The sequence below is a fragment of the Camelus ferus genome, chromosome 6 (genome assembly GCF_009834535.1).
Source record: "Camelus ferus isolate YT-003-E chromosome 6, BCGSAC_Cfer_1.0, whole genome shotgun sequence".
In the NCBI taxonomy this organism is placed as follows: domain Eukaryota; kingdom Metazoa; phylum Chordata; class Mammalia; order Artiodactyla; family Camelidae; genus Camelus; species Camelus ferus.
This window is the reverse complement of record NC_045701.1, coordinates 59,298,926-59,371,014: the sequence shown is the minus strand read 5'-3', so window position 1 is coordinate 59,371,014 and position 72,089 is coordinate 59,298,926. Positions and strand designations below refer to the sequence as shown.

General features: G+C 33.7%; 1 protein-coding gene across 1 annotated transcript; it reads left to right on the top strand.

The window, feature by feature from the left end:
- Window positions 1-23,007: 23,007 nt before the first annotated feature.
- Window positions 23,008-66,879, top strand: C6H14orf39 (chromosome 6 C14orf39 homolog). The gene is made up of 18 exons (XM_032482138.1): window positions 23,008-23,194; window positions 23,992-24,053; window positions 24,152-24,208; window positions 25,236-25,362; window positions 29,053-29,142; window positions 38,272-38,459; window positions 38,552-38,594; window positions 40,270-40,390; window positions 41,232-41,329; window positions 42,749-42,894; window positions 43,626-43,702; window positions 48,677-48,762; window positions 48,853-48,911; window positions 51,514-51,575; window positions 52,652-52,824; window positions 54,436-54,574; window positions 58,451-58,508; window positions 65,168-66,879. The coding sequence occupies exons 2-18, from the start codon at window positions 24,005-24,007 to the stop codon at window positions 65,365-65,367; spliced, it is 1,773 nt and encodes a 590-aa protein (XP_032338029.1). The 5' UTR covers window positions 23,008-23,194; window positions 23,992-24,004; the 3' UTR covers window positions 65,368-66,879.
- The last annotated feature ends 5,210 nt before the right edge of the window (window positions 66,880-72,089 follow it).

Sequence of the window (72,089 nt, the reverse complement as noted above, 5' to 3'; positions counted from 1 at the left end):
CTGAGAACAAATGCCATTTGAGAAATGTTTTGTAGGTTTCCTGGTACTATAAAATTAACTAGCAAAAAAGTATTAGAATTAAAATATTGATCTAATTTCTAGAGATTTAGGATATATTTGTTGTTATTTGTGAAATTATTCACCAGCTATTTTTAAAATGATGCAAAATTGCTTATGTTGTTAAGTACAGGAACTTTTAATAAGTTTAAATGTAGGGAAATGTACCATTTGAAAGTATTGATTAATTAGGAGTAATGTTTTAAAAAAATATTAGGCTGACTATGCAATTCTGTTTTGACCATTAGTTTGTGGTTGCTTCTACACATTTGGATGATAATTTGTATTTAAGCCAAAAAGTACATTACACAGTATATTCTTTATTTAAACCATGGTTTTACATTCACTGTTCTCTCCCTCTTCTGCTCCTGTGAGGGTAAGCCTAAATCTGCAGAGGACTAACTACACCACAGCATAGCTTGCTTAGGGCTATGTATCAATAGGTTCATTCTTAACCAGCATGTCACTTATAAACACTTTCTCATCAGTAATGAAACATTAGTTGAATGATTGAAAGAATAATTAGTTCATGGTTCCCTACTAGAACTTTATTTTTTTCTACCAGCAGGTTTGTTTTGACTATTTTCAAATCCAAGATCAAAGTATGTTTCTAAAATACATATAGAAACCTTAAAACTTAGTGAAGTGAAAGAGTGTAAGTTTGTTTATGTTCTCTGACATAAGCCAAACATTATTCACATCAAGTTTTATGCGTGTTATATATATGTATTAATTACGTGTATTACATATGCAGTAAATAATAATTCCCTCCCAATTATTGTAAAATCAAATAGAAGCACAAGCCTCCAATAAATACCTTAAATTATCTGAGTTGATCCAGTTGGTAAGCAGAAAATACTTTTAAAAAATTACATTAAAAATATATTTTCATGACATCCTTCAAAGTAGCAAACCTCAGGAGGGCAATTTTATATCCTTTTTCTAGGGGACATTTGGCAATGTCTGGAGACATTTTTGGTTGTCACAACTGGCATCTAATGCATGGAGGCCAGAGATGCTGCTAAACATCTCACAGTGAATAGCATAGCCCCCCTCCCCACAACAAAATGTCAATAGCACCACTGTTAAGAAACCCTGCTTCAAAGGAACTCAAAATAATCAACAAGGCACATACATGCAAAATCTGCTAAAATTCTGTTCATTCTGGAGTTGAAGCACTTCTAAAGAAATCAGTGCCCTTTTAATTTCACCTTAGGTCTAGGCCACACCAATAAAATCTGTTCCTAAGAACCTACTATAATTTTGTTTCTTTTTAAAATTTATTGTAAATGATACTTATGGTGACTGAATATTTATAAATTTAGAAGTGTCTCTGGGGAAAGTGGGGTTTTGTTTCTATCACGTTGGAATCTATGTTCTTTGAATAATTGGTGGGACAAACAATAGAGGTTGAAAGTTATTGTTCAGCCCGTCTCCATTTTACAAGTGAATAAATCATGAAGACCAAAGAGGTTAAATGATCACTCATAATACACAACTAGTTAGTAGCAGAGATATGTTTAAAACACAGATTCAAACCTCTATTTGTCACATACCTTGCCTTCTCTACCCAAAGAAGATGGTATAATGCACACTGAGTTTGAGGGCAGAGGATCTGAATCACGCATAAATATTTATTGGTGGCTGCCATGTATAAGGTCTTATGCTGTTTCCTGATGCTGTGACTTTCAGAGTTTGATGCACTCTAGTTCAGGATCTCAGAGAGATTGAAACTATTCTGGGTCTTGTCAAATGGTGTTCCCTTGCAAGCCCTAAAAAGTCCTTGAATCTCAAATGTGGCTCTGGGACTTCAATTATCTTCTTTGTGTGGTGGGAACATTGGAGTCTGGGTTTACTGAAGACCTTTCTCTGAGTCATCACACTGTATACTAGCAGGAAAATGGAACTGAATCCAGCCTCTTGGGAGGAGAGATTGGACTTGAGGTGCTGTAAGGCATGGTTTAAGTGAAAAAAAAAAAAAAAAAAACCCTCCAAACTCTTTTGTCAGGTCTTTCAAAAGAATAACAGTGCTGCTCACTAGCATTTCTGTAATTAACAAGCTGTCAACATTTCTATTATGACCACAGAAGTCTATTACAGACCACAGAATTGTGATAAATGTTTCTTTAGGTCTGAAATGTTAGCCTTCATCTTCTTTTCAGCCTAAGGCAATTTTTGAAACCAATTTTGTTTCAATCATTTTGGATCAGTTGTGTGGTAATTTTGGAAGTGCAGATGCTCTAGGCCCACCTATTGAAATAAAGATTTTTAAATGGAAACACAGAGAGGAGTCTGCTTAAGCCCTAGTGGGGACCAGCTGCAAAGCTCTGGCAGGGAATTATATAGGCAGACAGTAAGAGCAGATTTAGAAAAAATTAAGAGGCAGAGAAATGTGTGCATGTTTCCTTTAACAGCAGATTTTTTACCCCCTCCAATCTTTCAAACTATGGAATTTTAATCCTCCCTTTTTTCTGTTTTGTATTTTATTTGTTATTACTTTCCCTATTATTCCTAGGTTTTGGTGAAATGAATGTAAGAGAATTTGTTATTACAGCTATTAGAATTTGGGGCTGAACTGCTTTTTTGGAATTTTAATACTTAATTTTCACCTTTTAGTTAAATTTTCTTTCTATCCCTCTCATCTCCTTTCTTCTTGACTGTCTTTTTATCCTTGTCAGTCCTTTTGTGGACTCTGAAATTTCATATTTCCCAATGATTGTCGTTCTCTTATTGTAATAATTTGCATTTATTTTCTCTCTTTTCTGTTTGTTCTGATTCCATGATTCCTTCCTCCTGCTTGCCAATTTTCCATTGCCAAATACCTCCTCACTAAACTAAGCCTTGTTAAAATTGTGAGGTTGGCAAAGACAAAATGCTCACTCAAGGAAGCTGATGGGAGACAGGAGTGGTTCTCAGAGAAGAAGGATATGTTGTCACTATAATAATGTTTTGGGACAGTGATACTTCTCAAACTAAACTTTATGAAAATAGATAAAATAGTGGAAGCAGCAAGGGCTCTAGACAATTTAGGTTTAAAACATTGCACTAGCCACATGATTTTAGGCCCCAGTTTCCATATTGGATAAACAGTAGAGCACTCATCACATATAGTAGTTGCAGGGATTAAGTGAGATTATGAATGACTGTTCCTTATATAGTGCCTGGCTCATAATAAATTCTCAGCATGTATTACTTCCCCTCTTGTGGAAAACCACCCACTCAATCTGTTATTTTGACCCTCTATATTAGTTATGTCTCATTTTCTGTCTTGGTTTTGGTCTTGTAATCCTTTAGTGTTCTGATTAGGTCTCTTGAAACTTTCCAAGCAATAGGTTCTTTTGAAATAGGCCTTCCTGTTCTGTGAACCATTGTTTTTGCATTAATTTGGTCTAAAGAAGTCGATAGATAGCTTACATGAAATTCCCCAAATGCTTACTGTGTTAGTTTCCTGTGGCTGCTATAACAAGTTACCACAAACTGGGTGGCTCAAAACAACAGAAATGTATTCTGTCACAGTTCTGGAGGCCACACGTCTAAATCAAGTGCAGTGCTCCTTCCAGAGACTCTAGGGGAGAATCAGTTTCTTGCTTCTTTCAGCTTTGGTGGCTGCCAGCATTTCTCAGTTTGTGGCTGCATCTCTCTGATCTCTGCCTCTTTTTTCACATCCCTTCCCTTCCCTTCCCTTCCCTTTCCTCTTGCACTTGCTCTGTCTCTGAAAATTGCCTCTGCTTATATTTTATAAATGCGTGTGACTGCATTTAGGGCCTACCTGTATAATCCAGAATTATAAAGAATTATAAACTCCTCCTCTCCAGATTCTTACCTTAATTATATCCTTTACCAAAAAAGGTGATATTCACAGAATCTAGGAGTTTGAGGGCCTTTTTTTTTTTCAGCCCACCACATCCACTTATATGACAAACGTAATAGTCTCAAGTGTTTCTTGGAAGTAAACTGAGAGAATAGAATATTATAAGTGGTCAATCTACAAGTAGAGAAATGGTCCTTTTGGCTTTGATTTTTATAAATGATAGACTTTTACCTGAACATTATTCAATGTTGAGATTGCCAAGATCCCAAAGGAGAGTTTTTATTGATTTCTTCATTTTCATATTGAGCTTTGCTTTTAAAGCTCCCTTGCGACATTAAATGAAATGAACAACTCCAGTAGTAGATTTATTTTATGGGATAAAAGAGAAGATTCCATCCATCTTCGCATGTTTTTGGTATAGAGTGAAAACATAATATGGTAATATATTGAATTACAATTCACAAATTTGCAGTTTACTTGTATTTTTCTTTATTTCAGTGAGTTGAAATGATAATTTAGAATTCTGCTGTATTTGCTAGTCCATCAATGGTTATCTTTTCTTTCCCTGCTCTCTTAATTGTTACATATGACTCTATTATTGCTTATAAACAAGACACAATATTTTCCCCACCAAGATGCATTGTTCTTCCTACCATGTCATTACTTTCCCCATTCTTCTCCCCATTGAAATAGGATCAGCCTTTTAGAGTATTTTCATTTCCCCACTTTTCTCCTCCTCAGTTACCCCAATCCCAAAGTTTTCTGAAATGATATAATACCTAGCATTTTACTTGTAGGTGTCTTCTGTTTTAAGAATACTTATTTAACAGCTACATCACACAGTTTTAGAAGGTCTGTTCTTAGTACACACACAGAGAGACAGACAGACACACGTATTCCTCTCCATTCTTTCCCACTGCTGTGGTTCACATTAATATTTAGATTTTTTTCTCATGTATTTTCCTCACCTGGAGTGCTGTTTTCCCCCTGCTGGGACTACATTTTATGTTTTCCTCTTTATAAAAGCAATATATGTTCATTGCAATAAATATCCATATTTGTACAGAGTCAAAATGGAAAGTATTTTGGAATGCCACTATTCCAGAGATAATCACTATCAGTGCTAGGTGTATACGCTTATAGACTTTTTTTCTACACACACACACACAGATAGATTTTTTTCTTTTGAGAGAAATGCTGTCATATTATCCATACTGTTTTATAACCTTTTTTTTTAATGACAACATTTTGTGAACATTTTTCCTGATAATAAATACATGTTATCATTTAGAATGGCTGCATTGTATTCCACAGGATGCCTGCCGTAACTTACCTAACCAGTCCCTACTGATGTTTGCTTAAGTTGATTGTCCAGTTTTTCACCATTAAAAATAATGAAGCAATGACCATCTTTATGTGTTGTCCAATTTTTTTCCTTCAAATTCTTGCAAGTGAGATGAATGGGTTAAAGGGTTTACATTTCTTAAAAACTGATACATGTTTCCAAATTGTCATAAGAAGGATTTTTACCAATTTATACTTCTATCCATACTGCATGAGTCTTCCTTCCTTACTTCTTTCCTTCTTTTTTTCTCCCTGAAACATAGAAACTAGAAATGCAATCCCTTTCACCCCTAGCCCCATTTCCTTTCTAGCCCCCTTTCTCCTGAAAGAGTGTAAATTTTTCTCTGTGACATTTCTTCCCCCTTCTCCTGCTTCTCAGCTAATAGATCCTAGTCTTCAGAATGTACTGGAAACCTGCTTCCATTCCAGACCTGGGTTTGTCTTCTGACAGCCTGGGTTCTCTTCTTTCTCTGGCAGTCTTGCTTAACATGAGTGTATCTAGATTGTGCTTGTTCTCAGAATATTAATAGGGTAGAAGCTGGGTGGGGTTGCTTAAGGAGCCAAGAAGACTCACAGGGCTGGAAGAAGACAGGAGTAAGTGTGCTACCATGCAGGAAAGGGAGGCTCTCGACCAGGGCCTCAAGGACTTGGTGGGATGTGCAGAGATTCAGGTTGGAGATAATGAAATGGGCTGGAGACTTTCTGGAGATGAGAACCAGGGTTCTAAGAGATTCCTCAGACCAAAAAGTGCCTCTAGTGTGTATTTTCCAGAGTTTAGTTTTACCACTGCTGAAATCCGACCATTATTTATTGGTTGATATTTCTTTCCTCACAGGTTTGAAATGCCACTTTTATCACATATTAAATTCCTATATATACATAGATATTCCTCTAGACTTTCTATTCTTGTTCATTGATATGTCTGTTTATTCCTACAGTTCCACTACTGTATTTCAGATACATTTTAATATTTGACAGGGCATGTCATTCTTCAGCATTTTTAAAGGAAAATTCTTTGGCTGTTCTGTGAGTAATTTTTCTTCCAGATGAGCTTTAAGGTCAGTTTTATCAAGTGTCTTTTTCACAACCCCAGATTCCAGTGGCAGTTTTCATGGAATTACATTGTTTCACAAACTGGCCCTATAACTGGAGGCAAGGAGAGACTGGAGAAAGAGGCAGCCATTCAGGATTGGTAGGTGGCAGGTGTAATAAGCAAGGGAACTTATTTATGAGACTTGTCTTGGGTGATTGCAGGTTGAGTAGATCTCTGCATCTGCTCACCAAATCTTAAAGCTTATATAGAGGCCTTAAACTAGGTTTGGTTATGTATTCAGTCCAGATGGTCTCAACAATACCTTTCTCTCTCAAAGCTATGTCCTTGAAAATGGCTTCTCTTGTGGGAATGGAGGTAGAGCAAGGACAGGGAAGGAGGTGAGGAGCCTCTGATTGCTTAGGTCCAGCTCATGGGTCAACTAGTGGTCACAATCTTTTGATGACCTTCTCCAGTGCTCCACCCTGTGACTGGCTCTTACAGTCTTACATGCTGTCTCTTCCCCCATGTGCCTTGAGCTGTCAGAAGAGGTTTCTCTAGCATGTAGATGGCTTGTTTGGCAGCTATCTGACCATCCTGGTGAGATGTCCCATTGCAAATTACAGTAGATGACACCTTTTCCAGGCATAATGGGGGCTTTGGTGTTCTCAGCAGCGTAGCAGATTGATCCATGGTGAGAGTCAGGCAATAGCTGTTTCCTGCAACGTCTGTATCTTTATGGTATTGCGTATCTTGACAGGGGTCCCTAGTCTGGCATATGGGGCAATAGGTCCTACTAGTTGATCATTCAAATGTAATAAATCTTAGGACAATACTTTAGTCCTCCTGGCCAAGATGGTTTTACCTGTTAGTAATTTAATCTGCTGCTTTGATGATCTATTTTTCCTTTCTATCAACCTTGCTGCTTGTTGATTATAGGGGAGATGGGACCTTCATTCAATGTCATGTTCTTTTGCCCAGTCTTGCATATCATGACCTTTGAAATGTGACCCCCAATCACTATCTGATGATGATACCTGTACATGGTACTCAGCTTCTCTAATCCCTAACAGTGGCAGCCTGGTTTGTATAATGGCAGGGGAAAGTATGTATTAGGTCAGATGCACACAAACCAAGGCATATTTAGAACCTTCACTTGGAGGGAAAGGACTAATATAATCAACTTGCCACTCCCTCACTGCTTGGGAACTCCAATATATGGCCCCAGACTCCTTTGGCAATTGCCTTGGGTGTTGTTTAGAACACAAAGTACATGTTGTTACTATATTAACCATGCCATTGTATTTCAAAGGCAATCCAGTGTCTTTGACAATGTCATCTCACCCATGTGCTATGTGGGTGGTCACTATGCAACCGATCTGTTGTTGAAAGGTCAGTTGCTAGGACTTGTACCTGAGCTAGGGCATCAACATCCTGATTGCCAGGGTGTGTCAGGCATACGGAAGACAGTAAGGACTGCCTCAAGCTCTTCCAGGCAAACCCAAAGTCTTTTCACATATGCTGACCCTACAAGGGATTTTTCATGATCATCCACCCCTCAGCTTCCCATTTTCCAAGTCATGGGGTCAGTCCCTTTAGTACAGCCCAACTGTCAGTACAAAAGTTTAATGACAAGGGTTCATGAGTTATCACCAGCCAAACTACTCTGAGATCAGCCCACTGGCTGCTGTGGTTTGTTCCTGTTTCCAGGCTTCTGTATACCAGATACCAGTGGGAATTTCCCCACTCCCTCTCTACAGGTTGCAGGGGCTGCCACAGGAATAGAGGTGGAAGCATTTGGATCATCTACATACTCTGCAGGACTTAGTAGCACTTGTGTTTCTAGAGACACTGGGCTGGCAGACAGGGTGCTCCTCTGCTGCAAGTAGGCATGCCACATGTCAAAGTGGGAGTCTGAGCCATGGCAGAGATGAGCTGATGGATCATATTCTCTATCCACCCCTTGACAGGAAGGGATGTTCTTACCATGATATGCTATTCTTTTGTAAGAGGATCTAACTTGAGGAGCACTGTGTCAGGAGCTGTTGCTCAATGGGGGAGTGGGTATATTTTGACTTTCTGACCCTTTCCAGAACTGAGACCAAAATCCTACAGGTACTTTCTCCTTCTCTTGTCTCTGCTGCAACACCCAACCCATGCCTTCCAGAGTCAAGGATATATCTAACTTAAATAGTATCCCTGTGTGGAAAATGCCCAGAGCTTTATTCTGCCTCACTGGTATTTTTGTCTTTTCAAAGGAAGCTTGTTGCTCTGATCTCCAGTCTCACATTATCTCCCGCACAAATGTTGCAGCAAAGCCTGCAGAGTGTCCTGCAGCAGAGGCAAATTGTCACATGTTAACATTATATAATCAATGTAATGGGTCCATTTTACTGTGGTGGGGAAGGACAGGGATAGATCTTGGGCTACCACCCAGAAGATACTGTAGGGAACAAAACCACAACTGACTGCCAAACAACCATCAAAAAAAACAAAACAAAACAAAACAAAACAAAACCTGGAACTTAGCAAAAAAGATCTTCTTTAACTGGAAACATAAAGAGGGAACCATATCAAGAGGGTAGGAAAGATGTGCTCGTGATATAATCAGGCCCCGTACACTTCAGCTGGGTGACCCACAAACTGGAGAATAATTAAATTGCAGAGGCCCTTCCACAGGAGTGAGAGTTCTGAGCCCCATGTCAGGCTCCCCAGCCCAGGGGTTCTGGTGTTGAGAGGAGGAGACCCTGGAATATCTGGTTTTGAAGGCCAGCAGGGCTTAATTGCAGAAGCTCCACAGGACTAGGGGAAACAAAGACTTCACTCTCTTGGGAAGCACACACAGAATCTCATGTGTGCTGGAACCAAGGGCAGAGGCAGTGATTTCATAGGAATCTGGGTCAGACCTACCTGCTGGTTTTGGAAGGTATCCTGGGGATATCAGAAGTAAGAAAACAATAATCCCACAACTTGTGGAAGGAGTCCACAAACTCAAGCCACACCCTAGCTTGGGACCAGCTGGACCCTGGCCCTTGGGTGACAGGAGGGGAGTGCACTGCTGGGATGCAAAGGATGTCTCCTATAGAGGGCCACTTCTCCAAGGTCAAGAAATGTAACTAACCTACATAAAAATACAAATAGAAATTTAGACAAAATGAGATGACAGAGGAATATGTTCCAGGCAAAGTCACAAGATAAAACCCCTGAAGAAGAAATAAGAGATGATGAAATAGGCAGTCTACCCAAGAAAGAGTTTAGAGTAATGATGTAAAGATGATCAGATAACTTGGGAGGAGAATAGAAGCACATAGCAAAGTTTTTAGTAAAGATTTAGAAGATACAAAGAATACCCAAACAGAGTTGAAGAATACAATTACAGAAATGAATAATACAATAGAAGGAACTAAGAACAGACCAAATGAGAAGAACAGGTCAGTAAGCTAGAAGACAGAGTAGTGGAAATCACTACCACAGAATAATAAAAAAAAAAAAAAGAAGAATCAAAAGAAATGAGGATAGTTTAAGAGACCTCTGAAACAATGTGCAGCATAATATTAAGGGTCCCAAAAAGAGAAGAGAGACAGAGAAAGGACCTGAGAAAATACTTGAAGAGATGATAGCTGAAAACTTCCCTAACTTGGGAAAGGAAACAGTAACCCAAGTCCAGGAAGTGCAGAGAGTCCCATACAGGATTAACCCAGAGAGGTACACACTAAGGTACATAGTAATCAAATGGACAGAAATTAAAGATAAGGAAAAATACTAAAATCAGCAGGAGAAAAGCAACAAATAATATACAAGGGAACTCCCATAAGGCTATCAGTTGATTTTTCAGCAGAAACTCTATAGGCCAGAAGAGAGTGGCATGATATATTTAAAGTGATGAAAAGGAAAAACCTACAACCAAGATTACTTTATCCAGCAAGCCTCTTATTCAGATTTGATGGAGAAATTAAAAGCTTCACAGATAAGCAAAAGCTGAAAGATTTCACCACCAACAAACCAGCTTTACAACAATGTTAATGGAACTTCTCTAAGTAAAAAAGAAAAGGCCACAACTAGGAACAAGAAAAGTAATTGTGAGGGGAGGAGGGTAGAAATGCAGGGTATCTAAAATACATTTGAAATTAAAAGACGAGCAACTTAAAACAATCATGTATTTATATAGATTTCTATACCAAAACCTCATAGTAATTGCAAACCAAAGATCTATTAATAGGTATACACACAAAAAAGAAAGAGGAATCCAAATGTATATAGTCATCAAACCACAAGATAAGAGAACAAAATGATGAAAGAGAAAAAGAAAACCTACAAACCAATACAAAACAATTAACAAAATGGCAATAAGAACATACATATCAATAATTACCTTAAATGTAAATGGATTAAGTGTTCCAACCAAAAGACATAGACCAGCTGAATGGGTACAAAAACGATCCGTATATATGCTGTCTACAAGGGACCCATTTCAGAGCTAGAGACATATACAGGCCAAAAGTGAAGGAATGGAAAAAACTATTCCATGCAAACAGAAACCAAAAGAAAGCTGGAGTAGCAATACTTATATAAGATGAAATAGATTTTAAAATAAAGACTGTTATAAGAGATAAAGAAGAACACTACGTAATGCTCAAGGGATCAATCCAAGAAGAAGATGTAGCAATTGTGAGTATATATACACCCAACACAGGAGCACTTCAATATATATGTTAACAGACAGAAAAGGAGAAATTGACAATAACAATAATAGTGGGGGAATATTAACACCTCACTTACTTCAATGGACAGATCATCCAGACAGAAAATCAGTAATTAAATACAGGCCTTAAATGACACATTGGACCAGATGAACTTAACTGATATTTATACAGCATTCCATTTGAAAGCAGCAGATTGTTCTTCTCAAGTGCACATGGAACATCCTCCAGAATTGATCACATGCTGACCCACAAAGCAAACCTTGGTAACTTTAAGAAAATTGAAATCATATCAAGTGTCTTTTCTGATCACAACGCTATGAGATTAAAAATCAACTACAAGAAAAAACTGCAAAAATTACAAACACATGGAGACTAAACAATATGCAACTAAACAACCAATGGATCACTGAAGAAATCAAAGAGGAAATAAAAAATATACAGACAAATGGAAATGAAAACACGATGATCCAAAACCTCTGGGACACAGCAACAGTATTTCTAAAAGGGAAGTTTATACAAGCTTACCTCAGAAAAGAAGAATCTCAAATAAACAACCTAACCTTACCCCTAAAGCAACCAGAGAAAGAAGAACAAACAAAACCCAAAGTTATTGGAAGAAAAGAAATCATAAAGATTAGAGCAGAAATAAATGAATAGAAACTAAAAAAATTTTTAAAGATCAATAAAATTAAAAGATCGATAAAACTAAAAACTAAAAGCTACCTGTTCTTTGAAAAGATAAACAAAATTGATAAACCTTTACTCATCAAAAAAAAAAAAAAAAAAAAAGAGGGCCCAAATTAATAAAATGAGAACTGAAAAAGGAGAAGTTAACAACCCATGGAAATGCCATGGAAATATAAGGGATCATAAGAGGCTACTATGAGCAACTATATGCCAGTAAAAAGGACAACCTAGAAGAAATGGACAATTTCCTAGAAAGGTGCAATTTGCCAAGGCTGAAGCCCAATTACCAGTACTGAATTTGAATTAGTTATTAAAAAATTCCCAACAAACAAAAGTCCAGGACCAGAAGGCTTCACAAGTGAATTTTACCAAACATTTAGAGAAGACTTAACACCTATCCTTCTCAAATTATTCCAAAAAATTGCAGAGGAAGGAACACTTCTGAACTCATTCTATGAGGCCACTATCACCCTGATACCAAAACTAGACAAAGATATCACAAAAAAGAAAATTAAAGGCCAATATCACTTATGAATATAGATACAAAAATCCTCAACACAATATTACAAATTGACTCCAACAATGCATTTAAAGGATCATACACCACGATCAAGTGGGATTTATCCCAGGAATGCAAGGATTTTTCAATACTCACAAATGAAACAATGTGATACACCACATTAAAAAATTCAGGAATAAAAGCCATATGATCATCTCAATAGATGCAGGAAAAGCTTTTGATAAAATTCAACATCTATTTATGATTAAAAACTCTCCAGAAAGTGGGCATAGATGGAACATACCTCAACATAATAAAGGCCATATATGACAAACCCACAGCTAACATCATACTTAATAAGGAAAAGCTGAAAGCATTTCCTCTAAGATCAGGAAAAAGAGAATGATGCCCACACTTGCCACTTTTATTCAACATAGTTTTGGAATTCATAGTCTTAGCAATCAGAGTAGAAAAAGAAATAAAAGGAATCCAAATTGGGAAAGAAAAAACAAAACTTCCACTGTCTGCAGATGACATGATATTATACATAGAAAATCCTAAAGACACTACCAGAAAACTACTAGAGCTCATCAATGAAATAAAGATGCAGGATACAAAATTATTATACAGAAATCTGTTGCATTTCTATACACTAACCACATAATAGCAGAAAAAGAAATTAAGGAAACAATCACATTTACCATTGCATCAAAAAGAATAAAATATCTAGGAATAAACCTACCTAAGGAGGCAAAGGTCCTGTACTCCAAAAGCAATAAGACTGATGAAAGAAATTGAAAATGTCACAAACTGATGGAAAGATATACCATGTTCTTGGATTGGAAGAAATATTTTTTAAATGGCCATATTACCCAAGGCAATAAACAGATTCAGTGCAATCCCTGTCAAATTACCAATGACATTTTTCACAGAACTGGAACAAAAATGTTGAAACTTGTATGGAAATACAAAAGACCCTGAATAGACAAAACAATCTTGAGAAAGAAGAATGGAGCTGGGAGAATCATGTTCCCTGACTTCAGAATACAGTACAAAGCTACAGTAATCAAAATAGTTTGGTACTGGCACACAAATGGGCAGAAGACCTAAATAGATATTTCTCCAAAGAAGACATACAGATGGCCAACATGAAAAGATGCTCAGCATCACTAGTTGTTAGAGAAATGCAAATCAAAACTACAGTGAGGTATCTCCTCACACCAGTCAAAATGGCCATCATTAAGAAGTCTACAGGTAATAAATACTGGAGAGGGTGTGGAGAAAATGGAACCCCCTTACACTGTTGGTGGGAATGTAAATTGGTGCAGCCACAATGGAGGACAGTATGGTGATTCCTTAAAAAACTAAAAATAACTTACTATATGACCAACAACCCCATTCCTGGGTATATACCCAGAGAAGAATATAATTTGAAAAGACACATGCACCCCAATGTTCACAGCAGCACTATTCACAATAGCCATGACATGGAAACAACCTCAATGTCCATCAACAGATGACTGGATAAAGAAGTTGTGGTATATTTATTCAATGGAATACTACTCAGCCATAAAAAAATAAAATAATGACATTTGCAGCAGCAGGATGGACCTGGAGATCATCATTCTAAGTGAAGTAAGCCAGAAAGAGAAAGAAAAATACCATATGATATTGTTTATATGTGGAATCTAAAAAACAAGAAATAAACTTATTTACAAAACAGAAACAGACTCACATGGAGAAAAAACTTAGGGTTACCAGAGGAGAAAGGGGGTGAGAAGGGATAAATTGGGAGTTCAAAATTTGCAGATACTAACTACTATATATAAAATAGGTAAGCAAAAGTTTCTACTGTATGGCACAGGCAACTATATTCAATATCTTATACTAACCTATAATGAAAAAGCATATGAAAACAAATATATGTATATATATGTATGACTGAAACATTATGCTGTACACCAGAAATTAACACAACATTTTAAACTGACTATACTTCAATTAAAAAAGAATGATTAAAAAATATATTTTGGGGCTGTGCAGGTAACCTTATTGCCCTTCTATTATTGCCCTTCCCACATGAAGGCAATTTGATCTTAGTTATCAGAAACCTGTACTTGTCAGAGTCTTTTTTTTTTAAATAAAACTCCTTGAAGAGGAAGCACTTTTGCAGGAACATATATTTATAGTAATAATGTATATTTATACAAAATAACCTAAAGAAAATTTAGCATCATTTCATGTTTGGCAATGCTTCCCATGTAATTTAACATGTCAAATAAACCTGATTAGTTTAATTCCCTTTTATAAGAAAAGAGAACATATCTTTGAGATGTTCCAGGGGCCCTCTAGAAAATCCTAAAGTTAATTCAAAGTCAACAGAACTTCATTTAGACTTTGATTTGAGGTACGTTTTTTAAAAATATCAAAAGATTTGAAACAATTGAATAGGATCATAGGCCACTGTGAAACAATACTTAGTTATGCAGTTAATCAAAGTAATCATTAAAGACTTCAAAGACAAATACAGAAAGTTACATGGTTGTAAAAAAAAAAGTAGCTCTTTTTTTTTTGGAGGGGGAAGTAATTAGGTTTATTTGTTTTATTTTTAGAGGAGGTACTGGGGATTGAACCCAGGACCTAATGCATGCTAAGCATGTGCTCTACTGCTTGAGCTATACCCTCCCCTGAAAAGTAGCTCTTTTAATGGCAGTGACTCAGTTTTCTTAAGTAATCAAAGATCTGATAAAGACAACATGAAGCAGAGGAAATTACTTTGATAAAACCAGAATCTCTCTTTTCTAGGCAGATTACTTAAAAGTTGAAGAAAAACCTTTCATAAACTCATTAGGAACAGGCCAGTAGTCCAAACTAACTTTGTCCTTTCAGCAGAATAAAAAAAATCATTTCATTTTTACATAAGTGCACTCCTGATATTAAAGATTATTTTTCTTTAAGCCAATTAAATAGAGCTCTTTTACAAATTAATTTTGGCAATACCCTCCAAAGATAGAAAAGCATCACATATACATAACAAATATTCATAGGCATACATCAGCATATAGACAGATATAGAGGCCCCATATCTTTTGTTCCAAAACCTTAGCCAGAAATCAGATACAACAATATAAAACTCATACATTTCTAAACCAGTTGAATCCAAATGTGTCTCTGGCAGGTGGAACAAGTTAAGATTGCCCGCTCACATGGCTCGAGCTTCTTACTAGTATTGTGGAGAAGACTTTTAAGGTTTGCATTTGGCCTTCACCAGTCATCTTATGGAGGCTGTGGACTAGATTGTGGGCAAGGGAGCTTCTATAAACGTCTGTATTTTAGTCTCTTACCCCTCTTTTTTCTCTTCAGGCAATCATGGGCAGTGTTTTAGTTATCTCCTGAGGTGTTTACATGTCAGATACAATTTACAACTTCAAGGGACAGAGAATGAATGCAAGTTTTCTCCTAGGAGTTTTGGGATATATTATTCTGCTCTTCTGCCTTGTCTGCCAGTCTCCAGGCTAGCAGAATCATGGACAACTGCATGCCCATCTCTAACTTTAACTTTTCTTCCAAATTTCTAACTCAAGTTATTCTCCAGTTGGGCTGAACTGCCCACAGAGAGGCCAGCCCACTGTGGCAGGCATTCCTTTCTCTTTCCCACAGTTCTCTGTATGCAGTTTCTCAAACAAGCTTGTTAAAGAAGCCATGTTTTTGGGGTGTCCTCATACTCATGCAGTGGTCCACAAGCATCTGACATATGGGTCGCCCCCTCCTCACATAGAGGTCAATGGTTGGGATTTCCACTGCAGATGACTCTGAAGGCCCGTTACTTCCATCTCCTTGCTGGCTCACCAGGTTTTGGTTTACAAACTCACCATCCTGAACACAGAAGGCAAGAAAGAACAAAGAAAGAGGCAGACTACTCCAGATTGGTAAGTGGCGGGTTTAACAAGCAAGGGAACTGGCTTACAAGACTTGTCTGGAGTGAGTTCAAGATGAGTCTACCTCTGAACCCACTCCCCAAATCTTAAAAATTTATAATAGAGGCCTTAACTGGGTTCAGTCACATATATAGTCCAGAAGCTCTCAGCGACACATTACTCCCTTAAGGCTACACCCTTGAAAATGAATCCCACTGTGTGAATGGTAAGCAGAGAGTACATTCCAAGGACATTGGAAAGGGTGAGGAGCCTCTGATTGCCTGGGTCCAGCCTGCAGGTTAACTGGAGGTCACGTCCTCTGGATGACCTCCTCCAACAAACTGCATTACATATTTTGGGATAAGTTGCATCTTTACAGTGTTGACTGTTCCCATTCCTATTTATCCAAATGTTGTTTTATATCCTTCAATAACATTTTATACTTTCCTCATATAGAAAAGCAATCATGAGAACTGAAAAAGCATCAGTGGCTTGACGCTATTATTGTAAAGGTCTTAAGTCCTGCACAACTCCAAAGATTTTGCAAGCATCGTTGTATTATAGCATGGTACAATAATTAACATTTACTATTGTTTAAAATGAATGAGGAAGTTTTTCCGTTGCATCCCCCTGACTTGGTAGATACAGATAATTGGAAGGGGAAGAGGAGCAGAAAATGAAGAATTGTCTAGAGCAGGGCCATGCTAATTGGCTTTTCCTATCTACCTTCTACTCCTGTGAATGCTCCCAGACTGAAGCCCAAGAAATAGTCTTTAATGAAATTGAGTGATTAGCCTGAGAAGGTATAGGTCTTTCAAAGTGGAGAATTTGTTCTTACTCAGGGCTCAGAAATTATGCTAGTGCATTCAAAAATCAGTAAGGAGCCTGAGGGATTTAGTGATACGGTGAAGAAGACATATGATTCTTCTGTTTACATGGGTGAAAAAGTACACTTTGAAACTCTAGGGAAAATAAAAGCTGTACAGGAAATCATGGCTCAAATATGAAACAAATTAAAACATGGCATGATTACACTCAACTGATAAAGACTAAAAGAAAATTTAATTGATTTTGTTGCTTGGAAATTTGATGCAAGTAAATTTTCAGATGACATGTGTAGTGACATAAAATTTCATCACCTCTACTTTTCTGCATTTTTTTTTTTTTAAGATCTCAGTAGGTGCAGGAGATTTAAATCCAACTTGGGCTATCTTGAAAAGGGAATCTATTGACTTACGGAACTGACTAGCTGACTCTTCCACATCTTACTTCTGCTTTGATCTCTGTTGTCATTGAAGGACAGGTTTTTTCATGTGGTAAGAAAAATACTTATCAGCAGCTTCAGCCTTACAAGGTTTTTGAAGTTTACCAGCTAAGGTAGAAATTTTTCTCCTATTGTTCTACACATACTGTTTAAGGAGAGACTGGCCTCACAGCACTCCACCTTGCTGAAGTCATTGATTTAATATCTCCAAACTATCATCCAAATAACATATGTGTATTTCTGTTATGGTAGTTATAACTATTAATATGTCTCCATTGTCAAATGGAGAGGTTTTTGAGAGCAAGGACTTTCTTCATCTTTATAAAACTAATGTTCAGCATACAGTGCCATAGTCTTCAGAGAAAGTGCCATAAACTTCAGAGAAAAGGAATATCTATAATAATCAGGATGGTCTTTCTGAGAGGTTAGGACTAGAAATCTGAAGAACGGATAGATCTTGATTGGCTCAAAGAGAAGAAACTTTCCAGTTGGGAGGAATATTGAACACGAAGCCATGAAAGCTTAAATAAGCATAGGGTCTTCATGAATTAGTGAGGGAACTGCTTAAAATAGATTTTGTTGAGAAATCAGGTTGAGATCAAATTATAGATCTTAAAATAGTGCAGAGGCATTCCAATTTGAAACAGAGGAAAATATAATCAATTTCTTTTGAATTATGAGTACCATGATGAAATAGCCATAAGAAAAATAAATATTTTTATAGGAAGGAATAGGAAGAATATAGAATAGATCAAAGGGGAAGTGTTATACCCAGTCTGTTACAGTAATCCGGATGTGAAATGATGTAACCATTTTTGAGCACTTATCATTCATTCATTATAATATCTGTTGAGTTTCTGTCATGTGCTAGGCAGAGCTAGGTGCTGGGGATACAAAGGTAAGCAAGAAAGGAATAAAATTAAAGAATTATGTGATGGAAAGGATAAAGATTAAGAGTAAATTAAAATTTAAAATTTTACTTAATAGGATTTTAGAAGTACGTAGGTATATTTGAAGGAAACAGACTTGCACCAAAAACAGAATTAAAGTACATGAACAGTAGAACAATGAATGGGACAGACTGATATTAAATGGTGTCTATGAGCTCTACAAGAACAAAAAAGGCTGTTTTTTCTTTCTTTCTTTTCTTTTGCATTTGCCTAGTATGGTTTCTACACACTTGGAAACCAACCAGCATTAGGATTATTGTCGAGAAAGGGCAGCAGAGTTGTCAAACAACTATATTTTATTGACTTGGTAATCCAAGGAGGTCATGAAGGTATAGACCAAATTTGGCCAGGAAGTCAGCTAATCCCGACACTAGGGATCAAATGAGAAAACAAAGGAGAGGTTTTTGTTTTAATATTAAAATACGAATTTTAATCATGCATTTTTGAAAATCCTGGCACACTTTAAGCCTGTTGTTTTTCCCACTGACTTGATTGCCATTGTTCTAGGAAATTCATTTTGCTTCACTTCTCCTATGACTATTTTCCCTATAAAGACTGTTCTTAGGCTGAAGTGGCATTTATTCCCTTGGAATTGCTTGTGAATTGAATTGGGATTATAACTATTATAACAAAATACTGCTGTAACCTATTCATTGTGGCCACCAAGGTGTTTTTGTGTGTTGGGGGAGGGGAAAACAGGCAGATGGGGTCTGTTTTCATGGAGCCTACCATATAGTGGATGAGACAGATATTTATACAATAATTGCACAAATAATTTAGAATTATAGCCACATTAAAGGCTGTGTAGATAAGTACATGAACTTTGAGAGGTAAACATGGTCATTGATGAGGCTGTGATACTTGAGTTGAGATTTGAGGAAATGAGTGGGAGATTATTAAATGAAGAAGGATAGGGCATTGAGGAGCCAGCAAGTGCACTGTCCCTGTGATGGAAAGGAGCATGTTAAGAACTGAAAGAAAGTCTGAAGGCTGGATTGCAGGGAGGAAGATAGAGTTGGTATAATATGAAGAAGCAGAGATAGGTAGGGACAGAATCATAAAGGGCATTGTAAGCCATGATAAGGATTTTGTCCTTTATTCTTAGAACAATAGGAAGCCATAGACATGTTTCAGGGAGTGTGTGTGTGTGAGACAGAGAGAGAGAAAAAGAGAGAGATAATATTAAATTTGCAATTAAGAATTGCTCTGTTGAGGGATGGATGGTGAATGGACAAGAGGGCCAGAGTAGATGTGCAGGAAAACCAATTTGGAAGCTGTTACAATTATCGAAGTGAGAGAAGGATGGCAACTTGGACTAAGATGGTGGCAACTGAAATGGAGAAAAATGGATGAATTTTGAAAGACAGTTAAGAGGTAAAATTGGTAGGATTTTTGATAGATTAGATGCACGGGACGACAGGAGAGGAAGACTGTTAAGGGTGATGCCTAGGTTTCCGGTATGCACAAATGGATACTGTTCCCATTTATGAAAAGAGATAATGGAAAAGGCACCGCATTAGTTGGAGAAAAACATGAATTGTGTTTTGGCTTATCATGTAGGCAGTTAGATATGTGGGTTTGGAACTCAGAGGATAGGTATCATGGAAAGTTGCTATTATTTTTGACTTCCCAGCATTTAAATCCACTTTTTATGTTTGGAGAACTTCCTACCTTAAAAATCTGAGAGGAAGAAGAAGCATAGCATGTGGCCTAGGCTTCTCCAATCAAATGTTCCCATCCCAAATTTTCACCTGGTAATATGTGACACAGAGAAGAATGCCCTAAGGAGAATCCCCTCTGGTAGTGGTGGCAGTTGAAATAAGATCAAGTTTACAGGGAAACTGTGATACTGGTGGTAGCAGGAATTGTGCTGGTGGTAGCAGTGTGAACTGCAGCCTTTATTGCTTGGTTGTGATGGTGGTGTCCTGAGCTCTAGTTCTGTAGTATGAGTTTGGGCATTACTCCTTGCTATGCTGTCTCTGAATCTGTTCCTCTAGCTTTTCTGGGGAATTGTTTATTTGTGTTACACAATATCCTTGTTAACAAACTTGATTTTTACTTAAACCAGCCAGAATCAGCTTCTGTTATTTGCCTCTAAGGACTTGAACTGATACTAGAGGTCTGTGCTATAGATATACTTTTGTGAGTCACACGTTCAGTGGTTGTATTGGAAGCTGTAGACAGGGATGAGATTACTTAAAGATAAGAACAGAATGAGAGAAAAGGGCTAGGGTTGAACCTAAGGAATTTATGATATTTGATGACTGAGTAGAAGAGGATGAGTCTGAAAGAGGAGATAGATAAATTATTAGAGATAGAAGAAAAATCAGGTAAATACTGTGTCTCAGAAGCCAAGATGTAGAATTATTAATTCTTGCTTTACATTTGAGGAAACTGAAGCTTAGGTTAGAAACTTGCCCATAGTTTTGACTTAACAAATGGCAGAACCAGAAGTCAGATAGAATCCGTATGTCTGACTACAAAGACTGCTTATAGAATGATTGGATGTATACAATAGACATATCAAAGAAAAAATTAACAAGACTGTGAATATTTATAAGAGGGAGTAGTAAGTCATATGAGATACCAATTTTTCATGTATTGATTTTTGGGGGAATTACTGTGCCTCTGAGACAGTATGTTAGAGTGAAAGGAAGAGATGACTTTGGATTTGGATTTGGATCAGAATGAACCCAGATTAATGGAACAGCATGTAAGTGAAAATATTTGGGTAACTCTCAGATACAACTGGAAATATAGATTTGGGAGTTTTAAGCACAGAAGTGATAACTGAAGCCATTATGAATGAATAATTCAAAGAAAACATAGAGAGGGGTAGAGTTAAAGAAAATGCTTAGATAAGAGTCTACAGTGAGTAAGGATGGTGAGAGGGAAAGAAGTAGAAGCTAAAATCAGAGGATCAGGTAGAGAACTGGGAGAACTGTAAGAAAGTAGTGTCTTGCTGGGACATTGTGCTGTACACCAGAAATTGACACATTGTAACTGACTATACTTGGAAGTCAGGGTTAGGGTCGCAGAGAATTTTAATAGGTCCAAGTATGGAAGAGAGTTAGAAAAAAAGATGGGAGTTTAAGACTAAGTAAAGACCATTACTTTTGAATAAAAATATATTATAGATTATCTGAGAAAGCAGTTAAATGTAATGGGGGATAGCGTTTGAGTTGAAAAAGTCAGTGAGGAAAGGAATGGAAAGGAATTGTAGGCAGGAAACATGCTTTTTGTTGGATAAATTTAGCCCTAAAGCGAAGAGTAATAGAGTGCAATTAGAATGGACAGGAGGTTTAAACTAAGCATTTTTTTCAGATTCTGATTTGCATGTATGGAGCAATAGGGGAAGGTGCAAAGAAAAGGTACGGAGATATTTTAATGGGAATTCTTTCCCAGAAAATGATTTGTTAGGATAAATGTTTACCTGAGTCAATGTTCTATAATTTTTCAAGTAGAACACTATATTTCATTGAGGGGATTTATAGAGGAGAATCAAATTTATTATTTAAGACCCTCCAATGGATGGAACATCTTCATCTTTATTGCTTTTTCCAGAAGGGATTTTTGGAATGGGATACGTGGTAGTGAAGTTGGTAGAACTCAGGTGTATTTTTTTTGAGAGTAATTAGAATTTGCATATATGTGAATGTAAATAAATTGATTTTCAGGTTTCAGTAAAGTGGTGTTTTTAGGTTTCCACAATATTTCATAAGAAAACTTATTGTTAAGTTGAAGTGGATCAACTCTTTCCACATATCGATTTTTCCTGACAGTCATAGCAATGTAGTGCATCAAAACCAAAAGATAATTTAGCCTTCATATCTATTCTCATGCTTTCCTAAAAAGGGGTAACTAATAAATATATTATAAACAAGTATAAGAATAAAGTTGCTAAATCTCTTATGTCATCACACATTAAATTAGCCTTGATGGCTCACTATCATTAATACTAACTAGCACCATTACATCACATTATAATAACATGGGTAATGCCTGTATGACCTGAAGTACTTAAGCAAAACAAAAAACAAACCGAAAGTAACTTTTTCATTTTAACAATCTGTGAAACAACTTAGGTTGCAGTGAATTGAGGCAATTATTTACGTCATTTATTAAATGTATCAATATTTACATTTTCACTTGAATTATAAAAACTATTAAAATATTAAAAACATTTTCACCAGAAATATACAAACAATGAAGGCAGTTTGGGGGACTGGTTTGTTTAAATTACTGTGAACAAGTTATAAACTATAAATAATTTTAAAATTATTTAAAAAGTGAAGTCTTTATTTCATTTTGTATATGTAGACAATAGACTTTGTCTAGGAGCATAAATTATCCAAAAACAGCATTTTGGACAGAAAATATTAATGCGCATTTTATTTGAAACTACAAAAAGTTTGAATGAAAATGATTTTGAATTTCTATACTTGGTTTTCAACAATTTTGAAAAATGCTGAATGTGAAAATGAATTTTGACGATTGATTCGAGTGGTTTTTGCCGTCATGTTAAAGTTAATATCAATTTTATTGCTGTTCTGCAAATAATCTTTTAAACTCTTATTTTACAGGCGGAATGAACAGTCTTAAAATAATAGCCCCGACAGTTTCCCTAGCCTGGGTCTGGGGCTTCTGACTCCAGCACGCCCTTCCGGGCGGCGAGGGGCTGGGTTCAGGCTTCGCGCGGGGCGGGAGGAGTGAGCGCCGCCGCGCCGGTCTCGCGGGGAGTCGGATCTCGCACCTCCGCGCGATCTGCAGCTCCTTCCGTGGGCTTCGCAGCGCCGGGCGGGGCCACAGCGGGGCTCTGGCCATTCGGGGCCCGCATCGCTGTCGCGGCCCCGCGCTCGCGACCCTGAGTGGAGTCCTGAGGGACCGGGAAAGGAAGGGCGTGGGCGTTCGGGTCTCAGAGGGGCGGCTGAGGTGGGTGGGAAGGAACAGTGTGCGGCGGTTATTCCCCCGGCAGGCGGCCCTGAGGGGATGGGGGGCAGGCGGGCTGGCCGGCCCTGTCCTCGGGGTACGAACCCAGGGCACGCTCTGAGGGCTCCCCAGCGCGCGGCCTCGCCCTCGGCCACGCTGCCGCCCGAGGCTGTGGGGGCCACCGCGAGGCTGGAGTGTCGGGAGCGGACGCGGCTGAGGGGACGCGAGGAGGCTGTGAAGAGAGTCCGCGAGCGAAGTTCCCGCTTCGAAACGCGCGGGCAGAGTAGCTCCTAGAATCTGCGGGTGACGAGAGAGCCCAACCCTGCCTCAGGCGTATTTTTAACGCGGCTTGGTAGTCCTGTGAATACCTACACTTTCTGGATTCTTGTGGTGAATTCGCAACTGTAAAATCGCAGGGTTCCTGTAGGTTTTCCTCGCTGTTGGTGAAGGACTTTAAGAATTTTGCTACGCGTAGTAGTATACACGTCGAGAAAGGACATACTCAGAGATATTATTTATTTTAAAGGGCACATCCTTTTGAGAAATCTGGGTTCTGTGGGCTCCAGAATATCCAGTGACTTACGGCATTACGACGTATAAACAATCAACGAAGTTTCAGTCATGCGAGTATTCAGCGAGTATTTATTGAGTACCTGCTAGGGCAGTGCCGAGTACTGGGATGAAGGGGTTTCTCCCCACCCCAGTTCTTGCTCCGCCCACATTTTTCTGTAATAATGCTGTGTCCAAAGTTTGGTTTTAGAAAATCCTTCCTTATTATTACTTTCTTTTTTTTTTTTTAGCATAGTATCCAAGATGAATGACAGCCTGTTTGTCAGTTTGGACAGACTTTTGCTAGAATTTGGTAGGTATAAAATGAAAATAGAGAAATAGGTAACTATTTGTATTATCATTTGACATTTTAATAATGAAGTGAAATCACAAAAGAATTGTTTATTTCAGTTTTCCAGTATGAGCAAGATATAAGTACTAAGGAAGATATGATTCAACGAATTAATAGTAAGTAGTTTTGCATGACAAAGATTTTTTCATTTTTTAATCTTTATGGTATATAAGATGCAGTCGCCTTGTTTAGGGTAACTTATAGCTGGCATTATAACTTTTCCCCGATTCTGTCTAGTGGCTAATAAAGAGTTATTTACCCTAATTACAGTTTTTCAGTAATAGATTTCTGTATTCAGAATTTAATTATTTTGTGTTTAAGAATTTTGTTTTAAGTAGAAGTGACCCTTAATTAAATGCAATGGAAAATGTTATTTTTTTTTCAAATAACAGATTATTTCAAAGATTTGAGTGAAAATTTAAAAATGTTTTTAGAAATCATCAAGTCAGCAGCTGGGATTAATGGATGCTACATTTTAAGGAATACTAATTATGAGTGGAATGATAAAGCAAATTACATAAACGTAGTACTTTAAGATCCTACATAAAAACTATTAAAAGAAAGTACAACTGTTAATTTCTTAATAGTTTTGAAAGGTAGAATTTTGGTTATCTTTTCTGCAACAAAAAAGAATACAGAATATTAAGAATTTATTTTAATATTTTTAAGAAAATATATTTTATTTTTATCTTGTATTTACTCACTAGTAACAAAGAAATAAGTGAGTTGAAGATGCATTAAATATTTGACATGGAAGAGATGAATGGAAATTTCACATTTGTCAAAAACAAAACTCTTATGTTAGTATCGTATGAGTAAATGTTTACATGAATTCATAACATCATAAGATGCCATTGACCTTAGATATCAATTAACCTAGCCCTCTTACATTTAATTTGAGGGACAGGGGACATCTATTTCTCTTCAGTCCCAAACACAAATTCTTAGCTTCTCGGTCTAGGAGCAAGCCTGACTCTGGTTCTGTACTTTTTAGTAGAGTGCCCTTCCCATCTCAAGCCTCACTTGCTCTCTGTTCTCTAGTTCTCCTTTTTTATGTTAGCTGCCATACCTTTTTTCCTACTATATTTGTTTATTTTGAGTTTATGATTCCTCCTTAAGAAAATAAGTATTTCCTTTTTGCAGAATGCCTTGAAGATATTAAAGAAAATAAAGCAGCTATTTGTAAGATACATGAAACTATAAATACAACAGATGAGGAAATTGGGCATTATTGTAAGCATAGTAAAGAGATCAAAGACAACTGTACTAAGTGAGTATTTTAAGAAATAAACTTTCAATAATTGTCATTAGATTCTTTCATTCAAAGTTTTTGAGTTTATAGTTGCTTTAAAGAAGTTGCTTTGAAGTAATATTTTATATTAGCAAAGTGATAAATAAGTCTTAAATTGCCTTGTTCCATGCCACTGTGAAAGAGACCACAAAATACGAAAGAAAAATAAAGTGTTTTAAGGTCTCTCTAATTCAGATCTAATTAGTCTAAATACAGTATTTTGAATAATTGAGGCTCAGTATATAAAATTCCTGCTAGATAAGTAAATTTGAAATAATTTCCATCTTTGAATTTTCAATATCTTATTTTTAGGGAAATCTAGCCTAAAATTAATAGTTTTTCAAAATAAAAGTGTTCAACATGTTCAGAATTCTTTCAGTATGGGTTCAAGTTCTGGATTCTAGTGGTTACATCTATTATTAGACAAACATTTTGAAATGAAAACTTGTTAATGGATCTTAATTGTGTGTTATAGATACTTACAAAAATAAAGTGTTAGTTTTCTGTATTTAATTTTATGTGGACCATTGTCTTTGTATTAAGTACTATATTTAAGAATCATATTTGGTTTAAAATATTTTGTTACTCAAAATTTTCATAAGCTTATTTGGCTTTTCCCCACTACTTTTTAACTACTGGTTTTAAAATTTTATGAAAGTAACACATACCTAGTATAAAAATTCAAAAATTGTTCAAAAGTATGGAGTAAAGTTTCTCCCTGCCTGCATTCCCCAGCCCCACCCTGTCCTCTTCCTTGTAGGTAATCACTCATAACAGTGAGTACCCTTTTAGGCTTTTAAAAATACATATTCAACATCATTATTACATTTGCTTATATACATACCTATCTGTATATCTGTCTTTCCTTTTTTTCAAAAATGGAGTTATACCAAACTTATTCTTCAAGTTTATTTTATTAATTTAACAATAATGTGTTGTAAATGGTGGTATACATATAATGCTTATGTTTATATTTCGTTCTTTTATTTAACAGCTCCATAGTATTTTATAATATTGATGTATCTTAAGTTATTTAATCATTCTCCTACTAATAGACATTTAGGTTATTTCCAGTTGTTTCCTGTTATAAGCAACATATACAGGTATTCTTCCATATTTGTAGACCTATTGCTATAGAATGAACTCCTAGAAGTGAAATTGCTAGATCAAAGACTATGTACATTTATACATTTGATGAATAATGCCAAACTGCTCTCCAAAAAAGATCATACTAATTTATACTTCCATCAACAATATATGAGAGTTTCTATTTCCTTACACTCTTGCTAACACTGGAGTTAGTTTAATTTTTTTGGCGATCTGAGCAACCAAAAAAACTACTGTTGAACTTTTTATTTTAGTTTGTCTTAGGTTTATTTTAGTAGGTTTTACCAGTGGTTTCCCTCAGCTAGCTGCAATGGGTACTAGAAAAGTACTGATAGTTTCCTCTTAGAACCTGCTGTGTCCAAGATACATTTTACTTTATATAGGCTTGTTTTCTGCTGGGTTCTGAGGAGAGTTAGTAGGATGTGTTGATTTTAATGCATGAATACCTCTAGTTCATGATTTCAGCATATTGGTTAAGCAGTTTAAATGTGAAAAATGAATTCATCAAAGTATTAGAAGAATATTTTATTCTTCTATTCTTTATTATCATTTAATATTATTAGGTGACTATAATCTTTGAGAGAAGAAGGCCTAAGTTTGTCATCAAAGGTAGAAACCTTTGTGGTAGTAAATAGTGGATACAAAAGGCAAAAGGATAAATGGAAAATAAAAGGAAAATTTGAAAAAATGTTAATTTAAAAAATATAAAATATTTGTGGAAATTAATAAGAGCCAAAGCCCCATTAGAAAAGTGGGCAAAGAAGGTAAACAGGTAAATACCAAAGTGAAGAAATATATGTCTAATAAACATGTGAACAAATGCTCAATCTTTGAATAATCAGACAGCCAAATTAAAGCAGTAGTAAATTTTTTTTTTTTTTTGCTTTTAAGTTTTGTGGAAGTTTAAAGAAGGACAATACCTAGTGTTAGCCAGAAAATAAGAAAATCACCTCTCTTATACACTGTAGGAATATATACTGGTGTATACCTTTTGGGTGACATATTGGTATACTTTTAAAACTTTAAAAATAAATATGACTTTTGATTAAATGGTTCCATTTATGAGAATGTTTCATAAGGAAATAATTAGGCATTTTCTCAAAGATGTAATATACAACAAGGTGTTTATTTCAACCTTTTTTATGATAGGGAAACATTGGAAACAATTCAAATGTCCAACATTAGGTGATTTGTTAAATGAATTTTGGTATATCCATATGAATGAGCAGTAGGTGGCCCATTAAATTATGATGTAAGTGAATATTTACTGACATGCAAACGTGTTAACAGCATATTACAAATTGAACAAAACATTAAAACAACATTCATAGTATGAACCCAATTTAGTAATTATATAATTATATATAATTAGAAAAAGTCTAGAAATATATACATCAGAATGCTTACAGTATCTTTTCAGTGAAAATGTATTTCTTACGGAATTTAAAAAATATTTAAAATATATGTATATATAACCTTTGACCTTATAGTTCCATTTTGAGGATTATTTTCTAAGGAAATGATTGGAAATTCAGACAAGTATTTAAGTACAAGTTATTAAAAACTTAAATTAACCCAAAATGGCCAACAATATTGGGATAGTTAGATAAATTACGTAATATGTTGTATTTATTAAACTTTAATGATGAATTCTTAGTGACAAAGGAAATGTATATAATTTAAAAGTAAGTGCTAGATGAGGATATGTTGTTTATGTGAATATGATCTAAAAATGTTAAAATATATACTTAAAGTAAAATCTGGAAACAATTTATTTAAACAATATTAGTGGTTATTACTCAATGTTGAGAACATGGATGAAACTTACTTTTTAATATATGCTTTTCTGTGCTTCCAAAGTGAGTATGCATACTTTTTGAATCTGAAAAAATAAAAAAGATTAGGAAAAAGAGCTAGAAGAAATATTTGAACAATACTTAGAATGGAAGCTGCCATGGTGTATGCTAGTTTTAGATTTTTCACATATGTAATATTTTCTGAATCATAATGAAACAAATGTATAATTTGAATATTCATTTTATTCCTGCTGTCTGATTTTATAATTCATTTTGGTCTAGTTTCTTTCTTTCAAGTTCGGGAGAGTGTAAAACCTGACTTTCTAAATTTTAATCGAGAAAAAGGCCTGTCTTTAGCCCTTATTGTAGCTTTTTAAATGTTTATTCTAAAAGAATTTCTTATTCTTAGTTAAGATCTTAGAAGTATGATGAGAGAGAAAGCCTGATATTGGAGTGTTTCAGACTATATTCTAGAAAGTCAAAGCAATCCACAGTCCTGCCATGTCATATTTACTCATTCCCTTGTCATGATTCCAAAATAGGTTTTATGTAAAAATTAATGAATATTGATATTTGAGCATATGTATGATTGCATGAATGGTCGTAGTGGTGGTGATGGGCGATGGGAATATTTTCCCTGATGTAAACTTGTTTTCTCCAAGAAGGGAAAGATTTGTTTATCTGTAAATGGTTACCTTCATTTTTTATTGTCTCTCATAATTTGTTTATCATTCTGAGATGCTAATTACAATATTTTTTTCTATAGCTGGAAGCCAACATGCGATGTTTTTCATAAACATGAAGACTATATGCAGGACCAATTTACTTTTTATCAAGAAACTATTGAAAAAGACAAGTACAGTACATACATTCATTTAAAATTATCAATTCTATAAGTTAGTATTAATAAGATATGCTTTGTAAAAATGTTAATTGAAGAATGTAGAAACTTTGAACACAAAATTTTTTGTTTTAAATAATAAATTTTTGTTTGTTTGTTTGCTTGTTTTTGGACTCTTTGGATGTCATTGTTGGCCTACCTATTTGTTACAAGCTCTATCTAACCCTGGATATGTTTAAATATGTCCTTAGAAACTGTTAACCGGTAGCAATTATAATGCACAGTGCTTCAATTAATGTTCTTTATGACTCAGTTGTTTTGTTCAAACATTTGGGGGAATAGTTAGCTGTATGAGAAATTTGTAGCTTATGAGAAGTTTGGAGTATTGACTTTTGAAGGGTATTTTGTATCAAACTTCTGTTTTTCAGAGTGCTAATTTAGTGGGATGTTATATTTTGATGGAGAAATACTAATATTTATATGGGGTTATTTGTAAAATCATCTGGTTTGGGGGACTAAATGTAATTAGTGAATATAATGAAACAAGGCAAGGGACTTTGAATGCATTATATAGCATTATAATTTCACTTAATTATAAAATTTAAATGTTTTTATTTTTAACACAATTGGACAAAGGCAGTATCTATTTTGTTTTTTATTTTTATCTACTTATTTTACTACTTTCCCCCAGCTTTATTGGGATATAATTGACATATAACACCCATAAAGTCTGAAGTGTACACCATGATGATTTAATACATGTATGTATCATGAAATGATTGCTACAAGGTTAAGTAACATATCTATCACTTCAGTTAATGAGTGTTTTTTGTAGTGAGAACATTTAAGATTTACTCTCTTAGCAGCTTTCAAGTATATAATACAGTATTGTTATATTCAACATGCTTTATATTAGATCCCTAGAACTTACTCATCTTTTAACTGGAAGTTTGTACCCTCTGACGAACATCTCTCCATTTCCTTCACCCCCCAGATCCTGGAAACCACCATTCTTCTCTGTTTCTATGAGTTCAGCATTTTTTTTTTGTTAGGTTTTACGTATGAGTGTGATCATAACAGTATTTATTTTTCTCTGTCTGACTTATTCACTTAGCATAATACTCTCATGCTCTATCCATGTTGTCACAGATGCAGGATTTCCTTCTTTTTGTGACTGAATAGTAAAATATATATACACACACACACACACACACACACGTATATCTCACATTTTCTTTATCTGTTCATCTGTTGATGGACACATAGGTTGTTTCCATGTCTTGGCCATTGTGTATAATGCCTCCATGAACATAACGGAGATGTCTTTTTGGAATAATGATTTTATTTCCTTAAAATATATAGCCAGGAGTGGGATTTCTAGATCATATGGTTGTTTTATTTTTAATTTTTTGAGGTACCTCCATACTGTTTTTCATTGTGGCTGTGTCAATTTACATTCCCACCGCTTGTATACAAGAGGTCCCTTTTCTCCACATTCTTGCCAACGCTTGTTTTTTGTCTTTCTGGTATTAACCATTCTAACTGGTGTGAGGTAATACCTCATTGTGGTTTTGATTTGCATTTTTCTAATAGTGATTTTGAGCATCTTTTCATGTACCTTTTGGTCATTTGCATGTCTTCTTTGGAAAAATGTCTATTCAGGTCCTCTGCCCATTTTTAACTTGGATTATTAGTCTTTTTGCTGTTGAGTTGTATGAGTTCCTTATATATTTTGGATATCAGCCTCTTATTGGATATATGGTTTGCAGATGTTTTCTCCTATTCCTCTTCACTTTATTGATAATTTCTTTTGCCGTGTAGAAGCTTTTTAGTTTGATGTAGTCTCACTTGTTTATTTTTGCTTTTATTGCTTGTGCTTTTGATATCATAGCCAAAAAAAAATCATTGCCAAGACCAACATCTAGGATATTTTCCCCTGTATTTTCTTCTAGGAGGTTTATATTTTCAAGTCTTATATTTAATTTAAGTTTTTAATTCATTTTGAGTTAGATTTTGTGAGTGTTGTAAAATAGGGGCCTACTTTCACTCTTTTGCATGTGGATATACAGTTTTCCCAGCACCATTTATGGAAGAGACTATTCTTTCTCCACTGAATATTCTTGACTCTTTTCCAAATACTGATTGACAGTATATTCATGGGTTTATTTCTGGACTTTTGATTCTATTCTGTTGGTCTATCTGTCTGTTTTTATGCCAGTACCATACTATTCTGATTTCTGTATCTTTGTAACATAGTTTGAAATGAGGAATTGTGATGCTCCCACATTTGTTCTTTTCTGAGATTGCTTTAGATATTTGTGTTCTTTTGTGGTTCCATGCAAATTTGGGAATTTTTTTCTATTTCTGTGAAAAATGCTATTGTAATTTTCATTGTATTGAATTTATAGATGGCTTTGGGTAGTATGGATAGTATAGCAGTGTTAATTCATATAATCCATGAGCATGGAATATCTTTCCATATTTGTGTCTTCTTCAGTTTCTTTCATAGTGTCTTATAGTTTGCAGTGTATAGATCTTTTAACTTCTTGGTTAAATTTATTCCTAGCTTTTCTTTTAGTGTTTTTGATGCTATTCTAAATAAGATTTTCTTTATTTCTTTTTCAGATAGTTCATTGTTAGTGTATAAAAATGCAACTGATTTTTGTAGGCTGATTTTGTATCCTGAAAATTTACTGCATTTGTTGATTAGTTCTATTAGTTTTTTGGTGGAGACTTAGAATGTTCTCTCTATAAGGACATGCCATTTGCAAATAGAGACCATTTTACTTCTTTCTTTCCTGTTTGGATGCCTTTTATTTCTTTTTCTTGCCTAATTGCTCTAGCTAATTTTTCCAGTACTGTGTTGAATAGGAGAGTGGCAACTTTGTCCTGTTTCAGATTTTAGAGTAAAATCTTTTAGCTTTTTACCTTGAGTGTGGTATTAGTTGTGGCCTTGTCATATATGGCCTTTATTATGTTGAAGTATATCCAATTTGTTGGAAGTGTTTATCATGAAAGTGTTTCAAATTCTGCCAAATACTTTTTCTGCCTCTGTTGAGAAGATCATATGATTTTTTTAATCTTTCATTATATTAATGTGATATTTCATGTTTAATGATTAGTGTTTATTGAAATATCCTTGCATCTGAAGGATAAATCCCACTTGGTCTTGGTGTATGATCTTTTTAATGTGCTGTTGATTTTTTTTTTTTTTTTTTTAGTATTTGTTAAGAATTTTTGTATCTATATTCATCAGGGATATTGGCTTGTAGTTTTCTTGTACTGTCCTTATTTGGCTTTGGTATCAGGGTAATGCTGGCCTCATATAATGAATTGGAGAGTGTTATCTCTTCTTCCATTTTTTGGGGAAGAATTTAAGAAGGATTGATGTTAATTCTTGTGTAAATGCTTGGTATTATTCACTAGTGAAACCATCTGGTCCTGGACTTTTCTTTGTTTTCTTTGTTGGGAGGTTTTTGATTACTGCTTCTGTCTCCTTACTAGTAATTGACCTGTTCAGATTTTTATTTTTTCATGGTTCAGTCTTGTTTTTAAGGTGTATGTTTTACTTTATTAGATGCCAATTTTACACATAGTTGTCTGTTTTTACATTCCCATTAGCAATGTAAGGACATTTTATTTGCTCCACATTCTTGTCAGCATTTGGTATTATCAATCTTTTAAATTTTAGCTCATTGTGTCCTTATCCCTTCTTCATATCTGAAGGACAGTTTTGCTGCAAATAGCATTCTTCTTGGCAGTTTTTTCTTTCAGTACTTTGAGTATGTGATCCCATTCTCTCCTGGCCTGCAAGGTCTTTGCAGAGACATCTGCTGATAAAGTTATGAGAGTCCCTTTGTGATGAGTCATTTTTCTCTTGATGCTTTCAAAATTCTCTTTGTTTTTGAGTTTTAGCGTTTGATTATGTGTCTCGAAGTCATCTTCTTTGGGTTGATCTTGCATGGAGTCCTTTGGGCTTCTTGTGCCTGGATGTCCATCTCTTTCCCAAGATTTGGGAAGTTTTAAGCTCTTATTTCTTTAAATAAGCATTTGCCTCTCCCTCTCCCTCTCTCTCGTCCTCTGGCACTACCATGATGCAAATATTTCTTTGTTTTTCAGTATTCTGTAATTCATATAGACTTTTTTCACTCTTTTTCATTCTTTTTCTTTTTGTTCCTCTAACTGGCTAATTTCAAATGAACAGTCTGAGTTTGCTGATTCTTTCTCTTGCATGATCAAGCCTGTTGTTAATGCTCTCTGTTCAGTTCTGCCATTGTATTCTTCAGCTTCAGGGTTTCTGTTTGGTTCTTTTTTATGGCTTCTATTTCTTCATTAAGCTTCATTTTGTTCATGCATTGTTTTCTGGCTTTTGTTTAGTTGTCTGTGTTCTCTTGCATTTTACTGAGTTTCTTTAAGATAATTATTTTGAATTCTTTGCAAGGTAAATTATAGATCTCCATTTCTTTGGGGTCAGTTATTGAAGCTTTATTACTTTTCCTTGGTGGTGTTATGTTTGCCTAATTCTTTGTGATTTGTGCAACCTTGCATTGGTGTCTGTGCTCTTGAATGAAAAAACACTTCTTCCAGTCTTTACAGACTGTTTTTGGCAGGTAAAGACCTTCTCCTGTTGGTTTCCAGGACTGATGGGATTCCCTGTAGAATTGTAGTTGTACTGAGTTGGAGCTGATTTTGAGACTGTCTTTGGGTCTGCAGTGGGATCGATGGTTAGTGTGTTTGTTACTAGGGGCTCAGGCAGGTATGGCTCCTATCTGGTACCTGGGTGGATGAGACTGCCCCAGTACTTTGTTCAGTAGGATAGTACTGGGACAAGTGTCTGCTTCAGGTTCCACCACTGGGTCCTCAGTCAGCAGGCATATTACCAAGTCTGTGGACAAGTGTGGCTCCCAAGTCCCTGGGAGAGCTCCTGCCTAGTTACTGGATGGATTCATGGGTGGTTAGGACTGTCTCTGGAGTGTGGCTGGGAGCAGCTAGAACTGAGCCTTAGGGCTGTTTCAGGTTTCACAAACAAGATTGAGGTCTACAATCCTGGTTCTCAAGCCGCAGATGGGCATGTCCCTCACTGAGTCTCTGAGTGGGCTGATATTTTCCTTGATTGTGGCTGGAGAAGCTGGAGACAAGTATAGGGCCCTTTCAATATCTCCAGGGTAGCAAATAGGAGTATATCCTTCTGGGTCCCTGGCTGGAAGTTCTGTTGGTACTAGACTGCTTGGGATCTGGAACCAAATATAGGGCCCTTCAGGATCTATGGGGTGCATACAGGAATGTCTCTTGCTGTGACCCTTTGCCCTCAGTACTGCTGACAAACTGTGGCTGTGAGAGGGCTGGAACCAACTACTGGAGCCTTATAAGATCTTCAGAGGCACAAACAGAAGTGTCTCCTGCTAGATCCTTGTGCCAGTAGGGTTCCTTAGTGACTGTGGATGAAATAGGCTGGAACCCAGTTACAGAGCCCTTTCAGATTCTACAGTCTGACTGAGTTTGGGAGGCTTATATGCAGGGGCTCCCAAACCATGGCCATAAAGGGCTGGAGCTGTCTCACAGGCCACTTCAGGGTCCACAGCTGGGACCATTGTCTGTATGCCTATTACATGACACACATGACTTCTCCTGGGTCCCTTAGTTTATGGGACTGGTGACAGACCCAAAGCAAAATGGGACTTAGCTGAGTTTCCAGGTGTATGAGGATGTTTCCAGGTCCATACCTAGGACCACAGTCAGAGAGTTAGCCACCAAGGTACAAGTCTGTCTTCTCAAAATGACACTCTTCAGTCTTGAACTGTACCAGAGTTTCATAGTTTCCTACCTGGACTCCAAAGCTTCCAAAAAGGCATTTTTGTCCATAGATGAATGCCAGATTTTTATTGTTGAGGGCATGATATGCACAAGGGATATTTTATTCTGCCATCTTGCTGACATCACTCCTATTTTGGTATTTTAATTAAAAACACACATAATCTAGCATCGATACATTTTATATTTAAAGATGAGTCTTAAGAAAAAGTAGGGACTGAAGGTACCACTTTGAACTTCATTGGCATTCGAAATCATGGAAATAGATTAGATTGCCCAGGGAAATGTATAGAGTAAAAAGAAAAGAAAGCTAGAGTATGTGATCATCCAAGGAATAGGCAGAGGGTAGAATTAGTGAAGGAGACTGTTACTTTGTCATTTATAGGCCGTATTTCAATGCAAAAAAAATTTGAGATGATTTGTATAAAGAATACCATAGTGTTAAAAGAAAATTAGATATAAAAATTGAGGCTATAGGAAAGCAAGGATAATATAGGTAAAGTCTTTGATCAGGATAGAAATTCATACTATATGGTCTTGCACATTTCTTAGATATAGGCACAAACTAGACTTTGAAGTTCCTAGTAGTAGTCAAAGCATTGTGGAAATGTGATCAGTTTGGAATTCAGAGTATTCATTTAAAAAACAGTTCAATTGCTTAGAATAAGCAGAGGTTTTTCCTGGTACTAAGAATTGAGAGAAATTTCTTCCTTGGGTTCTCATAAAGAGGAAATTGTGCAATATGGTAGTTAGTATCTTCAGTGACCTCTACCAAATAAGCACAATATGTATTACTGCTTCTTATAACATCTCTCAATACAAACCATGACTATAAAACATTATTTAAAGTGATTCTATGAGGGGCTGAAGCAAACCAGTCCAAATTTGTACCTCTCTTATAGTTGTTGTAGATGAGTCCTCTTAGCCAGCCAGAGGTATTAAAGTAAAAACATCTGTTTGGTTTTTTTCTTTCTTAAACCAGCCACATAGGTTGATTGAATTGATGACTCAGTACTAGGCATTTTAAGAGGAAAAAATCCCATCTGTTGGTATCATGGGTAATGAAGGAAGTAGAGGCACCAGCTACTTATTTATCCTAATCTCCTATTCCTGTCCCAGGCATTCACAAAGGCTAGTATTACTGGCAACAGATGACATAGTAAGGTTTCTTCTTTTTTTTTTAATTGAAGTACAGTCAGTTACAACATGTCCATTTCTGGTGTACAGCACAGTGTCCCTGTCATACATATAGACACATATATTTGTTTTCATATTATTTTTCATTAAAGGTTATTACAAGATATTGAACATAGTTCCCTGTGCTACACAGGAAAAACTTTTTTAAAAATTTATTTTTGTATATAGGCTAACATTTGCAAATCTCAAACTCCCAAATTTATCCCTTCCCACCCCCTTTCCCCAGTAACCATAGGACTGTTTCCTGTGTCTGTGAGTCTACTTCTGTTTTGTAGATGAGTTCATAGTGTCTTTTTTTCTCCTTTTTTTCTTTTGTTTTTAGAGTCCACATATGAGTGATATCATATGGTATTTCTTTTTCTCTATCTGGCTTACTTCACTTAGAATGATGATCTCTAGGTCTATCCATGTTGCTGCAAATGGCATTATTTTATTCTTTTTTATGGCTGAGTAGTATTCCATTGTATAAATATATCACAACTTCTTTATCCAGTCATCTGTCAATGGTTATTTAGGTTATTTCCATGAAGGTTTCTTCTTGAATCATGGCTTGGGCTGACAAAAAGTTCTTGTATGGAGTATGTTAGGAGAGTCAGCATGAATATGCAGTCTGAATGACATATTGGTGGAATGCTGATCTCATCTGAAACTAGTGACCTGGACTCAGTTTTCTTATAGATATTTCCCTCCTTTCTGGGAAATACCTTTCATCCCTCAAGAAATGAGGGCTTAATTAGCAAATATTCATTTAGAGGGATAGGAACAAACTTCTTTTGAACTAAATTGCTTTATCTTGCATAACGGGACAGAATTTAGTAATATTAAGAAATTAAAACATTCTTAAGATTCGGACCTGTTGACCTGTTGACCAGGCTGTTATCTTACTTTTCTTCTCACTGTATAAGCAGTGTGAATACTTGTTCTTTTCTCATCTGCTAAAGTGAGATAATCATTGCTGTATCTTTTAAGAAATTTTCCTATATAGTATGGCTTGATTTAGAGAATTAAATTTTGAGGAACATTAAGGCTATATATTTTTAGAAATTTTTCTATGACTATTATTTCTGAAACTCAGTATACGTTTGATAAGGATTAGGTTAAAAAAAGGAACCAAGAATATATTTTCCATAATGAACATGGATTGAACATTTTCAATGTTGTAGACCAGGACTGATGAACTTTTTTTTAAAGGCCAAATAGTAAATGTTTTAGGCTTTGTGGGCTATATATAGTCTTTGTCATACTCAAGTCTGCTGTTGTGGTACAAGAGCAACTTTAGACAATATGTAAGTGGTTGACTGTGTTCTAATAAAACTTTATTTATAGGCATAATGGTTTGAATTTCATATAATTTTAATGTGTCATGAAATGTTCTGTTTTTTCAATCATTCAAAATGTGAAAACGACTCTTAGCTCTTAGGTTGTACAAAAACAGGTGACAGGTTGGATTTGACCCATAGGTCATAGTAACTGACTCCTACTGTAGATCAAGCAAAGTTCAAATGGGAAGGAAGAGTTAATATCCTTCTGCAAGAATTAAACATCCCACTGAAAACTGGTGCATAAATAGATGACCATGCACCTCTATCTGAGTTGTACTGGAGTGCTTCCAAACGGTGCTGAAATTTTCTGGAGTATTCAAGAATGATTGTGAATGCAAAGTTCTTACACATAGAACATAACTTCATGTGATAATTTTAGCTTAGAAAACTGAGGGAGATTTAAATGCACAGTCATAGAGGGAGCTGAACTAGGGAGGATAGAGATTTAAGAAGTGATCAAAAGAACCAGCTTCTGCAGTGTCATTTAGGATGAGAACTGAAAAGAGATCACTGAGTTGGACAGATTAGATCATTGGTGACCTTGGGAAGTTTGGTTCATTAGAATAGTGGGTGTCGAAGTTTAATTGAATAGGATTAAGGAGTGAGTAACTCAGGTAGTGAAGAAAAAAAGTAGAGAGTTGAAAAGTGTGACAGAGCTAGGAAAAAGTTGAAGGGGAGACAGTATTGAGGGAAGCAAGAATAAGCAGATTTTTGACTTTTTTTTTGCTTAATTTAGTACACTTTAACAAGTGATTTTAGAAAATTTTTAGGTGTACTTTTGTTATATTGACATCATTTCTTTTAATTTTAACAGAAAAATGTACCATGATTATATATGTCAGTATAAAGATGTTTTGAAGCAATACCAACTAAAATACTCAGAAACACTTCTTTCACGTGAATATTATGAGAAGAAAAAAGAACATGAAGAAATTCAAAACAGACTGTTGGCATGTACTGAACAACTAAAAATGAATGAAACTATTTTTATGGAATTTTTAGGTATTAGTGTTTTGTTACATACTGTTTATAATGTTATTTTTATAATTAAAAGAATAAAATAAATCAGTCTAAAATATGACTTTGTTTTTCAGTGCCTGCTCCCTTTCCGTCACTTACCAATTGGACGTTACATATGTATCCACATTTCTACTTAGAATTTTTATTGGATAAGTATTATTTCTACATTTTAATTGTTGTGTTTCCCTGGTGAGAATCACATGGATTTGTTTTTTGTTGAATTTTAAAAATTTAGAGGTTACTTTAAAGTCATCTGGGATTAGTTTTCATATATGTGCATATCATTAGAAGTGAGTAATTTTATTGCAAATAAATGGTATATGTAGCTGGCTTTAAGTGGCATATCTTAGCAACCAAACTAATGAAAAAGTCATCTGGCCATCTTACCAAAGAATGAGTTCCAATTAAATTGATTATTACCTGTTAGAATGGAAGGTGGTAAGGAAGTGAGTCACAATTCATTGGTACCTACTTTCTGCTAGGCAATACCCAAGAAGATACAGAACATTCTTATAAGAAGCTCACAGTTGAGTAGAGGAAGTAGAGATGTAAACAAGTAGTTCTAATACAGTGATATTGTATTAGATGCTTAAGTAATTCTTAATTGGTCTAAGTCTCATCTGTTTGTCAAGGAGAGCTTCCCTGATGATGAACTTGGAACTTTAATCCTCTTCTACCCTCCACAATCCTTCATATGCTTTCCTATCAGATTATAACTCCACTGTTTGTACTAAGTCTTCTTTATCCCCGCATTCTACCTTGCTTCATCCTAAATCATCCTTTTAACTCCTTTGCTGCTTGCCCTCTCCATGTTTGGGTTTTAGCTTATTCTGTACTTAGTTGTTCATTTGCTGCCCATCTGTGTTATAACTTCTCAGTGGGAAGGGGCAGAGGTTGGTAGATGCAGAAGGCACAGCAGGGGTTTAGGGAGTTGGATATAGAAATGGATGAGACATAAGATTGCATAAAAAACACAAAGAGGTGTTGGAGGTAGGGAGAATTGAAATTAGAATTTAAGGGTCTACTTCTACATCTAAAACTTTAAACTGATGCTTTTGATAATAGATTGGCATTATAAATAATATTCATGTGAAATTTTATTTTCTAGCATATAAATCATAAAGTTTAAGGCAGAATAGGAAAGGTCTGACAGATTTTCTCTGGTGTTCCTGTTCACTAGCACTGTTTTATTTATTTTTAAATTCTCCTAAACAGATTGTAGAATAATTTAGGAAATTGTAGTAGCTAATAACAGGCAGCAGGCTGTCTGTTAACAGCTGAGAAATTCTCTACTTGAAGTTGGGTATAAATACAGTTCAAGCAGAAAGTTTGGATGGAAAATCTAGCTCTCTTTTGAGTTCTGCAATGTGCACTGATGAACCATACAGAGTAAGAAAAGGGAAACTGAGTGGATTTTTAATGTTGACCTTGGAACAAATAAACAATGAAAACGCAAGAAGTGAAAACACCAAATGACATGATGAACTTGAGTGAAAAACAAAAGTAAAAAAAAAAAAACCCTATGAAAATATTTAACTGAAAGAAAAAATCTTAACATATTTTTGGTGAAATGTTATTTTTAAGCAAAATATAAAACAGACAAATAATAAATTGTCTTTGTCAATTTGCCAAATGCTTATATTAGTCTTACCACTATTTTCAGATACAGTTGTTAATATTACTTATATGATACACATATGTAAATATTACATAATACTAATTATTTCTGATATAGTACATATATTACAATTGTGAAATTTACTTGTATAATATAGTTCCTTAAACATAAAAGGGTCAATTTGAGATTCAAAACACAAGATATTCTTAAACATGCTGGCGAATTTTCCAAAAGTTCATCTGAATTGAAGAAAGAAGTAGATGAAGTGGAAACAGAAATTAATTATTTAAACCAGGTATACATTTTGTTATATGTTTCTGATATATGTGTTAATGTGTAAGTGTAGTGATATGTTAGTTGACAGTCTTAGCAGAGCTATTTTTAAAGAGCCTCAATATGGAGAAAGGTTTATGATAATTTATTTGCCTCAGATTACCTTTGGAGCCAAAATGTGTTTTACGTAGGAGTATATTGAGCTCCGAGTTTTGGGGAATAGTTTAACTTTCTTTGGGTGCTGAGGAAGGAAGACAAGGAAAGAATAAGATGTACCTTAATAATAGGTATTTAAAGGCATTAATAGCTTACAAAGTGTTGTCAAAAGAAGAACAAGAAAATAATTTGCTTAAGGGATAAATTACTTAAGGAACTTAATCTTGAAAATTTTATGACTATAATCTTTATAAAGCTAGACTAAAACTAGTTTAGCCTTTAAGATTGATATCGCATGATATTGAATATACTTTTAGTGTCATCTATTGTTATGTAACTTTTATTGACAGGTATGAGAACCCATCAAAGTTACTTACAAATTTTGAGGAAAAAAGTGAATAGCTAATTTTCTAAATTAAAAAAATTATGTTAAAAATGGTATATTTATCATTTATAGGCATTAGGTTACAAATAACAGTAATACCGTTTTAGTAATGAGAAAAAAATGGATGCCACTTTCTTTAAAATATTTGGTAACTATGTCTCTGTGTAGGGAGTCAATGTTTACTTTCATTAAAAGATAGCTAATACTACCAAAAATATAAATCTTGTGATTACGTAGGAAAAATAGTATTCATTAGTTAAGATAAAGCATATGTTCCTTTGTAGGTAATTATTTTATTTTGCTTTGTTATTTTTATTTTTAGCAGATTGCAAGACTTTATGAAATGAAGACTCTTTCAGAAACTATGGAAGAAAAAAGCAAAAATACAGAAAAGAGAAAGGAATTGAAAGAAAGGTATAGGTAAACTTTAAAACGGGATTTTATGTGAACAGATACTCTGCATCTAAAATTTGATTCTATATCATCTCCCAAGCCGCTAATATTTATATAATATCTATAAACATGTATCGTACAGGCTATTTTCTATTCATTTCTTATGAAAAATATTAATTTATACCTTTAAATATTAGGGACATATATTCAAACTTGCTTGTTATTTAGTAAGGCCAAGGATAATGTGTAGTGAGAAATAGGGTAGCAGCAGCCCGTTTACTGTTCTGTAATCTGTCAGTTGTCCATTTCACCCAGTTTTCCATTATGGGTCACTAGTAGGAATGAAACAAGGGGAACAATGGTGGGAGCAGCCATGTATTTACCTTTTTATCACCCTGTCACCAGCTTGACAATTCTTTGCCATAGAGAGATGAGCCAAAATTTTACTGAATCTGTGGCATCATATGTTTCATTGTCCTTCATCCTAATGGTGATAAAATAGACGTCAGTGGTGGAGGCATTTAAAAAGAAAAGATTGATTTTGCCTGTTATTATGTGACAGAAAAATAGATGTATTATTGTTGCTGTTTCTGATAAACTTTCTACTTTTTCTCTTTCTCCTTTACTCTTACATTCTTCTTAAATTTCTCTTAGCAGGCTCCATTGCTCTGATTTTGATTTTTCAACACACTCTTCTCCCAAGTTAAATTCTCAGATTCTCCTTCCTTGCATCTGTTATTTTATTAATTTCCCCACTCCCACGTCTCACATCTATGGTAATATGTCTTTAACTTTTTAATGAAATTGATTACAAAAATAGGTAAATGTACTGAATTTCACTTTACTGATAATATTTTAATATTATAAAAATAATATTGAGAAGGACTTATATAGCTAGTAATTTTAAGTCATATTTTGATAGTTATTATCAAAGAATATCATTTAAATTATTATTTAACTATCAATAATTAAAATTATTTCTTTAATTTAGGAAAAATTCAGTGAAATTATCTTCCAGTAAAACACTTACTAGATCCATTTATGGATGTAATATGGCTTTAATGATGTCTGTGTTCATGCTAGTTGATTTGTTTCTGAATAAGTCTTTTTAAAAGTTTGAAGTAGCACTCCCAAATCTAAAGCATGCTATTTGTGGATATCATTTTAGTTTAAAATGTTTTTGATGTGTTTAGAAAGTCTTTTAAAATGATTATGTTTTAAAAATGAGAGTGTGGTACATTGAGAACACAGGACTTAATCAGGAAAAGTGTGTATTAGCTATGACACTAGTAAGTAATTTAATAATATTGGGCAGATCTGTTAAATTTCTGGAACTAGGTTTCATTATCTGCAAAATGAGGAGTTTTAAGTGTATGATATCTAAATATGTTTTCTAGCTTTAAAATACATTAATTTTTTACTTAGTTAATGTTTAATATAATTCAGTTTTCCCTTTAGAATTTTTGAAAAAGATGAACAGCATGTACTTACATTGAATAAAACTCCTCAAAACAGTCAATTATTTCTTCCATATGAATCTCAAAAATTAGTCAGACCAATAAAGATGCATTCTTCAGAACCAAGAGTTACAGGTACAGTATCTTTTTTATTATTCAAAAACTTAGTTTTCTTTGCATTTCTTTCATAGAAGAAGAAGTAGAAAAGAACAATTTTAGTTATTTGGTGTAAGCAAGAACAAACAATGCTGGAGACCTATCGACTCAGGAAAGTGTCACTTTGATTCTGAGAGCAAACAAGATGAGCCTTCTGTACATAACAGTTTTCTCTTTGAGAGAGAAATCACTCACATGATATTTTTAAAAAGCGTTCTTGTCTGACTTTACAGCTGTCAGAGGAGGATGATTAATTATATATTTTTCATTTGAGAAGTTGTATTTTCAGTATTATCGGTCTGTGTGATTAAAATGGGTAGCAGGCTTGTGTTAATGATATTTGTGACTTAGTCACTGAGATATTTCAATCGTGTTTCATTCAGTGAATCTGTAGATTAATTGCATTGTGTTAGATTAACTACACTGTTTTTTTCCACAATTGTTAATTTCACCACTCTGTGTTCTTTGATTCCCCATTATAAAGATGTATAAAGTTTTGTCTGGTGTTTTCTGTTTTATATTCATAGTTATTATAGTAATTATTATATAGTGAGGAATTAAGATAATAATTTCATAATTCTATATTTTAACTTAAATAAAATATTCATGTGACTTGATTTTTTTTAATTACAAGGTTAGGATAAATGTTGGCCATGACTTTTGATTTTATCTCTTGAACTAATTTGAAGTTTTACGATTTAATAACCTAGATAAAAAAGAAAAAAGTTCTGTGAAACAGTCAAAGCTTGCCAATATTGACTTCGGACAAAAAGAAAATGATACACAGGTAAGTATTTCTTTTTTAATAGTATAAATTAAATGCTTGTGTTAAATGAGAGTGAATTTACCACATTTTGGAAGTGGGTGTATGTGTGTTATAAATATATTAAACCAGCCATTAGTATAATCTCAGGATCTAAAAAACTTAAGAGTTTCAATATGGCAGCTTGAGCATATACAATAGCCTTCTCACTTCTAAAAATAAAAGATATTTAAAAATACCAAGCCTTGTACCCAGTAGACCAAAAACTAAGACATTGCTAAAGGAGTAAAACAAAATTGGATTGAAGATGGAAATTGTAGCCCAGGACTTGATAGGAGAGTACTCTTGTAGAAGGTATAGACCTGAGGACAATGAATAGGATAATTGGTTGGGTTGCTTTAGTGAGCATTAGTTTAGTTAACACCTAATCATTGCATATCTAATCTGCCTTTTGCCAAGCATGAACAATGGGATAACTGTCTCCAGGTGGAAACAGTGAGCATAGGAGCTTGGGTTAGAGAGATAGATGGTCCTCTGGGTGATTCATGAGGCTTATGAAGAACACTCAGAAAGCTAGCTTCTGGTGTACACATCTCTGTCTTCCCCCATTCTTCCTGAAAATAGTTCAGAGGGGAATTCTCAATGAAAAATATAATTGCTTCTCATTAATACATATTAAAACACACAAATACAGGGGGAATGGTAACCAAAGTAATTAGTGAGACTTATTAATTCTAAATATGTTTTAATTACAAAAATTACAAAATCCAGTACTAAAATTCCAGATGATATCAATATAGGATGAAAGTGGGAAGATAAATGAGGGAAACAAAAGTTTACTCAAGTTATTTTTTTGTCTTCGGATGGAGGTAGGGAGAAGATATGAATACTGATTAACTCTGTATATTGTTGGAAAAAATGTAGATTTATCCATGTGTGTTAGACACTTAACAGTAGCCAACAAAAGAGCAATGGAATGTGTAAGTTTTAAAACAGTAGAAGAAAAAAGGTTGAAATCAAGAAAACTTAACTAGTCCAGGAAAAGGCAGGAATGGGAGGTGGAGGTGAGAATAAAAGAGCTAGAAAGCATTGTAAATAGAAAACAAATAAGATGTCAGAAATAGTTCTGAACAAGTTGGTAATCATAAAAATGTGATGGATGTGCTTCTATGGGATATATAAACAAAGTACAGCTAAATACTATTAAAATACAACAGCTGAAACAGCTTGACAAATGAAAGCTGAAAACAAAAGGATGAAAAATATCAGGTAAATGCAAACAAAAACAAAGCAGATGTAATAGTGCCATACAAAACAGAGTTCAAAGTAAAAAGCATTAATAGAGATAAATATATTTCATATTTTTAAAAGACTAATCACCAAGAAATCATAAGAACCATGATGCACTAAATTATATAGTTTCAAAATATATAAAACATAAATTGTTAGAATTCCGAAGAAACATTTGAACCCACAGTTAAAACAGGATCACGCTCTCAAAAAAAGTACTGATCTTGAGATTAGGGGTTGAGTTTAGCTGCATGTGAAATGATTACAAAACCAAACTCATTAAATAATAGCATCTTAAACAAGATAAGCATTAATTTTTCTCTTCTTGCCATGAAATTCTAAAGTAAGTGACTAAGGTTCACTAGAGCTGATAGCACCATCTCCACAATGTCATTGTTTCTCAAGCTCCATCTGTGTTTTCTTTTTCTGTGATCCTTAATGCTAAGCTTTCACCTCAAGGTCATCTCATGGTCAGAAGCTAACCATTACAATTTTGCCATCATATCTGCCATCTCTCGGCAGGAAAAAGAAAGGGGGAAAGGCTGGCTGAGTCAGCCCCATTTTTAAGGCTCTTTCCTAGAAGCTCCTTAAACAATTTATGATAGTATTTCATTGGTAGAGAGGTTGAGAAATACAATTTTTTTAATTAGCACACAAAGAAAGTAAATCTTGGATAGCATAGAAGACTGGCAGTTTCTGTCACAGGAATGATTCAAGTAGATAAAAAATAAGTAAGGATGTAGAGAATCTTAATAACACAATTAGCAAACGTTGTGTTCAACATACACAGAGTTCAGTTAAATTTTTATTTGCAGTATTCACCAAAATTGAACAAAAGGATATAGCAACCAACTTTAAAAAGTTACTATCTTTACTAACCACAATATTAAAAACACAAGTTAAACAAAAAGATAGCCCTCTTCTCAAAAAACTATTTGACTGAAAAAAAAAAAGAAATTCACACACTTTCAAATTACTTTTGGGTTATAGAAGAAATCAAAATAGGATTTTAAAACAATTTAAAAAGAATACTATAAACCTAAACTTGTGAAATGTAGCCAAATTGGTCCTCAGAGGGAAACATTTGAAAAGAAATACTAGAAAATATATCAACAAATATATTAGAAAATGAGAAAGATTAAAATTAGCTGAACTTTCAGTATGAAAAGTTCAACTCAGAGTACAAAAAGCTCAAATCAAAATAGAAAAATAACAGAATAATAATTGCAAAGAAAGTAGGAATTTATCAAGAGAAAAGCAGAAATTAATGAAATTTAAAAGTTAGGTTAATTAATATAGCCAAAAGCTCATAACTTTCAGCAAGTATAAAGGAAAAAAGAAAGCCTCTCTCCCCCAAAAAAGAATAAAAGGGGGAAAAGTGCTTATTGTTACACCTATAGAAGAAATCTTTTCAAAGTCCTGAGAGGATACTATGTAAAACTTTATGCCAATAAATTTGAAAATTTAGGTGACATGGACAGTTTTTAAGACAATTCAAATTGCTAAATAGACTGAAAAAGGAAAACACAAATAGATCAATAACCTAGAAGAAACGGAAATGTAAATAAATATCTGTTTCCCTCTTTTCTCCTTTATTTCCCTCCCTTCTCACTCCACCACACCTGCCCTTCAGAACATACCAGACTGAATTTTTCAGGTGAATTCTACCAAAACGTTAAGGATTAAATCAGAGTTTTTCAATTGTGACACTATTAACATTTTGGACCAGATAATTCTTTGTTTTGGGATCATCTTGTGACCCTGTAGAAGCCAATAGCACCTCATCCCCAAATTATGACAGTCAAAAATACCTCCAGACATTGTCAAATGTGCCCTGAGAGGCAAAACTGCCCCCTGTTGAGAACCATTAGATTATATAATATTTATATACAAACAGTTCCAGAGTATAAAAAAAGTTAGAACCTATCCAACAAACTATATATGACTAATCCATTATACAGCAAGGACAAGGATAGTGAAAGAAAAGAAAAATTATACTACATTAGTCTCAAGATTGAACATAGAGGTAAAAATCCTAAATAACTTATTAGCAAACAAAATTTTGCACTATAACATTAAATATATATATATATTATGACTAATCTTGGTTTTCTCAAATGATACTTTAGCATTTATAAAATCTACCAATATGCTTCACTCCATTAATAGATTAATATATGATTTTAAATAAAGATAGTAAAAAGAATGTTAGGGAGACTCATACAGATATCAAAATTTTTTTTCACTTCTGTTACTAAAATATAATTCACATCATACAATAATCATTTTAAACTGTACAATTCAGTGGGTTTTCGTATATTCACAAGATAGGGTAACCATCACCACTGTCTAATTCCAGAACATTTTCATTGTCCCCAAACATTTTTAAACATTAGCAAATTGCAGTATTATAACAGCATGGTGCAAGAAAAGACAAATTGATCAATGGATTTATCAAAATAAAAAGCTTTTGTATGGCAAAAGACACTACAAAATTAAAAGACAGTGACAGAATTGTCATTTAGGGGCTTGGTATACATATAATATATAAAGAAATAATAATTCTTACAAATTAATTAAAAAACAATAAAAATGAGCAAAAGATAGCTCAGCACATAATAGGAAAGACAAAGGGTTACTAAACATAACAAGATGCCTGACCTCAGGAGTACAGGGAAATACAAATTAAATCAATGAGGTACCTGGTTTCACCTATCAGATTTGCAGACATTAAAACATTTGATAATATCTAGTGCAGTGAATTATACTGAGAATGTAATCTGGTACAACTGCTTTGGAGGACTGGTGCATAGTACTCGTTAAAAATTAAAATGTATGTACTCAACAATTTCACTTCTTGTCACCTATTCTAAATAAATACTTGAAATACTTGTGCAAATACTTGTACCAGGAGGTATATACAAATGTGTATATTGTTTAAAACGTACATCAAAACAGTAGCAACACCTGTTCTTTAAGGGACAAGTGTTCTTTGAGGGACAAGGTCTTTTTCTTATGATCTAAAAGCACAGTAAGATGACACAATTAAGACCAATGGCTGTTATAACAAAAGTAAATGGGGTAGACTTTCCTATTAAAGGTATTTTCATTTCAGGTCAAATAAGAAAAATCAGCAGCTGTTCAAAATGAGTCACTCAGGGAAAATAAAAGACTTGAAACAGAAAATACAAACATTAGTTAAAGCAGTGATTTAAATATTAATATTAAACAACATTTAGAGTTAAAAATGAAATATTAGCTCTGTCATATATATTTTTAAAAGGAAGTTTCAGGCTTTAATCTTTGAACTTGCTGTTTTCCTTTCTTACATTCAATTTGAGAGGTTATACGGGATAAAGAGACAGAAATCAGATAATTAGTTGAGAAAAATGGTAAGATTCACTTGATTAGTCATGAATATGAAAGAAAAAAATTTCAAGTTTACCTTAAATGTAGAAATACTAACAAGCATAGTTATCATACTTATCAAAGGCATCAAATTCCTTGAGAGTCTTAAAACTTTTTTGTTTCCCTGTGTTTGACTTAATGTTTTGCATATAGCGGTTTCAGTTAATGTTTGTAGTTGTTGATATTGATAGTAACAGTGATGATGATGACAATGTTTTTGGAGAGCCCTGAGTAGCCATGGCAAGCAAAAATTTTACTGTTTTGTGTAGTCAACTCTAATGCTTAATTTCTTTTGTTCAGGTATTGAATGACTCTGCCGTGACTAGCCATTCAAAATGTTCACATGTTACAGCTATTAAAAATTCACAAAATGTTATGCAGTTCAGGTAACCTTTAAAAATAAGAAAATACTTCAATTTCAGAAATAATTTATCAGCTCAGTAAATAATATAAACATTTTATTTATTGTGTTTTAGATTGTTAACCCCAAAGAAACAATCAGATTGCAATCAATGGTTTGAAAAAGGAGATGCAGGTATTTACTGTTTATATTTTTCCTAAGAAGTGAGAGAAACAAGTTATATCAGGTTTTTATACCAGTCAAATAGATTATCTGGATTGTTTGCATCTCTGATTAACTGACCATGCATACCTGGTTTTTAAATACATTTTTCTTAAGTATAAAACAGATACATTTTATTGTAGAAAATTTGGAAAACAGAGAAAAATATAAAATAAACAAAAAACCACCACTGACACTTCACAAACTGTTGTATATTGTCTTTTTTTCTATGTATATATATGTCTTGTTATTTTAGTTTAGTCTTCCACATTTGAAGCATACTAGGTATATCATTTTGTAGCCTCTTCTTTCCACTTGATACACTATTGAGGATATTTTTCCATGCCATTAAATCGATTGTATTTGTAATGACTGTATAATATGCATAGATATGCTATAAGTTATTTAGCCATTCTCTCACATTGAATATTTTGTTATTTTCAGGGGTTTTTTTTTGCTTTTATAACTAATGCTACTATGTTCTTTTATATAAATACTTTACTGTCTTGGATTATTTTCTTTGAATAAAATTGTAAAAAGGTCACACACTATACATCTATATATATGTTTATTATCCTAGAATCAACTAGCTATTGGAACTTTGATGCAGCCTTGAAATTACTAACTCATTCTCTATGTATACATGTATGTGTGTGCATGCATGTATATGTATACATGTACATATATGTATATATAAAATATGTATCATGTGGACACATACATATTTTGATAACCCAGTAATGAATAATAATTATTTCATTCATTAGGCTATTATCTCTTCTTATCTATAGCATGTCGATTACAGACTTATTTTGAAATTTAAAAAATGGTTCTCTCTGACAGTATAAAAATTTTGTGTTATGCATGTCCAGAATGGTCATGTAATATACCATGAGTCTATTCCTCTCACTCTCAGTGTAGGACTCAGCCAAGACAATATGCTTATTTCATGCAGATGGCTATTCTTACTTCTGAAAGGAAGATTTATATCTTACCTGCCCAGCTGATCTCTTCCACCTGTTTATAATCTTCCATATATGCTAATCTAACAGAGTATTAGACAGGGAGGAACAATACATTCCTAATACACATATGTGAGGAAATGCATATATCTGGCATAATCTTAGCTGACATTGAGCATGTATGGGCAGACTTCATACCCAAGAAGGCATATAATTATCTTGGAAGAAGAAAAGGCCCTTTCAATAATCTCCAAACTTATTTTTTGAAGAAGTTAGTATGTGGTGAAAATCATAGCTGTGACTTAAATGCAAGAGGCAAAATTGTAAAGCTTTCAGATGACCAAATAGAAAAACATCTATGTAAGCTAGGAAATAATTTTTTTAAAGAATTTTTAAAAAGAATTTTTTAAAAAGAATTTAAAAGCCCAATCATAAAGATTGGTAAATTTGGCTCTATTAAAATAAAGAATTTCTCTTCATCAAAAGACACTATTAAAAAATGGGAGGCAAGAGGATTTATTTTTCAATACATAAAACTGTCAAAAGGCTAGTTTCCAAAAATTTATAGAAAACTTCTACAAACCAAGGAGAAAAAGACAGACAAACTCAATTAGAAATATATTCAAAATAAACAAATAGGCACTTCAGATAGAGAAGCTTTTGTGGCAGATAAACATGGGAGAAAATGCTCAGCAAATCAGGAAACTGAAAAATAAAACCACAATGGGATATGATTACACATCCACCAGATTAGCAAAATTCAGAAAGTCTGACAGTACTAAGTGCTAATGAGAATGTAGGACAGTAAGAACTCTCATAACTATTGGTAGGGACTGTCATTTGTAAATGACTATATATTGACACCATGACTAAATTTTAGTTGGATCTAATAAATTTTCCTGGTGAAACTGAGTAATTTCCTAGGGTAGCTCAGGATGGCTATTTGCCACAACAATAATTAGTGAATAGTTTTGAAACTAAACTTTGGAATATAGTTTAACATTGATAAAATGGAAGATTCACATACTCTATATTTCATAATTCCACTCCTAGGTATGTACCTAGAGAAATACAAGTACACATATACAAATATACATGAAAAATTATGTTAACATCATTATAATAGCCTCAAACCAGAAACACCCCCAAATATCCATTTGCAGTAGAATGGATAGATAGATATATTGTGCTGTGTTTGTACAATGGAATGCTTTACATAAGTAAAAGTAAGCAAGCTGTGTCTCCACGCAACAATACAGATGAACCTCATAAGCATTTGCTAAACAAAAAAAGCATGACAAAGAGCACATATATTATTATTTCATCACATAACATTTTAAAGTAGGAAAGAGTATGGGGCCTTTTGGAGAATGTTCTATTTCTTTACCTCAGTGGTGGTTAAATGGGTGTCCTCTTTATAATTTTGTTTGTTAAACTATTCATGTAGGTTTTCTTTTCTTATCTTTATGTATTGGGTTGAACTATATAAAATTTCCATTTTTGCAGACCAAGAACAGTTAAATATTGGCAATTTCATATGGTTTGACTAATATGTTTTATTTACAATTAAACTGCAAAAAGAAAAAAATAGTTTGTTCTCATTTAACAAACAGATGCTGAGTGCGGAGATAAAGGGACAGTAAAACAATTGAGAGAATCAAAATATACTTCACAAGTAAGTCAAATGTTTGGTTTCTAATTTCTAAGGAAAATATTCTAATTTAAAATATTCTGTTTCCATTTAAATTTCAGATTTAGTATAATGAAGTTTATTTATGTGAGATCTAGATATTATTAGCTTGGTAATCAAGTTGTTGTGATGTTACAGATTCTATCCCTTAGAAGAGTCATAGATTAAAAAAATGAAGCCACAAAATGTTTACATGAAAATATTCAAAAAATTGTCACTAACAATTGACTATATATAATGACACCACCACAACTAATTTATGACTGAAGAAAACAATTTTGTTTGGTGAGATTGAATGATTTACCCCAGCTGCTGCAAAAATACCTTCAAAATATTTTTTAATAGTGGGAAGCTTTAGTGATAGGTGTACCACAGCTACTAAAAGTTAAAACAAGAGAAACAACAGTAGTTTTCTTCTGTAAAGAAATACAGGTAAAAAGCACATTATAATTTTTTTTTTGGTGGAGGGTCTCAAAATTGTTTCCATAATGGGCTTTGGTAACAAACATATTTGAGAAATCATATTACTAGCCTACAAAATGATATAAAGGAAAATTAGTATTCAAGTTCTCAATCTTTGCAGAAAAAGTAGTATGAATTTATAAGGGCAAAAATATGCAAAGAACATAACCAGTGAGAGCAAGATTGCTTTTCTTTTTCAAGGGGTTATCATATACAAACTTGACCCAGAGCATGATGTGGAAATTTTAAAAGAAAAATCATTCCCAATACTTTTTATTCATCAGTCTGAGTATGTTCTGGTTATCAGTTACTTTTTCAGGTAGTGGTAGGTGAGGTAGAGTTGGGAAGGAAAGAAAAATTAGAAAATTAAAAAGAATTATTTTTCTATTTTTTGGACAGATATATTTTGGTCTCAGTTTTACCAATTATTTTTATTTTCTTACTTTGTCTATGAAAAGATACCATCATAGATTAATATGATGTTTTTAACCTCACATGCTTATATATATGTTTATTTATATATATATATATATATATGAGTTTATGTTATTTATTAATAACATTTGTTTTTATAGTTTTCTGTTACTTTGAATTTGCAGGTTATATATGCAGAACATTTTGGGAACCCAATAGAAAGTAACAGTGATGAAGTAGAAGAAAGGCCTGAGATTTTTCCACAAACTCCTGAAATTCCTTTATTTTTAAGGACTCCTGAAGCTGTGAAAACACCTGAATCTGTGGAGAAATTACCTAAAACCCCCTCATTTGAAATGTAAGACTTTAATTAATAATAATAATTAAGGAACCTGCATATTAAGTTATATAAGTAATAGGAATAGAAAAATGCCTAGTACCTGTAACTTTAAAAAGTTTTTGTTATGGAATATTTTAAACATACAAAGGAAAGAGACTAGTATAATGAACTCTTATATACTTACCAGTTTGAACAATTATTAACATTCCACCATCTTGTTTCATAGATCCTCTTCTGCATTTTTCCTGAAACATTTAGCTGAAGCTCTCACAGACCCTGAATATTTATCAAGTTCAATAATACATATTTTCCAAAGGATAAAAAAAGTATGGAAAAATGTAAAGTTCTAGCTAAAGAGTTATTGTCACATTTGGTATATTGTGGACATCACTGAATAATGTTCCAATAGACATTTTTCCTTAATGTTTTAGAGTCTAAAGCCAAGAATTTCCATTCTTTTAAGTAACACCGTTATTTAACTTTGAAAACTACAAATTTGTAGTTTAGAGTCAATGACAGTAGTGCTGTATTTAACCTTTTTGTTTAGTTCAATCTTTTTCCTTAATGCTGAACCCTGATATTCTTCTAAAATATATGCCAAATAGATTTCATTTCATCAGGAATCTCTCACCTGTGTTCTACTCTGTATTTTAAATTTCTAGTAAAAATTTTATATATGAATGTGGAACTCAACATCAAATCTGAAAACTGTTACAGGATATGGTAGTCATATACTAAAACCTTTATGGATGAGAAAACCAAACTATAAAGTAACTCATTAATGGTCATGGAGATAGTTATGAAAGTATCATCTGACTTCTATTAGTTTTAACAAACAATAGCATTAACTCTGTGTAAGCATTTATAAATATTGTTCCTTTAATATTTACAACTTTATGAGATGTAAGTACATTATTATCCTTATTTTAGATGAGAGAACAGAATCATAAGTGATACAACTTGTCAGTGATAGAGTTGAGATGTAAACCCCAGCAGTTCTGCCTCCAGAATCCATGCTTTTAACCATTGTATTGTATATTTTCTTATCTAATTATTTTTCCCTAATCATTTTATAATTTAACTCCCTTATAAAACTGTCTGTCATGACTGGCTTCTCATCAAGATTAATTTTGTAATTGCTTTCAAGATCTTGAGGACAGTATGACATCAGGGTTAAGAGACTGGACATTGAATCTGTTTTGCTACATTCAGATCGCAACTCTGGCACTTAACATTCTTTGAGCAAATCATTTAATCTTTCTACACTTCAAAATCTTCTTCCATAAAATGGAGGTGATACTAATAGTACTTGTCTCATAGGATTGTTGTGAAGAATAAGTAAATTAATGCTGTTGGGAATATATAGAATAGTGCCTTACAGTATGTTTGCAGTAGGAATTCATTATTGTCATTCTATAATTTGTTATTCTACTTTATTTAATATTATTCCCCACCCAAAATCATAGGTTTGGTTTTTTCTCCACAGGTTTTTCATTTCAATAACTACTTCTTCCCTTTTCCTGCTGTGCTAGTTCTCACCCCTATGGCATCACCTATGGTGCTTACCAGTCTGTAATATTTAATAATATATATTTAACATTTTGATGATTTCTTATGTCTCTGTAACAGAAATAGAAATACAACAACTGAAGGTCAAACACAAAAGGAGTCCCCTGGATTTTCTTTCCTTATGAGTTATACTTCTAGATCGCCTGGATTGAATTTATTTGATTCTTCTATATTTGATTCTGAAATCTCATCACAGCAGGTAATATGAGAAGCCAAAGTTTTATTTCTAAAAAATTATATACTGGAACCTCAAGTAATTTTAGTTCTTTAATACCAAACTGTTTTGAAATGGAGTACAGGACAGAGGCAATTTTTTAAAAGAATCTGAGTATTGATAGTATAACAAAGTTCCCCCATTATCTTTTTGTTTTCAACTGCAGGTACCCCCAGTTGACATCTGTTTATAAAAACAGAATCTTAGGATAGCAATGATTTAAATTGCAGTTAAAGGCAGTTTAAAAATTAATTTGGCTTTATAGTTCTAAACAAACTTCACATATACTCAGTGTGAAAATTTTTCCAGTTTGTTAGTTGGTATTTTCATCTACATGTATATGTGACTAATAACAGCTTCAAAACACAGAAGCAAAATTGACAGAATAAAAAGGAGAAATAAACAAAAACACAAACTTAGTTGGAGATTTTAAACTCCCCTTTCTTAGTAATTGATAGAATTAGACAACACAATCAATAAAGACCTTATATAAAATCTGAACAACACCATCAACCCCCTTGACTAACTGATGTTTAGAGAACACCACATCCAGCAACTGCAGCATATATATTCAAGTGCTGATGGTACATTCACCAAGATAGTCCATATTCTGGGGCAGTCAATGAGTCTTAATAAATTTAAAAGGATAGAATCATACAAGTATGTGCTCTGATCACAGTGGAATTATATTAGAAATCAATAAGATATTAGGAGAATCCTAAATATTTAGGCTGTGGATCAAAGAAGTAGTCATGAGAAAAATTAGAAAATATTTTGAAATGAATGATCATGAAAATTCAGCATATCAAAAATTGTGGGTTGCTGCCAAAACCAGAGCAAAATGATAGCTTTAAATAATTTAATTAACCATTTAAACAATTAAATTAATAGAAAAAAAAAGAAAGGTCTGTGATCAGTGACTTCAAGTTCCACATTGAAAAGCTAAAAAAAGAACACAGTAAAGCCAAAGTTGGTTCTTTGAAAAAATTGACAAAATTTATAAACTCACTACTTTGACAAGGAAAAACATAAGACAACTATATTAGGAGTGAAAGAGAGGATATCCTTACAGGTCCTACAGACATTAATAATAAGGGAATATTATGAAATAGAAGGCTGGTAAGGGGAAACGTCACTTACTACATACTAAAACATTCTGTAAACCTAGCAATCAAAATAGTGTGATAATAGTACAGGGATTGATAGATTGATCAATGGCATGGGAGAGCATATCTTGAAACAAAAGAGTTTAGAATATGATATAGGTAGCACCACAAATTAGGCACTTTTCTTACAACATACACCAACAGACATTATAGGTGCATTAAATTTTAAAATATTAACCATAAAATATTGCAGAGAAAATGTAGATGAATATTTAGCAGATCATAAGAAGAGGAAGGATTCTCCAAGCATGGAAACAGTGGAAGAAGAGCCAAAGACAATAAAAAGAGTTTGGGTTTGGTTATATATAAAAGTTTTATATGTTAAAAAATTTTAAAGGTGAAATAATAATGTGATATAAAATATTTGTAATAAATGATAAAGAATTAAGATTTTTCAGAAAAGAGGGCCCAGAAGTAAACCCACACACTTATGGTCAATTAATTCATCAAAGGAGGTAAGAATATATGATGGAGAAAAGACAGTATCTTCAGTAAGTGGTGTTGGGAAAGCTGGACAGCTGCATGTAAATCAATGAAATTAGAACACTGCCTCACACCATACAGAAAAATAAACTCCAAATGGCTTAAAGATTTAAACATAAGACAAAGACACCATAAACCTCCTAGAAGAGGACATAGGCAAAACATTCTCTGATATGAATGGCAGCAGTATTATCCTAGTTCAGTCTACCAAGGCAATAGAAATAAAAGCAAAAATAAACAGATAGCTTAAACTTACAAGCTTTTGCACACTAAAGGAAACCATAAATAAAACAAAAAGACAACTTACAGAATGGGAGAAAATATTTGCAAATGATGCATCTGACAAGGGCTTAATTTCCAGAATATAAAAACAGCTCATACAACCCAATAACAAAAAAGCAAACAATCCAATCCAAAATGAACAGAAGACCTAAACAAACATTTCTCCAATGAAGACATACAAATGGCACACGATAAAATGCTCAGTATCGCTAATTATTAGAGAAATGCAAATCAGAACTGTAGTGAGGCATCCCTCATTGTGATGGCCATCATTAAAAAGTCCACAAACAATAAATGCTGGAGAGGGTGTGGAGAAAAGGGAACCCTCCTACACTGTTTTTGAGAATGTAATTTGGTGCAGCCATTATGGAAAACAGTATGAAGATTCCTTAAAAAACTGAAAATAGACACCCTGTGACCCAGCAATCCCACTCCTGGGCATAAAACTCTAATTTGAAAAGATACATGCACCCCAGTGTTCATAGCAGCAGTATTTATGATAGCTAAGACATGGAAGTAACCTAAATGTCCATTGACAGATGATTGGATGAAGAAGTTGTGGTATATATATATATATATATATATATATATATGAATATTACTCAGCCATAAAAAGGAATAAAATAATGCCATTTGGAGCAACATGGATTGACCTGGAGATTGTAATACTAAGTGAAGTAAGCCAAAAACAGAAAGGAAAATACCATATGTTATCACTTCTATGTGGAATCTAAAAAATGACACAAATGAATTTATTCACAAAACAGAGACAGACTCACAGACATAGAAAACAAACTTATAGTTACCACAGGGGGAAGGGAAGGGTGGAGGGATAAATTGGGAGTTTGGGATTTGCAGATACTGACTACCATATATAAAATAGGTAAACAACCAGGTTCTACTGTATAACATGGGGAACTATATTCAATATCTTATAATAGCCTATAATGAAAAGGAACATATATATATATATATATGTATGTATGTATGTATAAATATATATAGTGATTCAGATATCACTATAGAATCACCATGCTATATACCAGCAATTAGCACAACATTGTACACCTCAATTAAAAAAGAAATAAGATTTTTTAATATGTAAAGAGCCTACATGTACTAGTAAGAAAAATTCCTACCTCAGCAGAAGCATGGACAGAGTCTGTTTGGTGAGTAGATTATTCACTGAAAAAGAAATTCAAGTGACTTACAAAATCTCTGGGTAAAACAGCTTTCCTTACTAATTGTCAAAGAAATAGGAATCTGCATAGTAGTATTTATTCAAGTGTGATTTATATTAGAAAAGGTAATAGAAACAACCTAAATGTTTAAAACAAAAGGATTGAAACTACATGGTATGTTCATATGGAGGAATATTAAAATGCCATAAACAGAATCAGGTTTTGGAAAAATAGTGACATGGAAAAATGCTCATAATACAATGTAAAGAGGGAAAAAAAGACAGAAAACTATGTTGTCATGGTCCCATTTTTTAAAAAGCCTGTTTTACAGAGAAGATAGACTCTTTTGGCAGCAAAACTTGATCTGAACTGATATAAAGCTGTCATACTTTCTATTATTTTTATAGTCATGAAAGCAATACCAACAGTCTGATTTATAAAAGGCCTTCAGAATAAAACAAGTTAATTAGAATTTTAGGTTACATTTATATTCCAAACTTCTTAGTACAATATATGTTGCCTATTAATATTTTATCTATTGCCAGAATCAAGTCAGTAAGCCTTATTTTAGTAAGCCAATGATAGTTTGGAAGCTAGATCCCTTTTTAAGTGTGCTGTGTAGAATGTTGCCATTTTTGTCTTCTCTAATTATGCTTATTAGAAGAACTAGGTTTTAGAGTCAAATACATATGCTATATATACTGTTCCACTGATTTCATGAGTAATATTTAATGGAAATTATTTTTCAGTTTAATGAACATTATTCTGTGGGAAATTTAAATCCTCTCTCATCACAACAAGAAATTGGTAAGTGATTTGAAGTTTGTTATATATAAAATCATGTTAACTTTCGCCCTTTGTATTTAGTCTCTAGCTGATTTTGTTAGGCACTCAGTTTATTTTTTAAAGATTACTGTCACTTCTATACCACTCACTAATTATTATTATTATTTTTTAGCAATTTATCTGCTTCTTTCATTGTTCTACGAAAACTTGCTTTTTCCTTTTTTCAGTATTACTAATGACTTAGCAGTTATGAAACATCATAAGTATTTTGCATTTATTCAGCATTTGATAGAGTTGACTACTCCTATCTTCTTTCTGGAGTTTTTGGATTTTTTTCTTATTTATCTGGTGCTTTCTTTTTATTGGATCTTCTTTCCTCTTTTATCCCTTGATTAATTCATTTATCCAGCATATAAATATAAATATATTTGTGTGTATATATAGTATATTTTATATCAAGTATTGCTTTTGGCTCTGATGATAGAATAGGATGCTCTCAGTGGAAGCGTTGAGAAGAGGTCAGATTTTGGTTATTAAGTTTTCTGAAGGTACAGCTGTAAGGATTTGCTTATAGACTGACTGGATATAAGGATTAAGAGAAAGAAACAAGGATGATGCCAAGATGTTGACATTAATAACTATTAAGAATGGAACTAACATTTATTGAAATATGGAAGGCTATAGAAGGTAACTTGAGATTGACAGATTAATTTTACAAGTGTTACCATTGAAAAGCCGATGTTAGATAACTAAGTGACAGTAAGTAGAAAATTTTATATTTGGATCTAGAATTCAGTGGGGTAGAGATATAAATTTTGGAATTATCATAAATGGTATTAAATGAGACCAAAACAAATCTACCAATTGTAGACATTCTTTAAATGCCCACCATCTAAAATATTAAATCTATTTCTATTCTCCCCTTTGACATTCTCATTCACTTGACACTCATTAACTTCAGCACTTTCAAATATTATGATACAGGTGATGACCAAATTTATATCTTTCCTCCTTGACTTCTCCTAAACTCCAGGACCTTATTTTTTTTTTTTGCCTTCCCCCTGCTCCAGTTTTATTGAGATAAAATTGTCATACATCACTGTATAAATTTAAGATGTGTAACAAAATTGTTTGATTTATACATATTGTGAAATGATTACCACACTAAATTTAGTTAGCATCCATCATCCCACATAGATACAATAAAAAGAAAAAGAAAGAAAAGAAAAAAATCTTTCTTTGTAATGAGAACTTTTAGGATTTAATCCCTTAATAATTTTTATGTATATGACACAACAGTGTTAACTATTGTCATCGTAGTGTACGTTACATCCCTAGTACTTACTTATCTTGTAACTGAAAGTTTGTACCTTTTGACCACCTTCCCCCAGTTTTCCTTCTCCCTACTCCCACCTCTGGTAATCACAAATCTGATCTCTTTTTCTGTGAGTTTGGTTTTCTCTTCTTCTTTTTTTTTTTTTTAGAGGTATCATTTGTAGGTGAGACCATACAGTATCTGACTTATTTCACTTAGTAAAATGCCCTTAAGGTCCATCCATGTTGTAAATGACAGGATTTTTCTCTTTCTGGCTTATTTCACTTAGAATGACATTCTCCAGGAACATCCATGTTGCTGCAAAAGGCGTTAAGAGATTTTTTTATCACTAAAAATATTCGTGTGTGTGTGTGTGTGTGTTTATCTCACAACTTCTTTATCCATTCATTTATCAATGCACACTTAGGCTGCTTCCATGTCTTGGCTATTATAAATAATGCTGCTATGAACATGGAGGTGCAGTTATCTTTTCCAGTTAGTGTTTTTGTTTCCTTTGGCTGTATTTCCAGAAGTGGAATTGTTGGATCATATGGCAGTTCTATTTTTAATTTTTTGAGGAAACTCCCTACTGTTTTTTGTAGTGGCTTTATCAGATTATAATCCCATGCCAGCATTTGTTTACCTCTTGTCTTTCTGATGATGGCCATTCTAATAGACATGAGATGATATCTCGTTGTGGTTTTGATTTGCATTTCCCTAGTGGCTAGTGATATTGAGCATCTTTTCTTTTCATGTACCTTTTGGCCATTTGTATATTTCTTTGGAAAAATGTCCATTCAGGTGGTTTACCTATTTTTAAATTGAATTATTATTATTATTATTATTATTATTATTATTATTATTATTATTATTATTATTATTATTATGCTGTTGAGTTGTATGAGTTCTTTATATATTTTAGATATTAACCCCTTATTAGATATATGGTTTCCAAATGTTTTCCCCATTCTATAGGTTATCTTTTCACATTGTTGATTGTTTCTTCTGTTGTGCAAAAGCTTTTTAGTTTGACGTAATCCCATTTATTTTTTATTTTGTTCCTTGTGCTTTAGGTGTCATATCCAAAAAGTTGTTGCCAAGACCCATATCAGGGAGCCTTTTTCTTGTATTTCTTCTAGGAGTTTCATGGTGTCAGGTCTTACATTTAAGTCTTTATTTTGTTTTAGCAGCTTTACATGTCCCACCTGTATTATTTTAATTCTTGTGAGTGGTGTAAGATAGGGGTCTAGTTTCATTCTTTTATATATGAATATCCTATTTTCCTAGCATTGTTTATTGAAGAGACTCTTTTCTCCAATGAGTATTCTTGGATCCTTTGTCAAATATTAGTTAACTAAATATGCTTGGGTTTATTTCTTGGTTCTCAATTCTGTTCCATTGATCTGTTTGTTTTTAATGGCAGTACCGTACTATAGCTCCACAGTATAGCTTGAAGTCAGGAAGTGTAATTCCTCTCTCCTTGTTCTTTCTCAGGATTGCTTTGGCTTTTCTCTTCTGGTTCCATATAAATTTTTGGATTGTTTTTTCTACTTTTGTAAAAGAAAAGAGTCTATATATAGATGGCTTTTAGTAGTATTGACATTTTAACAATATTAATACTTCTAATCCATGGCCATGGGATACCTTTCTGTTTATTTCTGTCTTCAGTTTTTTCACCGATGTCTTGTAGTTTTCAGAGTAGAGGTCTCTCACATCCTTGGTTCAGTTTATTCCTAAATATTTAATTGACTTGGTGTAAATGGGATCATTTTCTTTCTTTTTTTTTCAGATAATTTGTTATTAGTGTATCAAAACACTATTGATTTTTATGTTTATTATGTATCTTGCAACTTTACTGAATTTGTTGATTAGATGTAACAGTTTTTTTTTTCTGTGGAGTCTTTAGGATTTTCTGTATAGAAAATTGTGTCATTTGCAAATAGAGACAATTTTACCTCTCCCTTTCCAATTATGGTTCCTTTTATTTCTTATTCTTGTCTGAATGCTCTGACAAGGACTCCCAATTCTATGTTGAATGGGAGTGGTATAAGAGTGGACATTCTTGTCTTGTTCCTGATCTTAAAGGAAAAGCTTTCAAACTTCTACTGTTGTGTATGATGTTAGCTGACGGCTTATCATGTGTGGCTTTTGTTATGTTTAGTATGTTGAGGTTAGTTTCTTCTACACCTAATTTTTAAGAGGTTTTTTTTTTTTTATTATGAATGGGTTAAAATTTGTCACATGTTTTTTCTGCAACAGTTGAGATGATAGTATGTTTTTTTTCTTTCAATCTATTAATGTGATGTATTACATTTATTGATTGCATTGAACCATCCTTGCATCCCAGGTATAAATCCTGCTTGATCATGATGAATGATCCTTTTAATGTGCTGCTTAATTTGGTTTGCTAGTATTTTATTGAGAATTTTTGCATCCATATTTATCAGAGATATTGGTCTGTAGTATACTTTTCTGGTCGTGTCCTTTTATGGCTTTAGTATGAAGGTAATGCTGGGCTTATAAAATGAGTTTGGGAATGGTCCCTCCTTTTCAATTTTTTAGAGGAGGCTGAAAAAGATAAACATTAATTCTTCTTTAAATGTTTGGTAAAATTCACCAGTGAAGCCATCTGGTAGGACTGTATTTCTTATTGTATAATTGACATCTCTTTGTATCTAGATGTCTGTCAACATTAAAAACTCTGTATCAAAATCAAACTTGTTCTTCTTCTGAGGTACCTAATGGTATTTCCATTATTCTAGTTGCCAGGACTCAGAACATCAGACATAATTTTAACTTATTTCTGTGCCTATTCATTCAGCTAGTCATTAAGTTTTATCAGTTCTCTTTCTGAAATATTTATTTCCTTTCCTATTTTCATTATATTGAAATAATTATATTTCAAACTCTTATTACCATTCACATGGGCTATTGCAGTAACAGCATAATTGGTCTTTTCATCCTTTCAGCTTACTAATACATTATAGCCCAATTAATCTTCTTTATGCATAATGTTGGCTTTTTCATTGCTCTAGTTAAATCCCTTTACTGACACCCCCATGGAGTAGCAAATTATGCTCCTAGTTTTCTAACCTAGCTCCTAAGCCTTTTCTCTTGTAAGAATAAGCTGTGTGTGCTTTGACCAGATTGAGGAACTTTCTGCATCCCAAATTTGCCCACACTTTTTTTGGTTTTTTTTTTGTTTGTTTGTTTTTTGTTTTTTTTTTTTTGAGATAGGGAGGGAAGTAACTAGGTTTATTTGAGGTACTGGAGATTGAACCCAGGACCTCATGCATGCTAAGCATGCACTCTAGCACTTTGAGCAATACCTCCCCTGCCCACACTTTCTTATCCACTTTTTCTTCCTGAAATCCTTGACTTCCATCTCTTTCTGTCTTTTCAAGACTAAGTTTTCTTCGATAAAACCTTTTATTTTCCCCTTGAACATTCTGTTCCAAAAAGGTCTGTCCTTGAAAGGGACCGTATGAAGGACATTCTCAAAACTATAAAACTTGGGACTCTGGTTGCCTAAAAGAAAGTAAAGAGTATATTATTTGACTAGTAAATGAAACTTAGTCTATGAAAACTTCCCAGATCAACACCAGACTGCCAGCAATTGGAATGGACTTTCCATTAGTCATTTTTAAATAAAGTAAAAGTAGAGTATCCATATTTAATTAGATTATTTCTAGGTTGAGACTTCTACATATACTATTACAAATTATAAATTTTAAAGATTTTTTTAGAAAATTTTTAGTCATTGTTATATAGAAATAAAATTTATTTTCTGTTTTGAAAAAAGAATCCCTCTCTTTTAAAAAAAATTCTGCCATGTGTCATTATTTAAGAATATATATATAATCTCTTCTAATCACAGATTCTTTGGGAGCAGGGACTCTGATTTTTTTTATCTTTGAATTCTCCACAGCACCTAGACTACACAGTAATATTTCACAGTAATATATTATTTTATTTACAATAATCATAGGAGTTTTATGAAGACTTCATATGCATTTCTTTTCTTCTGAAAGTAAAATAATGTCAAAGGGAGATTAAAGATTTTTAGTTCTTTCCAGATCTACAGTTGTATTATAGTTATTTTCCTTTGTTTAAGTATTATGAATATGTACTGAAGTCAATCAAAAAATGAAGTGAGAAAGGGAAAGCGGAAGAACTCAAGGATCAATCTGTCCATCTGTCTGTCCTGTCCATCCCTCTATCCATCTACCCACTCACTTACCTACCCTACTGCTGATTTGCTTAGCTTTATTTCAAGCAAAATAACTGAGATGTTTAAAAATGTATGAAATTTTAAAGTGGCACAAAGTAAATTGTTTTGCTTAATGTACTCATTGAATTGGTTCTCTATGGAAAAAATATAGGTACTTTAAAGGACTTATTTCAAGTAAATGTTTGGATTACTGTACATTTAAAATTATTTAATAATAATTAAACTTACAATTAAGATATTGAAACATATTTTTATAGTTATAGTCTTAAATAATATAATGAATGAATACTTTTTTTAATGGCAGTTTTTGGAATCATCAACCAAATAATTCTATATGTAAAGTTGATTTCAAAAATTCCTTTTAAAACTATAGAAACTTTTTCACTGTTCTGTCAATTTCCTTGAACAATTCCACGAGCAGTATATAGTAGTTACTCAATAAATAATAGTTGAATAAATTTGACTTATGCACTATCTCTCAGATCCAGCATTTCTTTCTCTATTCCCTTTGCTATGATTTTGGATAAGGCTAAACTTTCACCATCTCTTTCCTGTTAGCTCTATTTCTAAACATTTTCCTGTTCCATCCTTTCTACACATTCTCTCTTGTTTAATCCTTATAAAGCAGTTCAAATTCTGTCTTACCTCTGCTTGAAAAATTTTAATGGCCTCGTGTTACTACAAAATAAAGTCCAGATTCTATAGCTGGAAATTCATCAGTATTTCCAAGCTCATCCTGAATAATTCCTTAATAGCTCTTTGTTATTTCTCAGGGCTTCTGATAACCTGAATTGACTTCTGTTGCCCTTATGTTTCCTTTGCGCACCTATTTCTGTGCCTCTGTGCTATTCTCTCCATTTGAGGTGTTTTACCCCTCTTTCTACCTTATATACTAATTCTTTATATGCTTGGGTTCAAATTACTTCAAGGTGAGGTTTAAATTTGAACCCATTTAACCTTCCAGAGTACAAAGGACAATGCTTTTTGTACATAAGAGGAAAATAGTTAAGTACATGGTAATAGATACATGACTCAATATTGCTCTATTTATTATATGCAGTATACTGTAATTTGGTATGTTATGCAAATTATGTAACTTAAATAGCATGATATTGTAACAATTGTCTTCTTTAGGAAACTTATTTGGGAAACCAGAAGGAGAAGATGCCTTTACTTTTTCTTTTCCATCAGACTCTTCAACTCATACATTTGGAGCTGGAAGAGATGATTTTAGTTTTCCGTTTTCATTTGAACAGGATCAAAACTCAACACCTTCTTCTGTAAAAGGTTTTTCATCCTCGTCACAAAATACAACTCAATTTACTTTTTTCTGAACTAGCTACTAATTTATTGAATTATTTTACTGCTTTGTAATCATCTAGGGCACAAATTTACATTATTACTTAAATATGATAGTAGCTTTCTTTTGTTGATTAAAGCAATAATGGGTTACCACAGTTACATTACTTGATTGTATTTATTTAAATATTGAAGGAAATTAAGCCTATGCCATCTACTTTCACTTTTATTTGCAACATTAGCTATCATTATTTATTTTGGTTTTGATTTTGCAAGCCATATTCAGACAGAACCTATGCTTCACTACTGTAGTATAGAGTGGTACTTTAATAATAATCTCAGAGAATTTATGTTTTTTATAGTGAATAAAATGTATTATTTTCTTCTAATATAATAAAAATTCAAATAGTATCAGTTACTCTAATATCTTTAATAGGAGGAAATTAAATGTGAAGGTCTAGAGTAATTTTTGAAAATTGGATGGTTGCATTAATGGTGATACTGTTAATATATATTTTTGCTTAACTCTTTGAAAAACATTTAAAATTCTGTTTCCTGTCTTCAACAAAAAAATTCATCTTTATATTTTATATGCAGTACTTGCTTGTCAATCAATTATATAGCTTAAATGAAGATAATTAAAATTTGGTTAAATTATATGAACGTATTGCTCAATAGCTTTGTATCTTGTGCTTTTAAAAATTAGTTGTATTGAGTTATCAAGTTATAAGGAGTCTGACTCCGTATTTTGGTGTGTGACTGCTGACAGGTGTTAAGCCTCACCCTGTTTTCTTCCCCTTCTGCCCCACATCTAGCCAAGCTAAAAAGAGAGCCCAGATATTTGCTCTTTTGGCACTAGTTCAAACCATGTATAGGAACTTTTGCCCTGGCCCCTAACGACCTTAAAAAGCCAAAGCCAATCTCCTTTCTCTACTCTGTCAAGCCATTTTCAGACCAGCTTGGGAGGCCTGGTCTTCTCTCCCCAGAAAATGTTATTATGGAGTAGTAAACCTTTTCATATCCTACTGGAGTGTGTGATGTCATCAATCTCAATATCCAAACCAAATTTGGGGTGGGAATCAATCTTGCTTCTTCAGGGTGTCTACAACATATTACAATTGTATTAAATTAAGCGTTCTCAAACTTTTTGGAAGTCAAAAGCATGATATGACTAATGATAGAAAGGATTTAAGGAAACATTGGACTATGTTTTTAAAAATCTTTAACAGCTGGTTGAAAGATAAAAAATTTTAGTTAAAAAGTTGGGATTTTTCTTTTTGTATCAATTTTTAATTTTACTGACCTTGTGATTTAATTAATTGATAGTTTTGGTGTAATAAAGACATGGACTGTATATGAGAAAGGATAAAAATGCTGCAGTTGATTTGTTACTAATTAAGAGGTTCAAAACTGCCTTCAGCTTTGAAAGGCCCACTGATTTCATGGCTTAGTTTTACTTTAAATAGAAAAATGTATAGCATACCAGTATGGTTAGATTTATCATGTATCAATTTAAGAGGTAAAATAAAATAAGTGTTTCTAAAGTATCTACAATGTGTTTGACATCTTGAGAGCATGTAAAAGAGCTAAAAGATACAGTTTTATACTCAAAAAACTTATAATTTAGTTGAGAAGACAAAACTTAGGAAACAACAAAAACACATTAGAATAAAATAATTGACAATTTTATTCTATAGTTTATAATTTGGTCTGTGCTAGAGAAGAGACTGAATACTTTAAGAATTAGATAAAGAAAGGTCATCATGGATTGGAAAGCCTGGGAAGGATTCATTGAAAAGGTATGATTTGCATTGGAACTTTAAAAGTATGTAGATTGTAAAATTTTTGAGTGTAATATTTGATGCCTTTTTTTTTATCTTTGCATTTTTTACTGCCTAACTCTAGTGGCTAGTGTTTAGTAAGATTTCATTAAATGCTTGTTGAATTAATAGAGTTGAGCTGAACTGGTGAAGGAAGTAGGGAGGACCTTCTAGGCAAGGGAAACCATATGAGCAAAAGAAAAATGTAATCACAAATATAATATGTGTGCAGGAAATTCAAGAGTAGGCCGAATTGGAGTGGACGATAATAGGAAATTGAATTTAATAGATATGGTAGGACTGATTTGTGGAGGATCTTCAAGTGTTTTGACTTGATTTCTGAGGCCAATAAATGCCAGAGTTGCATGAGAAAAGAAATGGCTAAGAAAGACTAACTGGCAATATAGTTAAGAATTGGGAGAAATTAGATTTGAAACAATGAGGAGGCAATTGCATTGGTCCAGTTATGCAGTGGTAAGTTCCAGATGATAATAACTGTGCATGAAATCTCCCTCTGCCTTCCTTTTATAAGAACATGTGGTTGCATTGGGGGCCTCCCTGGATAATTCAGATAATCTTCTCATTTTGAGATCATTAACTTAATGACATCTGCAAAGACCCTCCCCTCTTTTTCTTGTCATACAAAGTAACATTCACTGGTTCCAGGGAGTAGGACATGGATATCTTTGGGGAGAGATTTTTCTAGCTTATTATATAGGCAATAGTGTTGTATACTTTCTTTTAGTCTTTAGCATTATTCAGTCAAAACACCGTTTTCCAAAGTTACTTAGGCTAGCTCCTATCTTCCCTACCGCCTAGATTATGATCATGTCACTTATTCATAATACAGTTAGATTTATTTGTGGCCATCTGCATTTCATCTTGAGTTTATCTGAATTCCTGGTTGATCCCTTAGTACATAGTAAAACTCTGTCTTTGTGATGTGCAGCTCTATCTGTTTTAACAAATAGTCATGTATCCACCACTGCAGTACGTACAGAACAGTTCCACCACACCTAAAATTCCCTAGTGTTGACATTTTGTAGTCAACCTCTCCCTCTGCTTCCAAAGCCTGGAAACAGTGGATCCGTTTTCTGCCCTTATAGTTTTGTCTTTACCAAAATGTCATATAAATGGAAACATACTATATATAGCCTTTGGTTTCACTTAGCAAAGTTATTTAAGCTTCATCCATGTCGTTGCATGAATCAATAGTTTGTTCCTTTTTATTGCTAATTATTAATATTGTATGGATATAGTACAATTTGTTTGTTTACCTGTTGACAGGCAGTTGGGTAGTTTTAGTGATTATGAATAAAGTTGCTATAAACATTTATGTATGGGATTTTATGTGAATATAAATTTTATTTCACTTGTTTAACTTTATAAGAAACTGCCAAACTTTTTTCCAAAGTGACTGTACCATTTTCATCTCTACCAGCAATGCTTGAAGGTTCCAGTTGCTTCATCTTTTTGTCAATACTTGGTATTATCAGTTTTTAAGATTTTAGCCATTCTCATCAGTATAAAGTGGTATATCATTGTAGTTTTAATTTGTATTTCCCTAATGTCTGATGATGTTGAAAATCTTTTCATATGCTTATTTTCCATCTGAATGTCTGTTTTCATTTAAAAATTGGGTTGTTTTCTTATTGTTGAATTATGCAAGTGCTTTATGTATTCTAGGCACTAGTTCTTTATTAGATACCTGATTTACAGCTATTTTTCTCCCCATCTGTGCCTTATCTTTTCATTTTCTTAACAGTGTCTTTCATAGAGAAAACATTTAAAATTTTGATAAAGTCCAGTCTATAATTGGATCATACTTTAGGTGTCACATCTAAAAGCTCTTTGCCAAACCCAAGGTCATAAATTTTTCTCCTATTTTTTTGTTTTAAGTTTTAGAATTTTGCATTTACATTTATGTCTGTGGTCAATTTTAAGTTAATTTTTATATAAGATGTGAGGTATGTATCAAGGTACATTTCTTTGCATCATTTGTTGACAAGACTACCCTTTCTTATTGAACTGCATTTGTACTTTTGGCAATAATCAACTGACCATGTTTGTATGTGTCTATTTTCAGGCTCTCTGTTCTTTTCCATTGATTTATATGTCTATCCTTTCACCAATACTGTATTGTTTTGATTACTGAAGATTTATAATGAATCTTGAAATTCGGTCATGCAAGTACTCAAACTTTGCTCTTTTTATTTATTTTATTTTCTAAAATTCTCTTTTTTTCTTTATTTTTCAAATTGAGGTATAGTTGATATACATACAATATTATATGTTTCAGGTGTACAAGAAAGTGATTTAAAATTTTAAAGCCTATGTTCCATTTATAGCTATTATAAAATATTAGCTATATTCCCTGTGCTGTACAATATATCCTTGTAGATTATTTTGTATATAGTAGTGTGTACCTCTTAATCCTCTACCTCTATTTTGTCCCTCCCTTCTTGCCTCTTCTTACAGATAACCACTGGTGTTCTCTTTATCTGTAGATCTGTATCTTCTTGTTATATTCACTAGTTTGTTGTATTTTTTATATTCCACATATAAGTTACATCATACAGTATTTGTCTTTCTCTGTCTGACTTATTTCACTAAGTGTAGTACCCTCCAAGTCCATCTGTGTTGTTTTGCAAATGGCAAAAGTTTATTCTTTTTTATGGCTGAGTAGTATTCCCTTGTGTGTGTGTATGTGTGTGTCTGTGTGTATACACTTAGGTTGCTTCATATCTTGGCAACTGTAAATAATTCTGTTATGAACATTGGGGTGTATGATCTTTTCAAATTAGTGTTTTTGGTTTTTTGGGTATATACTCAGGAGTAGAACTGCTGGATCATATGGTAGTTCTGTTTTTTAGCTTTTTGAGAAACCTCCATACTGTTTTCCACAGTGGCTGCACCAATATACATTCCCACCAACAGTGTATGAGGGTTCCCTTTTCTCCACATCCTCGCCAACATTTGTTATTTGTGTTCTTTTTGATGATAGACATTCTGACAGATGTGATGTGGTATCTCTTTGTGGGTTTGATTTACATTTCTCTGATGATTGGTGACATTGAGCATATTTTCATGTGCCTGTTAGCCACCTGCATTTCTTCTTTGGAAAACTATCTATTCAATTCTTCTGCCCATTTTTTGTTGTTGTTGTTTTGTTTTTGTTTTTGTTTTGTTTTAAATTTTTTATTGAGTAATAGTCATTTTACAATGTTGTGTCAAATTCTAGTGTAGAGCATAATTTTTCAGTTATATATGAACATACATATATTCACTGTCACATTTTTTTTCGCTATGAGCTACCACAAGATCTTGTTTATATTTCCCTGTGCTATACAGTATAATCATGTTTATGTATTCTGCATTTTAAAATCCCAGTCTGTCCCTTCCCACCCACCACCCCCTTGGCAACCATAAGTTTGTATTCTATGTCTATGAGTCTGTTTCTGTTTTGTATTTATGTTTTGTTTTGTTTTTAGATTCCTCATGAGTGATCTCATATGGTATTTTTCTTTCCCTTTCTGGCTTACTTCACTTAGAATGACATTCTCCAGGAACATCCATGTTGCTGCAAGTGGCGTTATGTTGTCGGTTTTTATGGCTGAATAGTATTCCATCGTATAAATATACCACCTCTTCTTTACTCAGTCATCTGTTGATGGATATTTAAGCTGTTTCCATGTCTTGGCTATTGTAAATAGTGCTGCTATGAACATTGGGGTGCAGGTGTCATTTTGAAGTAGGGTTCCTACTGGATTTATGCCCAGGAGCAAGATTCCTGGGTCATATAGTAAGTCTATTCCTAGTCTTTTGAGGAATCTCCATACTGTTTTCTACAATGGTTTTCCTTGCTTCCCTCTCCCACTCCTAATGATTTAGATGTCTTCTTTTACAATTTTGTGTTTATTCTTTTTGTAATTCATGGCAGTTATCTCCTTTCCAGTTATGAGTTTCTCATTTTTGTAGCATCCTGCTTCTTTTCTACTTAGAGCAGACCTGTCAATATTTCTTTTAGCATGGGTTTAGTGTTGCTAAACTCTTTTAGGTTTTGCTTGTCTGTGAAGTTCTTTATCTCTCCTTCTATTCTAAAGGATATCCTTGCTGGATAGAGTATCCTAGGCTTCATCTTTTTTTCATTCAGGACTTTGAATATATCTTGCCACTCCCTTTTGGCCTGTAGTGTTTGTGTAGGGAAATCAGCTGAGAGCCTTAATGGGGGGGGGGGGGGATTCCCTTGAATCTCACTCTTTGTTTTTCTCTTGCTGCCTTTAAGATCATTTCTTTATCCTTGACTCTGGCCATCTTGATTATAATATGTCTTGGTGTGGGTCTGTTTGGGTTCTTCTGGTTTGGGACCCTCTGAGCCTCCTGTACTTGGATACCTGATTCCTTTAGGTTTGGGAAGTTTTCAGTCATGATTTCTTCAAATACCTTTTCAATCCCCTTTGTTCTTTCTTCCCCTTCTGGAATCCCTATTATGCGTAGATTGGCACTCTTTATATTATCCCATAGGTCCCTTATTTTGTTTTCATTGTTTTTTATTTGTTTTTCTTTCAGCTGTTCTGATTGGGTGCTTTCTGTTGTCCTGTCTTCTAGGTCACTTATTCATTCCTCAGTATTATCTAGCCTGCTTTGTACAGGCTTTAGGTCAGATCTCATCTCAGCAAATGAGTTTACTAATTCTACTTGCTTCTTTTTTATAGCTTCTATTTCATTTTTGACATATTTTATATCTCTAAACACTATTTCTTTTAGTTCCTACAGTACTTTGATCACTCCTTTTTTGAAATCTTGATCTAGTAGGCCATCAATGTCTATTTCCTTGATCGTGCTTTCAGGGGATTTCTCTTGATCTTTTAATTGGGAGTGGTTCCTCTGCTTCTTCATATTGCTCATATCTCTCTGGCACTGTGGCTTAAGGAGTA

Excerpts from the sequence above, each read along its gene's own strand:
- C6H14orf39 (XM_032482138.1), top strand. The coding sequence starts at position 24,005 with ATGAATGACAGCCTGTTTGTCAGTTTGGACAGACTTTTGCTAGAATTT. Across the intron at positions 24,054-24,151 it reads CAGACTTTTGCTAGAATTTG|TTTTCCAGTATGAGCAAGAT; the intron begins GTAGGTATAAAA and ends TGTTTATTTCAG. Across the intron at positions 38,595-40,269 it reads ACCAATTGGACGTTACATAT|GGTCAATTTGAGATTCAAAA; the intron begins GTATCCACATTT and ends TAAACATAAAAG.